At 45.1% G+C, this 58,255-nt stretch overlaps 1 protein-coding gene across 1 annotated transcript; it reads right to left on the reverse strand.

The window, feature by feature from the left end:
- Positions 1 to 15,900: 15,900 nt before the first annotated feature.
- Positions 15,901 to 45,179, reverse strand: LOC110519926 (IgGFc-binding protein). The gene is made up of 48 exons (XM_036970265.1): positions 45,161 to 45,179; positions 44,728 to 44,775; positions 43,008 to 44,234; positions 42,467 to 42,807; positions 41,775 to 42,348; positions 41,078 to 41,682; positions 40,345 to 40,915; positions 39,589 to 40,187; positions 38,958 to 39,501; positions 38,600 to 38,796; positions 38,235 to 38,373; positions 37,771 to 38,096; positions 37,079 to 37,652; positions 36,383 to 36,987; positions 35,650 to 36,220; positions 34,897 to 35,492; positions 34,262 to 34,805; positions 33,904 to 34,100; positions 33,539 to 33,677; positions 33,075 to 33,400; positions 32,383 to 32,956; positions 31,687 to 32,291; positions 30,954 to 31,524; positions 30,201 to 30,796; positions 29,566 to 30,109; positions 29,208 to 29,404; positions 28,843 to 28,981; positions 28,379 to 28,704; positions 27,687 to 28,260; positions 26,991 to 27,595; positions 26,258 to 26,828; positions 25,505 to 26,100; positions 24,870 to 25,413; positions 24,512 to 24,708; positions 24,147 to 24,285; positions 23,683 to 24,008; positions 22,991 to 23,564; positions 22,295 to 22,899; positions 21,562 to 22,132; positions 20,809 to 21,404; positions 20,173 to 20,716; positions 19,815 to 20,011; positions 19,448 to 19,586; positions 18,973 to 19,301; positions 18,279 to 18,852; positions 17,533 to 18,134; positions 16,853 to 17,414; positions 15,901 to 16,662 (listed from the first exon to the last, which is right to left on the reverse strand). The coding sequence occupies exons 1-48, from the start codon at positions 45,174 to 45,176 to the stop codon at positions 16,238 to 16,240; spliced, it is 21,561 nt and encodes a 7,186-aa protein (XP_036826160.1). The 5' UTR covers positions 45,177 to 45,179; the 3' UTR covers positions 15,901 to 16,237.
- Positions 45,180 to 58,255: the final 13,076 nt, after the last annotated feature.

A 58,255-nucleotide genomic window follows, 5' to 3' on the forward strand; every position in this document is an offset into this window, starting at 1 on the left:
CTATTCTAGATAACCCCACTATATCACAATCCCAATACCTACAAAAACCCCAAGACAAAACACACCACATAATAAACCCATGTCACACCCTGGCCTGACCAAAATAATAAAGAAAACACAAAATACTAAGACCAGGGCGTGACAGCAGGACAATAACCTACAACACGATGCCAAATATATACTGGAGTTGCTTACCAAGAAGACAGTGAATGGTACTGAGTGGCCAAGTTACAGTTTTGACTTAATCTGCTCTTATGATACTTACCCAAGAAGAGTCACAGCTGTACTGACTCCAAAGGTGTTTCTAACATGTAGACTCAGAGGGGTGAATACTTATCTAATGAAGGTATATTACTATCATATTTTTCATTCATCTTTAAAAAAATGTTTGAATTTTCCTTTCACTTCGACAAAGCAATTTGTGTAGATCATTGACAAAAAAAGGCATTTAAATAAATTTTCATTCCACTTTGTAACACAATAAAATGTGAAGCAATCCAAGGAGTGTGTAGACTTTCTATAAGCACATATGTTTACCTGGGCTTGTTAAGGCTTTTATTATTTGTTTTCATCAAAAAATGTGGAATATGTGGTTCATTTTTTTAAATTTGAGGCACACTAATGCACTAATCAAGCCCTGTGATCATTGATGAGGGATGCCATTTATTTAAAGGGTATTTGTAAAAGTTATAGGACCTACTACCGGTACTAGTCCATACAAACCATATGGTAACACTTTTTTCCTTACTGATAATAAGAGGTATGGAGACCACGTGCAACCTGAAAGACAAAGACAGAGAGACATACACTCTTTGAAATCGGCTTCTAATAATCCATGGACTTGTTAAACATTTGTGGAATGCTATGTTAACACGTACCCCATTTTCTGAGAACAAGGAACAAAAAGTCCCATTCTTTTCTTCAGTGGATTGATATTGCGGTCGGAACCAACTTAAAGGTGCGTTACTGCCACCAACTGGACTGAAGTGTGGACTAGGGTTTAATATTTTCCAGGTATTTTACAAATGTTCCATCCCGAGAAGAAATCACTTTTCTCCAGGTTATACAGTATTTCCCTCCAAAGCCGGAAGTGTAATTCAAAAGCATATAAATAGGCCTATGTCTTGATTTGATTAGAGATATTCAAGCCTGATGCTACCTAAGCCTGATGAGCCATACATTAAATACATTTTATGAGCACTAAATGAAAGAAATTTTATGAGCCCAAGTTAAAAAATACCAAATGATTGTGATGTTATCCAATACATATATGACATATAGGCTACTGCACATTACGCATGCTGCTCATGCTCCCAGATGATTTTATTATAACAACGTTTTGACCCTTAGCTCTCCATCAGGCATTAACATCCCAGGTGGAGGTAGATGGTCCTATAGGGGCAGTACTCAGTGACATCACTTCCTGAAGCAGGAGTGTTACAAATTCAAGGAGGCTTGTTGTGCAATTAAACTGAACGTTTTTACTTCAGATCAACATGTTAACTACTCTACAACACTCACTCATCCTATCCTTTTACGCACAACCTCCTTTTACGCACAACGCGCCTGATTGTCACGAGAATTATGTTCTCAATGTTCATAACCCAATTCAATTAAACGACTCGGACTGCAACCCATAATTTGTAAGATACTGGTTGAATGAAACAGACAGAGGCCCAGCTAAAATAGTCTAAATGTTTATTCACGAGAGCGCTGGTTCGTTGTACAAAACCATTCATTTTATACTAGCTCCTTACACACATTATTTTGCACACAAACAGACTCCTTATGCACATACTTTCACACACAAACAGAAGGTATCCTATGCACATACTGTCTCCCTACCCAGCCGACATAGATTATGGAGACCGTGAGAAACACTCCCTGTCCTCTCTCAAGGTTAGGGAGTACTCACTGCCCTCTCCCAAATGTCTCAGAAGCCCCTAGCAAGGTCGGCACCGAATTTTGCTCAGACAGTCTGTGTTTAAGATACTATAAAGATATATTGTACAGATATATTGTTTTACCCTAATTCTGACTAAAACTACACACATCATTAATAATAATTTTATGATTATACTCAATTTCATACAATGATATGGTTTCAGGGTGGAATATTGTAATCATTCATTTAAACATGAATTCCATTAACACTGATACATTTTTAAAGCAACAGTACTCAATACTGAACTAGGCTACGACACCATATTACTGAACACGACATTCAGACGGTCTGAAAAGCCATAGAGGCTTGTGTCCAGAACCCTGTGAGGCCAGCAGTGCTGTGAGGGCTTGATGGTCTGTGCAGAGTTTGAATGGTCTGCCGTAAAAGTACAAGTGCCAGTGCTCGCTCTCCCACAGAGTATTTTTGTTCAGTCAGAGACAAGACCCATGAGGCAAAAGCCACTGGCCGATCCACGCCTTCATGCAGTTGAGACAAATCGCTCCAAGGGCGAGTGCAGAGGCATCACAGGTGACAATCGTTGGTGCTGATGTGTTTCGAAGTGAGCCAGTGTTGGGGTCGGTGTGAGCTGCACCTTGAGCTCCTGCACAGCATCCTGGCAGTCCATCTCCATGATGAGTCTTTTTTCAGAAGCCGTCGAAGAGGAGCAGTTGTCTCAGCGTAATTTGGAAGAAACCGTAAGTAGTATGTTGCCATGCCGAAGAATGACGCTAGCTGTGCTGTGGGTTGAGGCCCAGGGAATGTGAGAATGGCATCCACATGGGACAAGATGGGGGTGATGCCCTGGCTGGAGAGCCTGTATCCAAGAAACTCAACGTCTGACACCCTGAACATACACTTTTCAGTGTTGAGTCTGGCCCCGTTCTCAAAGAGCTGACAAAACATCTGCTGTGTGTTATAAATGCAGTGAGATCTCGACTCTCATGTGCTAGGGCAACCTGCGTTTGCTGAATAACGTGGATCCATAAAAATGGGTTGTGAGCTCCTCAGCAGTTGGTAGCGGGTACTTGTCGACAATAATAGCTTTGTTCACGGCCCTGAGGTTCATGCATATCCGAAGATCGCCGAAGGACCCTATTCCAACTAAACTACTGAAAGAGCTGCTTCCTGTGCATAATAAACGGCTCTCTATCCACCGGATGTGTACCAAACTCACTAAAAGTGGCAGTAATAAAGCCTCTCTTGAAAAAGCCAAACCTTGACCCAGAAAATATAAAAAACTATCGGCCTATATCAAATCTTCCATTCCTCTCAAAACATTTTAAAAAGGCTGTTACGCAGCAACTCACTGCCTTCCTGAAGACAAACAATGTATACGAAATGATTCAGTCTGGTTTTAGACCCCATCATAGCACTGAGACGGCACTTGTGAAGGTGGTAAATTACATTTTAATGGCATCGGACCAAGGCTCTGCATCTGTCCTCGTGCTCCTAGACCTTAGTGCTGCTTTTGATACCATCGATCACCACATTCTTTTGGAGAGATTGGAAACCCAAATTGGTCTACACGAACAAGTTCTGGCCTGGTTTAGATCTTATCTGTTGGAAAGATATCAATTTGTCTCTGTGAATGGTTTGTCCTCTGACAAATCAACTGTAAATGTTGGTGTTCCTCAAGGTTCCGTTTTAGGACCACTATTGTTTTCACTATATATTTTACCTCTTGGGGATGTCATTCGAAAACATAATGTTAACTTTCACTGCTATGCGGATGATACACAGCTGTACATTTCAATGAAACATGGTGAAGCCCCAAAATTGCCCTTGCTAGAAGCATGTGTTTCAGACATAAGGAAGTGGATGGCTGCAAACGTTCTACTTTTAAACTCGGACAAAACAGAGATGCTTGTTCTAGGTCCCAAGAAACAAATAGATCTTCTGTTGAATCTGACAATTAATCTTAATGGTTGTACAGTCGTCTCAAATAAAACTGTGAAGGACCTCGGCGTTACTCTGGACCCTGATCTCTCTTTTGAAGAACATATCAAGACCATTTCAAGGACAGCTTTTTTCCATCTACGTAACATTGCAAAAATCAGAAACTTTCTGTCCAAAAATGATGCAGAAAAATTAATCCATGCTTTTGTCACTTCTAGGTTAGACTACTGCAATGCTCTACTTTCCGGCTACCCGGATAAAGCACTAAATAAACTTCAGTTAGTGCTAAATACGGCTGCTAGAATCCTGACTAGAACCAACAAATTTGATCATATTACTCCAGTGCTAGCCTCTCTACACTGGCTTCCTGTCAAAGCAAGGGCTGATTTCAAGGTTTTACTGCTAACCTACAAAGCATTACATGGGCTTGCTCCTACCTATCTCTCTGATTTGGTCCTGGTCCTGGGCAAGTTGCAAGCCTCCCCATTTCTCCTTCCAAATCCAGATTGCTGATGTTCTTAAAGAGTTGCAAATTCTGGACCCCTACAAATCAGCTGGGCTAGACAATCTGGACCTTCTCTTTCTAAAAATGATCTGCTGCAATTGTTGCAACCCCTATTCCTAGCCTGTTCAACCTCTCTTTCGTATCGTCTGAGATCCCGAAAGATTAAAATGCTGCCACCGTCATCCCCCTCTTCAAAGGGGGAGACACTCTACACCCAAACTGTTACAGACCTTTATCTATCCTACCTTGCCTTTATAAGGTCTTCGAAAGCCAAGTTAAACAGATCACCGACCATTTCGAATCCCACCGTACCTTCTCCGCTATGGAATTTGTTTTCTGAGCTGGTCATGGGTGCACCTCAGCCACACTCAAGGTCGTAAATTATATCATAACCGCCATCAATAAAATACAATACTGTGCAGCTGTATTCATCGACCTGGCAAAGGCTTTTGACTCTGTTAATCACCACATTCTTATCGGCAGACTCAACATCCTTGGTTTCTCAAATGACTGCCTCGCCTGGTTCACCAACTACTTCTCAGACAGAGTTCAGTGTGTCAAATCGGAGGGCATGTTGTCCAGACCTCTGGCAGTCTTTATGGGGGTGCCACAGGGTTCAATCAATTCTCCGGCCAACTCTTTTCTCTGTATACATCAATGATGTCGCTCTCGCTGCTGGTGATTCTTTGATCCACCTCTACGCAGACGACACCATTCTGTATACATCTGGCCCTTCTTTGGGCACTGTGTTGACTAACCCTCCAGACGAGCTTCAATGCCATACAACTCTCCTTCCGTGGCCTTCAACTGCTCTTAAATACAAGTCAAACTAAATGCATGCTCTTCAAACGATCGCTGCCCGAACCTGCCCGCCCGTCCAGCATCACTACTCTGGACGGTTCTGACTTAGAATTTGTGGACAACTACAAATACCTAGGTGTCTGGTTAGACTGTAAACTCTCCTTCCAGACTCACAATAAGCATCTCCAATCCAAAATTAAATCTAGAATCGGCTTCCTATTTCGCAACAAAGCCTCCTTCACTCATGCTGCCAACATACCCTCGTAAAACTGACTATCCTACCGATCCTTGACTTCGGCGGTGTCATTTACAAAATAGCCTCCAACACTCTACTCAGCAAATAGGATGCAGTCTATCACAGTGCCATCCGTTTTGTCACCAAAGCCCCACATACTACCTACCACTGCGACCTGTATGCTCTCGTTGGCTGTCCCTCGCTTCATATTCGTCGCCAGACCCACTGGCTCCAGGTCATCTATAAGTCTTTGCTAGGTAAAGCCCCGCCTTATCTCAGCTCACGGGTCCCCATAGCAGCACTCACCCATAGCACACGCTCCATCAGGTGTATTTCACTGTTCACCACCAAAGCCAATTCCTCCTTTGGCCGCCTTTCCTTCCAGTTCTCTGCTGCCAATGACTGGAAGAAATTGAAAAAAATCACTGAAGCTGGAGGCTCATGTCTCCCTCACTAATTCTAAGCATCAGCTGTCAGAGCAGCTCACAGATCATTGAACCTGTACACAGCCCATTGGTAAATAGAAATATCACTCCAGTGTTTAATTGCTAAATTGTAATTACTTCGCCACTACGGCCTATTTATTGCCTTACCTCCCTAATCTTACCTCATTTGCACACACATAATATATAGATTTTTTTGTATTGTGTTAATGACTGTACGTTTGTTTATTGCATGTGTAACTCTGTGTTGTTGTTTGTGTCACACTGCTTTGTTTTATCTTGACCAGGTTGCAGTTGTAAATGAGAACTTGCGCTCAACTGGCCTACCTGGTTAAATAAAGGTGAAAAAAACAATAAAAAACATAACAGACTTAAACGGACCACAGCTGCAGCGTGATCTAAGATAGTCACAACCCCACAAACGCAACACGAGGAAGAAGACAAAGTAACCTCTTAACAATTATGGCTACGGTTGTCATCGGTTGTCTACACGGCTGGGAGCTTCGACATGCAGAGACGTAGACCCGTTAACGAATGAGACGCGGTCATCAAAATAAAATGTGTCAGCCAAATCTTTTCCACTAAGCGGAACTCGGTCCAAGAGATACTTAACGGAGACCTTCAACAAGTAATTACATCATTATAATTCTGAACCATAAGAGCAGCAGTTTGGGGCAAGATGTTGGGGCTAAACTAAGCGTAGTTTATAAATGTATCCAAGTGTGCTTTTCTCTCATGCGCTCTCTTTCTAAATCCCAATCTCGTGTAACACCTGTCACATTGTGTTGGTCTGCTAGGAGCCTGTTTCATTGTATGATGTTCTAATCAATAGCCTAGACTGTGTGTTCGTGTATGTGTATCTTATATTATCATTTAGATTGTTAGTAAATAAATAATCAACTCAATTGGTGTGGTACGGTATGATTAATTAGACCCGGGTTTGTGCAGTTTTACGAATTATGCAACGTTCAGGATGAGACTGTAGAGCAGCATTTCTTAAAATATGGTGGGTCGCGACGTGTCAGTAAATGTATAACTATTTCATTAATTACTGGAATTGATTTGTCCAAGTGCATCTGCACCCTCTGTTCAGTGCACTCTCTGCTTAGCAGCGGTTTCTGCTCAGTTTGGCAGCTGCGCAAGTGTGAGAGGGAGATGCCCGTTTGCTTCGCAGTTTACCTGATATTTTTGAAGGCAGTTTTCTTGAAGATCACTCCGCAACACACACGATGCAGTGCTGTCGTTCAAGCCACTGACTTGATATTCCCACTCGCCATTACTCACCCCTGTCATGAAATGGACTCATGCTAGCCACAAGTTCTGACTGAGCTCAATTGTCATGAAACGCATGTACAGTGATGAGTTTCTCTCTCTTTCATACAAACTTATAACGAGGAGCGCCCACAATGTGTATTATGCTGGGAAGTGCTTTGTAATGAGTCTCTCATAACGAACAAATTGATAAAACGACACATCCTGACCAAACATCCACTGCATGATGGTAAACCCAGGGAGTTCTTTCAGAACAGGGCAGAATGCTTCAGTTGACAGTGCTTTGACAGTTGGAAAGTAAGTCAGCTAGCAAGGCATTGCTGTCATTTTATAACAGGTGATGGATGATAAGCAGAAAAAAGGGAGTACTAACTCTCATAGTAATGTTAGTAGATGTAAGTTTCTATTTCAAAGAATCCCCTGGCCTTGTACACAGATAATAGCTAACATTCGCCAAAGCAAGCTAGTAACAGTACAGATGAAGATGAAAAGTGATCAGGCCTACTTTACACAGGCCTACTTTACATCTTACTGTAGAAATTATTGTTGAAAACTGGTCTAGTTTGGAACTGTTGCTGTTAAAATACAATAATCATTTTTATTCTTAACTTTCAACAATATAACAATAATTTATCCAGTAAGATGTACAGTAGGCCTGATAATTTTTCATCTGTACTGTTACTTAGGGTTACACTATCAAAAAGCATGTGGGTGTGTTCTGTTATTCATCTGTGTGATGTGATCAATCAGTTTATTCCAATTCAGAATAAAATATTGATTGTATTTTAACAGCAACAGTTCTGACCTAGACCGATATGTACAGTGCCTTGCGAAAGTATTCGGCCCCCTTGAACTTTGCAACCTTTTGCCACATTTCAGGCTTCAAACATAAAGATATAAAACTGTATTTTTTTGTGAAGAATCAACAACAAGTGGGACACAATCATGAAGTGGAACGACATTTATTGGATACTTCAAACTTTTTTAACAAATCAAAAACTGAAAAATTGGGCGTGCAAAATTATTCAGCCCCCTTAAGTTAATACTTTGTAGCTCCACCTTTTGCTGCGATTACAGCTGTAAGTCGCTTGGGGTATGTCTCTATCAGTTTTGCACATCGAGAGACTGACATTTTTTCCCATTCCTCCTTGCAAAACAGCTCGAGCTCAGTGAGGTTGGATGGAGAGCATTTGTGAACAGCAGTTTTCAGTTCTTTCCACAGATTCTCGATTGGATTCAGGTCTGGACTTTGACTTGGCCATTCTAACACCTGGATATGTTTATTTTTGAACCATTCCATTGTAGATTTTGCTTTATGTTTTGGATCATTGTCTTGTTGGAAGACAAATCTCCGTCCCAGTCTCAGGTCTTTTGCAGACTCCATCAGGTTTTCTTCCAGAATGGTCCTGTATTTGGCTCCATCCATCTTCCCATCAATTTTAACCATCTTCCCTGTCCCTGCTGAAGAAAAGCAGGCCCAAACCATGATGCTGCCACCACCATGTTTGACAGTGGGGATGGTGTGTTCAGCTGTGTTGCTTTTACGCCAAACATAACGTTTTGCATTGTTGCCAAAAAGTTCAATTTTGGTTTCATCTGACCAGAGCACCTTCTTCCACATGTTTGGTGTGTCTCCCAGGTGGCTTGTGGCAAACTTTAAACAACACTTTTTATGGATATCTTTAAGAAATGGCTTTCTTCTTGCCACTCTTCCATAAAGGCCAGATTTGTGCAATATACGACTGATTGTTGTCCTATGGACAGAGTCTCCCACCTCAGCTGTAGATCTCTGCAGTTCATCCAGAGTGATCATGGGCCTCTTGGCTGCATCTCTGATCAGTCTTCTCCTTGTATGAGCTGAAAGTTTAGAGGGACGGCCAGGTCTTGGTAGATTTGCAGTGGTCTGATACTCCTTCCATTTCAATATTATCGCTTGCACAGTGCTCCTTGGGATGTTTAAAGCTTGGGAAATCTTTTTGTATCCAAATCCGGCTTTAAACTTCTTCACAACAGTATCTCGGACCTGCCTGGTGTGTTCCTTGTTCTTCATGATGCTCTCTGCGCTTTTAACAGACCTCTGAGACTATCACAGTTCAGGTGCATTTATACGGAGACTTGATTACACACAGGTGGATTGTATTTATCATCATTAGTCATTTAGGTCAACATTGGATCATTCAGAGATCCTCACTGAACTTCTGGAGAGAGTTTGCTGCACTGAAAGTAAAGGGGCTGAATAATTTTGCACGCCCAATTTTTCAGTTTTTGATTTGTTAAAAAAGTTTGAAATATCCAATAAATGTCGTTCCACTTCATGATTGTGTCCCACTTGTTGTTGATTCTTCACAAAAAAATACAGTTTTATATCTTTATGTTTGAAGCCTGAAATGTGGCAAAAGGTCGCAAAGTTCAAGGGGGCCGAATACTTTCGCAAGGCACTGTAGGCCCAACTATTTGGGAGCCACGTCCACTCACTGGGGAGCCAAGCCCAGCCAATCACAAAATAATTTTTTAAAGACAGAAATACTCCTCAGGACCCCCCTCTCCCCCCTCCTCAGCTGATCCGCACAGATGAAGAAGCCATATGTGGAGGTCCTGGGCTGGTGTGGCTACATGTGGTCTGCGGTTGTGAGGCTGGCTGTATGTACTGTCAAATTCTCTTAAACAACGTTAGAGGCGTATTATGGTAGAGAAATTAACATTCAATTCTCTGGCTATACAGATCTGTTGGACTTTTCTGCAGTCAGAATGCCAATTGCACACTCCCTCAAAACTTGTGGCATATTATTGTAACTTGAAGAGCTTTCACACTGTTTGTGTCAGGTGAAGGGTGAAGATAATATTTTTGTTAAGATATGAACATTATTTTTTGTTTTCTAACGAGATCATAGTTTTGTTGATGCTTTGCCTCATAACTAGCCATGCCCGAGAGCTCAGAGAGAGTTTCACTATGATGAAAAAGCCCCTCTTTTTACCCGAGTGTTTAGGTCTACATTGGTTACGACCCAGAAAATCAACACGAGGTGAAGACGACAAAGTAGCCTCTAACAATCAATGTTACGGTTGAGTAGCTACACTGCTCTCATCGCCCCTCTGGGGGACATCAAGCCTGTAGACAGTGTATTTTCATTTGTATACACAGCTAAAGAGGGAGGGGAATGGAATTATGTACATTTCTAAAGAAGATAGGGGAGAGGGGGCCCTTCAGTGCACTATAATATATGTTTAGTTCTTTGTTACGCATTTTCAAAACACTCACCTTTTTATGTAAATGTTGAGCACCACAATCACCGCTGTGACAAGGAAGAGAGCCCCAAATGCTGCCAGGACCACCATTAAATGGGCTGATTCTGGAACACAAGAGAAAATACACTACTAAAACTGATCAGACTATGGTTTTGTATATAAAATATTCACTCCAAAGATATTCCACAGATGACATGCAACATCATATACTGTAACTTCATATCCCTGTCTGCATGCCATTGTTTTGTTGAGATACACAGGACAGACATAACAACAGCGTGACATAAAATAAGTGCAGAAGTGTTGCAGTACCTTTAACTTTCACCTCCAGGTCTGTGATCCAAGGGCTTTCTGGGCCATACAGAAGTACAGTCCACTGTCATCAGAATCGATTTTGTTGAAGGTGTGTTCTTTCCCCGTCCCTAATCTTAGTGTAGTTAGTGCTTAGTGCCGTCCTGACCTCTGAAACCAGGTGTAGGTCTCTGCTGCAGGGTTGGCATTATTGCTGCCGGTCATAGTCAGATGACTGCCTTTCACTACCTCGGGGCTCGGGCTGACCTTAACAGAAATGCCCCTTGGAGCATCTGGAAGCAGATGTACATTGTGCTTTGTGTATTAATTTGACTGTATATTAATAGTACTGTGTTTATACGTAAATACAGACAATGAATCAACCAAGCCAACTGAAATTTACATTGGCCACTGTGAAGAGAATGCAACAACTTGAAGATAGCTGACTACTGAAAAAATCGCTTCAAACCAACATTTATTGCTGACTTACATCTCACATCCAGCAGTATTGGTGTAGATATGCCTTACCCCAGACCACAGGAGTAGCACCCAGTGTCATTAGGGGAAAGTGGACCTAGGAAATACTGCCCACCAGGGACACCAGGGAGTGGGCGGCCATCTTTAAACCAGAGGAACTCCATTTGAGGAAGTTTACAGGTGGAGGTGCAGGCCAGGGTGACGTTGTCTCTCTCCTTAACAGGACCATTTTCATTTAACTTTAGGGATAAGACTGACATGAAGAAGAAACATTTCTAACAAATATAGGACATGTTGAAGGGTTATTAACTGGCCACCCTACTGTACATTAGGTAATACCTTAATTGTTTAGTATGATGACATGTACAGTAGGGTGACCAGACGTCACCGTTTCCCGGGGACAGTCCCCGTTTTTGGCGGCCTGTCCCCGGCTGGAGCTGTCCCCGGAAATGTCCCCGTTTTTAACTGTGCAATAAAAACAGACCGCAAAGTGAAATATTTTACTTGGCAAGAAAGACCGGGCAGCAGAGCCTATGGGTTGACGTCTCAATCGCGTTGTGCTTGTTTAGGCCAACAGAGGGGGCTGCTCTCTATAGCAGCTTCATTCACTCTTCTTCTTCTACTAACTTCTTGCTCGCGATAGTTTTAGAGAAAACTGCTGTGGAAAACTTGGCCAGAAGCTAGCAAGTATCAAGTGAATCCACAACATCACCACAAACGTCTTTTCAAGCCAGGTAAATTACAATCGTTTGAGATACTAGGTAGTGATGTTATAATGTCACAATTTATTATATAGATAGATTATCTGCTCTATAAGGTTTTAAATAGGTTATGCTAGCTAACGTTAGCTATGTAGACTAAGTTAGCTAGCTAGGTTATACTTTGGTTATCTAATAGTATGCTATTTATTAATACAGATTGGAGAGGAAGGAGAAGGAAAAATGAAGGGAGTAAAAAGAGTGAAGCAATGAGTGTAGAAGAGTGAGGTGGAAAGGTGAAGAGAAGGAAAGGAAGACGAGTGAAGAAAAGAGGAGGAGAAAGATTGGAGGAGAATAAAAAGCCAAGAGAGTAATTAAGAGTGGCACAAGGAGAGCATGATAAACATGATGAGAGGATTTCCATTTAATACGCTCAGGTCAAGACGATAGAATGGTTCACTGCATCCTCTCTTTCAACTGGCAGCCGGGGAAGAACAGCAGTGGTAGAACATCAGCAGACGAAAAGCATAAAGCCTCTCTGATTGCCCGTGTTGGTATGTTCTCTGTCACCACATTCTTCAAGAAGGTAGAGCCTTCCCAAGAAGAAAATGGTTTAGCTGTGCAGAAGGGTATCTTTGCATACCACACTATGAGACACAATCATAGTTACAGCTCTATTGGCTGCACAGCACAACTTACAAGGAAGCTTTATGAACCAGGACAAACTAGGACAAAATGTGACGCCATAGTGAGTAACATGGGCAACTACTTTGGTAACACAGGACCTAGACCAGGTTGAATTTGTGTCCCTGTCCATTGATGCGTCCAATCATGGACATGTAAAGCTGCTGCCAATAGTAGTCAGATATTGTAAGATAGATGATGGCAGCACACCTGTGGAAACAAAACTGCTTTGTTTTGTTGAATTGAATGGAGAAACAGCAGAGGAAATTGCAGCTGAGGTCCTGGTGGTCATCCAAAAATGTAAGCTGGAAAACATTCTCTGCCGACAACAAATACCAACTTTGGAGGGCTGAATAGGCTGGGAGGGTCAATGTCCATACTAAAGTTAAAAATGCTCTGCAGCGGGAGGTGATTGGTTTTCCTACACAAATCATTCATAACACGGTCAGAACAGCTTTGGATATGATGTTGAGTACCTGCTCACAAAGATATTTGAATATGTTCATATTTTCACATTCAGAGTAGAAAGACTGAAGGGCTTTTGTGAGTTTGTTGGCCAGGATTACCATAACATTTTAGGACACAGCGATGTTCGCTGGATGTCCTCGCTCCCTGCTCTATAAAGAGTGCTGAAAATGTATGTGCCATTGAAATCCTTTTTTATTTCTGAAGACAAATGCCCTGTTGTCCTGCGAACAATGTTCGAAGATCCTCTGATTGACCTTTGGCTGGACTTTGTCCATGGAAACTTGACTGTATTCAGTGACATGCTCAAGATGCTTGGAGGCTAGGACCACTGTGCTGTGGACTCCGCTGCAATTCTGAGAAACGTTGAGGCAAAATTGACTGCAAGACGTGATGACAACTTAATTTCAGTTTTGGTCAGAGGACTTCTGAGAGATCTAGAGGAAAATGGAGCCATGTCTAAAGAGAGCTTTCTCAAAACATCCCAATCATTCTTCACTATGGCTGTGAACTACTTGCAAGCATGGGGAAAGCACACAGATAATCCAGTGTCTTCACAAGGTCCTTTTCTGTTGTTCTGGGATTGATTTGCACTTTTCGCACCAAATTACGTTAATCTCTAGGAGACAGAACGCTTCTCCTTCTTGAGCGGTATGACGGCTATGTGGTTCCATGGTGTTTATACTTGCGTACTATACAGATGAACGTGGTACCTTCAGGCGTTTGGAAATTGCTCCCAAGGATGAACCAAACTTGTGGAGGTCTACAAAATTTTTTCTGAGTTCTTGGCTGATTTCTTTTGATTTCCCATCATGTCAAGCAAAGAGGCACTGAGTTTGAAGGTAGGCCTTGAAATACATCCACAGGTACACCTCCAATTGAATCAAATGATGTCAATTAGCCTAACAGAAGCTTCTAAAGCCATGACATCATTTTCTGGAATTTTCCAAGCTGTTTAAAGGCACAGCCAACTTCGTGTATGTAAACTTCTGACCCACTGGAATTGTGATACAGTGAATTGTAAGTGAAATAATCTGTCTGTAAACAATTGCTGGAAAAATTACTTGTGTCATGCACAAAGTAGATGTCCTAACTGACTTGCCAAAACTATAGTTTGTTAACAAGAAATTTGTCGAGTGGTTGAAAAACAAGTTTTAATGACTCCAACCTAGTGTATGTAAACTTCCGACTTCAACTGTACATAAATCTAGATTTACCTGATATTTTCAGGTGCACACCCAATGATCCTGTAAATCCTTGAGGGGTGTGATTACTTGTATTTGACTTAAATCTGAAGAAAAATCGTCCACTGTCATCTTCAGTCACATTGTTGAGTTTCAGTGTGCAGTTATTGTCTTGATCATAAAACTGTTCTTCCATTCTATCTTGTCTTAATCAGTCCAGATGTGTTATACACTCCATCTCCTTGCTGTGAGCTGTCTAGTTTTGTATTGCCTCTCAGAGTGAACCATATCCTTCTTCTAACTATCGGTTAGCTGGGTAGCTTTGGTTGGTTGGCTGTGGAATTGTTGTGGCTGTTGCAATTTTTTCTCTCTCCAAAAAGCAGAAGTTTGACAGTCATTTCAGCTAAATCAATGTTTTATGTTGACATCAGTACTCCTACACCAGTCCCCAGTACTCAATAAGAATAATTTGCCCAGCCACTGCTGTGCAGATAACACAGCAGAGATGTTGGTACTACGTTCTTGGATCAAAGATTGTATTGATGATATATTTTCTGGAATACAACTCTCCTTCCTACAGGGCTAAAGCCACTATGCACTGTCAGTACAGTCTAGTTATCTATGTTAACTCTACTCTCCCTGCCAGGTACGTTTTATCTTTGTTTCAGTTAATAATATCCATCAGTGTTTTTTCTCATCACAAGGTCAATGACGTTTTCAATCGCGGTTTTCAGGCACACTGGCCCAGAACTGGTCTGTTTGGTACCATGACAGGGACAGGACTACCGTTATCTGTGCATCAAAAGGCTCATCAGTGGTATTTGACTGTACATACAAACTGATTTGAGTTATTTTGCATTAACACCCACTGGGCAAAACCTGGTTGAATCAACGTTGTTTCCATGTCATTTCCACCCCCCAAAATCTATATTATGACATTGAATCAACGTGAAAAACTAATTGGATTTGCAAAAAAGCATCAATGTCTTTTTTCACCAAACTTTTAACCTAAATCCAATGACATGGATTTGTTGTTGATTTCACGTTGAATTCACATCAGTTGACAACTCAATACCTCGCAAGTAATAATTCAAAACTAGATGTTGAACTGACATCTGTGCCCAGTGGGCAGAGGCAGTATACAATATGGCATGGCATATACAAGATTAATATACTCAACCGTTTTGTTTGAATGAATTACTTGAGAGGTTTTTTTTTTTTTACCCCTTTTTTTCCCCAATTTCGTGGTGTCCAATTGTTGTAGTAGCTACTATCTTGTCTCATCGCTACAACTCCCGTACGGGCTCGGGAGAGACGAAGGTTGAAAGTCATGCGTCCTCCGATACACAACCCAACCAAGCCGCACTGCTTCTTAACACAGCACGCATCCAACCCGGAAGCCAGCCGCACCAATGCGCCGGAGGAAACACCGTGCACCTGGCCACCTTGGTTGGCGCCCAGCCCGCCACAGGAGTCGCTGGTGCGCGATGAGACAAGGACACCCCTACCGACCAAGCCCTCCCTAACCCGGGCGACGCTAGGCCAATTGTGCGTCACCCCACGGACCTCCCGGTCGCGGCCGGTTACGACAGAGCCTGGGCGCGAACCCAGGAACTCTGATGGCACAGCTGGCGCTGCAGTACAGCGCCCTTAACCACTGCGCCACCCGGGAGGCCCCTACTTAAGAGGTTTTGAGTTTTCTGACTAAACCAAAACTGTAGTAATTCCACCATTACTACTAAATGCTGGATGACAGACTCATTTTGCTGCAATATGTTTATTATTAGGCTTTTGAAAGTTGTAAAGGATAGACAGAGATACACGCGTACAGAGATAATCTCAGTTTTAGTAATACACAACTCTGGGATTATATTTGGATTATAATGAATACAGTTCAATAACAATTCCATGCATGAATACTCATAATCCCTCACAACATTATATGGTTCGGAATATGTTATCACATACAGAAGGTAATATTAAGGTAATTTTGCGATTTTATGTTGAAATGCTTTAGCCTACAACCTGGACATAAAAGGAATGTTTTTAAAGGATATTTTAGATCGATGAGATCTTATTTGAAAATTAAAATGTTCTAGCCTCCAAACTTGATATGTACAGGTTTTACATATTTGTTAAGAAGTTTTTCGATCCATGACTGGTTGTTTGAATCTTTGCTGTTGATAATGTAACAGCCCCTGACCCCCTTCACCACCGCACACGTGGTCTTCGGACCGCAGGGCGCCACCTCACAGGCCATCTCGCCGGAGTTACAGCTGCAGCGGTGGTGGCAGTTCTCCTTATAGAAGACCTCGCCGGACACAAAGTAGCGACCCTTGTGGTGACAGCCACAGTTCTTCATGTGGACACACTTGTTATCACTCAGCAGGAAACCAGGTTTGCATTGACAGCCCTCCCCTGGAGGAGTGGTGCATCCTGGGGCGGAGGTCATGGAATAGCATGTGGCCGGGCACCCGGAGGCCGAGAGGCTGTAGACACTGTTCTCTGGACAGGGGAGGTCTGAAATCACACAGGGAGAAAGAGAGGTCTGTGGAATCAGTTACAATTTTAAAGTTTCAGGATTTAATTTAAAATGTAGGGTTTAGAATTTGCAGTCTTATTTTACTGTCAGATTCCTGTTTTAAAGAATTTATGAATTGCGACTCATCATAAACCTGAAGATTAGTGATACAAAAAGCAGAGGACTTACGGCAGAAGTCTTTACTCCTCCAGACCTCAATTTTCCCTCCCTTCTCCTGACACTCTTCTACATAGTTGGTGATGATGTCACAGGCTGCCGTCAGTAGGCCGTTGTTGAGGATCATGTCATAGATGCAGTCTTCTTTGTACTCATCAGAGTCCACTCTACCAATACAGTCTCTGAGGGGACCACTCTTATCCACAATGACATCACAGGCGCTGACATATTTGGGCTTTATAAGGGGGATGTCTAGAACGGCACAATCTTTGCACTCGTGGGAGCAGCCCGGTACGTCAGCTACCCAGTAACTGTTTCCAAACTCCTTGGGACTCATGGGCTTTTTCCCGTTGGGCAGAAGCAGGTCGTCATCAGGGTTGTCATTGAGGTTGCCACAGAGACCACAGATGGCGTTGTGGTAGGTGCTCGGGACCTTTACCCTCACCTCGCTGGACCAGTCGAAGGAGACCTTGAGACCGAAATGAGTCTCCAGAACAGCAAAACGTCTGTTTCTGTAGATCTGAACCTCAGTGTTGTTGGAGTAGTACGGCAGAGATGTCAGGACATCGTCCACCTAAAATACAGTCCAGTGAAAAAAGAGAGTGGAATTCCATAAGAGCAATTTTTTTCAAAACAATATATTATACAAAATAGTTAATAACAACAACTAGTAAAGGACCTGTACTACTCACCAGGACTTTGCCGTGATAATCACCTGTGACGGTGTAACTACTTCCCAACACAATGACAGTCACCACCTTGGCGTAGGAGACTCTGGTGCTGCCCCTGTTGTTGTTCTCCAGAGTCACCTCAAAGCTCTCCAGATCGGGATCTTTGGAGCAGACCCCCGCCAGCTTGTAGATACAGTTTCCCTGGAAGTCGAAGCGCTTCCCATCAAAGGTGCGGAAGTGGGGGTCCCCCTGTGCTGAGCAGGTCTTGAAGCTGAGGGGGTAGCAGTCCTGAACCCCATTGACCACTGCACAGTGCTCACTAGCCTTGCACTTCCTAGGCATACACACCACCTTCTGTGTGGCTCCATCGCACACACACTTACTCTGACACGTGTTGCCCTCCCAGAAGGTTTCTTCGGGCAGGTAGTAGTGGTCATTGTGTGTACAGCCACACCCTGTCTCCTTGACGACACAGTGTTCACCACTGAGCACGTAACCCTTGTCGCACTGGCAGCCCTCCACACAGACTTTGGAACAGATCTCTGGGACATTGAGATCGGCACAGGTAGCAGGGCAGGCAGTGCCACATAGCTCATAGTGGCTGTGGTATGGGCAGTCCAGGGCTGTTCACATTAAGAATAAACAAACATCACAAATGTAGTCCTAATACATTCTGCAAATGCACAAGTGGTTATATCGTGTCATTATACACATTTGAGGATGTCTGAGTTCCTAAATGTGATGTTTTGTTATAGCTGAGTACTTACGGCAGTTGGAGGCCTTTCTCCACAGTGGTGAGACAACAGCCCCAGCCTGCTGACATTCGGCCACGTAGTTAGCCAAGGCCTCACACAACACCTCCTGTCGACCCTCATTCAGACACACATCATAGAGGCAGTTTGAGGCAAACTCCTTCACCGGCACATTCTTATGACACTGTTCCAATGGCCCCCCTCTGTCTGTCATCAAACCACAGTACTGCGGTCCAGTGTAAAGTGCCCGGTCTGCATCTGAGCACGTGGGGCAGTTGCTGTTACAGACGTGCCAGCAGAATGGGTCACCGTCGGCAACACTCCAGGATGCCACCCACACCGTGGCATTTGATGAAAGCACACCTGTGGGAGTGGTGAAGTCATCTGATTTGTTACCATTGTAGTTGCCACAGATGCCACCGAGGTTGTTGTAGTAACTGCTGCTGATGGTCACCATGAAGAGGCTGGTCCAGTCAAAAGTTATCTCCAGGCCAACAGCTGACTGGATGGTCCCTCGTATACCAGACTCTGTGATTCTGATGCTGTCAGACTCCAAACTCAAAGGGAGGGCAGACCTAATGCCATCAATCTGAGACGATAGAGAGATGAGGATTTAAAGAGGACTTAAAGTGGATGGAGAGCATACAGGATTCTTACATTCAATTTCAACATGGAAAATCTGAATCAAGTATAACTGGAAGCCACCCACCTCCACTGTCCCTCTTTGGCCACTGAGAATGGTGATCCTGTGACCACTCAGGTCTATGTTGGCTGATTTGATGAAGGAGCCCTCGGAGTTGCCGCGCAGCTCATTCTTGGTCAGGATGCTGAACTGAGGCAGGGAGGGATCTTTGCCGGTCGTATTCACCAGAATGTAGGAGCAGGTGCCCATGAAGGAGAATGGCTGGCCGTCGAACGTGCTGTAATGAGGGTCACCGAAAGCCCAGCAGTAGGCCTTGGACTGGGCCACACATACCGCCTTATTGTTCTTCACCACACAGTTTTCCTTCTCACGGCACTCGGTATCCTCACAGGGGTCTGACAAAATGGGTATTAGAGATGTTAACATATCTTGCTCATTGCAATATCAAAATAGAAACATCAACAAAGTTCATAATTCCACATCCAAATTCACTAACGCAAAGCCATATCTGTTTGGTAGCATTATTATTCATGGTTTTTACCTGTGCTGTAGCAGTCCATGACTCCATTCTTCAACGCACATTTCTGACCCTCTTTGCACTGTGAGTTCTTGCAGGTGAATACTCCTGCTGCACAGCTGCAGGTCTCAGAACAGTTGCCAAGCCTCACAGACTGGCCAGACTGAAAACCAGCAAAACATGTCAGTGATATCATTGAGTGTTTATACTATGGTGGAAACCATAGGATGATTGTAAAACAATAAATATTGACCAAGAATAGAGATTGATTATATTTTTTTTGCATTTAGAATAGAACAGATATAGGCCTATAATTGTAAAAATGACTTTAGTATATTATTGTATTTTTGGGATATGAAACGGCAATTTTTGTCAATAAATCAGTAATCACCTTGTAATAGTGTCCATCAACCACACAGCCACAGTTCTCAAGTAGGACACACTTGCCACCATCAAACACAAAGCCGTCATCACACTGGCAACCCTCCTGGCATAGTGGGCATTTGGGAGACTCACTCAGAGAGTCACAGGTGGAAGAACAGGTGTCGGCACACAACTCATAGTGACTGTTAGCTGGACACGTCAGAGCTAGAGGACAGATGGAAATGGGAGGAGATGCATGTTATCAAAAAACTTAAATCAGTTTCAGCTTCAATTGTTTTTCAGCAGAGCATTAGGTCAGAGAAATATTACACACTAAGATAAACCAGGATAAGGTAAATCAACTTTCAATATCAAAATGTACTCACGACAAAACTGGTCAGATCTCCAGCTGCTGACAAGGCCACCGGATGCCTGACAGAAAGTCACATACGTCTGTAAGTGGCGGCACAGGGCATCCCCACCCTCTCCCTCCTTCGTGCACTCCTCAAAGTGCTCTTGTGGTGGCACAATAGCATGGCATTGGGCAAATGGACCCTTGGTTGACTTTATGATGCTACAAGCCGGCGGGGGTCCAATGGTGGGAGGACACTTCAAGCCACCGTCACATCCTGTCTGACATTTGACCCCTTCCTGAACCACCAACCACCCCGCTGCAAACTTCTCCACAGACGGCTCCTGTAGCCCACTGGGCAGCAGGAAGTCATCCTCCTTCTTGTCATTATAGTTGCCACAGAGACCACCGGTAACACCTTTGTAAGTGGATGGAAGCTGTATGATGGCGCCAGCAACGGTGTCGTAGGTCACCATCAAGCCAAAGTCTGTTACCACGACGATGTTAATGCCGTTCTGGTAGGCCCTGACCTTTCCATCTCCGAGTGACAGTGGGAGATTTGTTGCAACGTCATCCACCTGTGAAAGGAGGAAAGATCACAAAACATCAGTTTTTCTAATCAAGTGTTGCTTTTTAATACTGAAATGAGTAGATCAAGACAGAAAACTACCGTTATTTCCCATATAACTCTGGGAGACATAGATATCTTGTATTTGTAGGCCTGTATTTCAACCCTCCTGGTGACCATTGCATCATCAATCTTGGTCAACTGCTGCACTGACACAACAAACGGAGCCATCGATCCGTCTTTCTCCACAACCTCCAACATTTTGTACACACAGTCCCCGTGTAGGCTGAAGCAGCTGCCATCGAATGAGTGGAATCTCCTGGCCCCGCTCACATGGCAGGTGCCCAGCATGGGTATACAAGCCTGCACCCCGTCTTGGACCTGGCACTTCTCATTGGGACCGCAGGCAAACTTCACATTACACTCCATGTGTCCATCCTTTTTACACACACAGCGCTCTTTGCACTGGCCGCTGGGGAAGAACACCTGGCCCATCTGGTAGTATTGGCCTTGGTGAATGCAGCCACATTCAGCCAGCGGCACACACTCGCTGTCGCTCTGTATGAAGCCGTCGTCACAGACACAGCCCTCGGTGCACAGGGAGTTCCAACAGCTCTCAGGCTCATCGAGGCCACTGCAGGTCTGGGGGCAGCCTGAGGCACACACCTCATAGTGGCTGTTGACCTTGCAGGAAGATGCTACAACACATTAGGTCAAACATGATACAATTGAATAATGTCGGAACCAGGAGCTGTTAGCTAGACAAGCCACTTCTGACTAATTGTAATGTCCATAATTGTTAAAGTCGTTGTTTTGAAATACACATCTGATGAGGTGTGTCTGTGCACTACTTACGACAGAAGCTGTCCGACCTCCACTGTTCCACCTTGGCAGGGGCATCCTGGCAGGCAGTGGTGTAGGTGCTGAGGGCGTTACAGAGGGCAGAGGCATGGCCACGGTACAGACACATATCAAACACACAGTCCTCATAGTACTCTGTGGGGTCCACCTTGGCGTGGCAGTGCTTGAACGGACCGTTTTTGTCTGTGATCCTGCCGCAGTACTTCCCTGTTTGGTAATCAAGCATCAGGCTGTGGTCACAGGTGGGGCACTTCTTGCCGTTGCAGTCGCTGGAGCAGCCAGGATCGTTCCCCACTTTCCAGCTGTCCCCAAATACTGTTGGGGTGTTGGCAGGGCTCTTGTCTGGTTTGAGGAGGTCGTCGTTCCGTTGGCCGTTCCAGTTTCCGCAGAGCCCTCCGATGAGGTCTGAGTAGGTGCTGGGGAGGGTTAGGGAGACGTGGCTGTTCCAGTTGAACTTCAGTGTCAGGCCAAATTTGGTTTTCACCACCCCAAAATACCCACTGCGGAAGATGGACAGTTGGCCATCTTCTACATCAAATGGCAAGTTCACGTACTGGTTGTTGACCTGAGAAGAGAGAAAGAAACGTTGATGAAACACGAAGGATGATACTGTCCTGATATTTCCTCTTACATTAAGTAGTATAATCATAAAAGCTCATTAACCAAGTAAACCCAGAATGCAATTATGTCATTCATTTGGAATGGATAACATTTTAAAGTAGCTTACCAATACTTTGCCAGGGTTGTCCCTACTCATGGTGATGATGTTTTTGAAGACAATGACGGTGACTGTCTTTGTGTAAGACACTGCCATGTTCCTCCCCCTATTCTGATTCTTTACAAGCACCTCAAAAGACGCCAGAGACTTGTCATCTTTGCTGACCAATTTGGAGAGAACGTAAGTACACGTTCCCTGGAAGTCGAACCTCTTGCCATCAAACGTGCGGTAGTGGGGGTCGCCTGAACCTTGGCAAGTGGCATAAGATGTTGGGTAGCAATCTCTCTTACCACTCTGCAGGCCACACATCTCTGACTTCTTGCATGCTGTTGCTTTGCATTCAACCTTGGCTGTTCCTGGATTGCATTCACACTGCTTTGTGCATTTGTCATCTTCCCAGAACTTCATTCCAGACGGGTAGTATCGTCCTTCATAAGAGCAGCCACAGCTCTCCTTGGAGACGCATTTGTTTCCACTGAGGACAAAGCCCTTGTTGCATTGACAAGTCTCCACACAGGGTTCCTTGCACTTTGCTTCGGCATCTAGATCTGAACAAGAGGCAGGGCAAGCTGTGCCACACGCCTCGTAGTAGCTGTTTGAAGGACATTCCAGTGCTGCAAATGTGAAATGAGAAATAGATTTTAATAATAGTGAAAATTGCAATCTAAAAATCTGCATGAAATGTCTGGAAAGAGGACAACTCACAGCATCCAGTGATTGTCCTCCACTCAGGGCTAATTTTGACCCCCTCGGCCAAACAGGCATCATTGTAGCTTTTCATGTTCTCACAGAGGAACTGATAGATGCCTTTATTGATGCAGACGTCATAGACACAGTTGTCCATGAACATGCCTGGGTCCAGGACCTTGTGGCAGCTGGCGAATGGGCCGTCGTTTTTGGCCAAGAGACCACATAACTTCTCTCCCTTGTATTTCTGTTGGAGAGCCGGAAGGCAGCTAGGACATTCCCCTTGGCAGTCATCATGACAGAACAAGTCGCCGTCTTCAGTTCTCCAGCTCTGGGCAAACTTCACCACTGTGGGTTCCTTGTTACCTTTGGGGTTAGTGAACTCGTCATTGCGATCCCCGTTGTAGCTCCCACAGAGCCCACCCAGGGTGCGGAAGTAGCTGCTGGGGACAGTGATGTAGAACTTCATGTTCCAGTCGTACATAACCTTCAGGCCAAAGTTTGTCTTCAGAACAGCATAGCTGCCACTATACACCACCGTTAGGTTTCCTCCGGCCAGGGTCACAGGCAGGTAGACATTCTCACCATTCACCTAAGAAAATATCAATAAGCATATGGAAAAACCACTCAGTTCACCTCCTGGGTTGACCAAATTTACCATGGAACCGACCCCAACTCGGATAATTTCCCTCTGGTCTCTTGTTACTTACCTCAACCTTCCCTTTATGCGTGCTGATCACAACAGTCAGCCCATAGACCGTGACTGAGACTTTCCTTACGAAAGACACCCTCTTGTTCCCTCTGTGGTTGTTCTTGGTCAGGACAGTGAACGGGATGAGGCCAGGATCAGATTTAACAACCGTGGCCATGACATAAGAGCAGGTGCCCTGGAAGTCAAATCGCTCCCCATCAAAGGTGAGGTAGTGGGGGTCGCCCACAGCCCTGCAGGTGGCCTTGGACTGAGCCACACATACCACCTTATTGTTCTTCACCACACAGTTTTCCTTCTCACGGCACTCAGTATCCTTACAGGGGTCTGACAAAATGGGTATTAACATATCTTGCTCATTGCAATATCAAAATAGAAACATCAACAAAGTCCATAATTCCACATCCAAATGTACTAACACAAAGATATATCTGTTTGGTAGCATTATTATTCATGTTTTTTTACCTGTGCTGTAGCAGTCCATGACTCCATTCTTCAACGCACATTTCTGACCCTCTTTGCATTGTGAGTTCTTGCAGGTGAATACTCCTGCTGCACAGCTGCAGGTCTCAGAACAGTTGCCAAGCCTCACAGACTGGCCAGACTGAAAACCAGCAAAACATGTCAGTGATATCATTGAGTGTTTATACTATGGTGGAAACCATAGGATGATTGTAAACAATAAATATTGACCAAGAATAGAGATTGATTATATATTTTTGCATTTAGCGTAGAACAGATATAGGCCTATAATTGTAAAAATGACTTTAGTATATTATTGTATTTTTGGGATATGAAATGGCAATTTTTGTCAATAAATCAGTAATCACCTTGTAATAGTGTCCATCAACCACACAGCCACAGTTCTCAAGTAGGACACACTTGCCACCATCAAACACAAAGCCGTCATCACACTGGCAACCCTCCTGGCATAGTGGGCATTTGGGAGACTCACTCAGAGAGTCACAGGTGGAAGAACAGGTGTCGGCACACAACTCATAGTGACTGTTAGCTGGACACGTCAGAGCTAGAGGACAGATGGAAATGGGAGGAGATGCATGTTATCAAAAAACTTAAATCAGTTTCAGCTTCAATTGTTTTTCAGCAGAGCATTAGGTCAGAGAAATATTACACACTAAGATAAACCAGGATAAGGTAAATCAACTTTCAATATCAAAATGTACTCACGACAAAACTGGTCAGATCTCCAGCTGCTGACAAGGCCACCGGATGCCTGACAGAAAGTCACATACGTCTGTAAGTGGCGGCACAGGGCATCCCCACCCTCTCCCTCCTTCGTGCACTCCTCAAAGTGCTCTTGTGGTGGTACAACAGCATGGCATTGGGCAAATGGACCCTTGGTTGACTTTATGATGCTACAAGCCGGCGGGGGTCCACTGGTGGGAGGACACTTCAAGCCACCGTCACATCCTGTCTGACATTTGACCCCTTCCTGAACCACCAACCACCCCGCTGCAAACTTCTCCACAGACGGCTCCTGTAGCCCACTGGGCAGCAGGAAGTCATCCTCCTTCTTGTCATTATAGTTGCCACAGAGACCACCGGTAACACCTTTGTAAGTGGATGGAAGCTGTATGATGGCGCCAGCAACGGTGTCGTAGGTCACCATCAAGCCAAAGTCTGTTACCACAACGATGTTAATGCCGTTCTGGTAGGCCCTGACCTTTCCATCTCCGAGTGACAGTGGGAGATTTGTTGCAACGTCATCCACCTGTGAAAGGAGGAAAGATTGAAAACATCAGTTTTTCTAATCAAGTGTTGCTTTTTAATACTGAAATGAGTAGATCAAGACAGAAAACTACCGTTATTTCCCATATAACTCTGGGAGACATAGATATCTTGTATTTGTAGGCCTGTATTTCAACCCTCCTGGTGACCATTGCATCATCAATCTTGGTCAACTGCTGCACTGACACAACAAACGGAGCCATCGATCCGTCTTTCTCCACAACCTCCAACATTTTGTACACACAGTCCCCGTGTAGGCTGAAGCAGCTGCCATCGAATGAGTGGAATCTCCTGGCCCCGCTCACATGGCAGGTGCCCAGCATGGGTATACAAGCCTGCACCCCGTCTTGGACCTGGCACTTCTCATTGGGACCGCAGGCAAACTTCACATTACACTCCATGTGTCCATCCTTTTTACACACACAGCGCTCTTTGCACTGGCCGCTGGGGAAGAACACCTGGCCCATCTGGTAGTATTGGCCTTGGTGAATGCAGCCACATTCAGCCAGCGGCACACACTCGCTGTCGCTCTGTATGAAGCCGTCGTCACAGACACAGCCCTCGGTGCACAGGGAGTTCCAACAGCTCTCAGGCTCATCGAGGCCACTGCAGGTCTGGGGGCAGCCTGAGGCACACACCTCATAGTGGCTGTTGACCTTGCAGGAAGATGCTACAACACATTAGGTCAAACATGATACAATTGAATAATGTCGGAACCAGGAGCTGTTAGCTAGACAAGCCACTTCTGACTAATTGTAATGACCATAATTGTTAAAGTCGTTGTTTTGAAATACACATCTGATGAGGTGTGTCTGTGCACTACTTACGACAGAAGCTGTCCGACCTCCACTGTTCCACCTTGGCAGGGGCATCCTGGCAGGCAGTGGTGTAGGTGCTGAGGGCGTTACAGAGGGCAGAGGCATGGCCACGGTACAGACACATATCAAACACACAGTCCTCATAGTACTCTGTGGGGTCCACCTTGGCGTGGCAGTGCTTGAACGGACCGTTTTTGTCTGTGATCCTGCCGCAGTACTTCCCTGTTTGGTAATCAAGCATCAGGCTGTGGTCACAGGTGGGGCACTTCTTGCCGTTGCAGTCGCTGGAGCAGCCAGGATCGTTCCCCACTTTCCAGCTGTCCCCAAATACTGTTGGGGTGTTGGCAGGGCTCTTGTCTGGTTTGAGGAGGTCGTCGTTCCGTTGGCCGTTCCAGTTTCCGCAGAGCCCTCCGATGAGGTCTGAGTAGGTGCTGGGGAGGGTTAGGGAGACGTGGCTGTTCCAGTTGAACTTCAGTGTCAGGCCAAATTTGGTTTTCACCACCCCAAAATACCCACTGCGGAAGATGGACAGTTGGCCATCTTCTACATCAAATGGCAAGTTCACGTACTGGTTGTTGACCTGAGAAGAGAGAAAGAAACGTTGATGAAACACGAAGGATGATACTGTCCTGATATTTCCTCTTACATTAAGTAGTATAATCATAAAAGCTCATTAACCAAGTAAACCCAGAATGCAATTATGTCATTCATTTGGAATGGATAACATTTTAAAGTAGCTTACCAATACTTTGCCAGGGTTGTCCCTACTCATGGTGATGATGTTTTTGAAGACAATGACGGTGACTGTCTTTGTGTAAGACACTGCCATGTTCCTCCCCCTATTCTGATTCTTTACAAGCACCTCAAAAGACGCCAGAGACTTGTCATCTTTGCTGACCAATTTGGAGAGAACGTAAGTACACGTTCCCTGGAAGTCGAACCTCTTGCCATCAAACGTGCGGTAGTGGGGGTCGCCTGAACCTTGGCAAGTGGCATAAGATGTTGGGTAGCAATCTCTCTTACCACTCTGCAGGCCACACATCTCTGACTTCTTGCATGCTGTTGCTTTGCATTCAACCTTGGCTGTTCCTGGATTGCATTCACACTGCTTTGTGCATTTGTCATCTTCCCAGAACTTCATTCCAGACGGGTAGTATCGTCCTTCATAAGAGCAGCCACAGCTCTCCTTGGAGACGCATTTGTTTCCACTGAGGACAAAGCCCTTGTTGCATTGACAAGTCTCCACACAGGGTTCCTTGCACTTTGCTTCGGCATCTAGATCTGAACAAGAGGCAGGGCAAGCTGTGCCACACGCCTCGTAGTAGCTGTTTGAAGGACATTCCAGTGCTGCAAATGTGAAATGAGAAATAGATTTTAATAATAGTGAAAATTGCAATCTAAAAATCTGCATGAAATGTCTGGAAAGAGGACAACTCACAGCATCCAGTGATTGTCCTCCACTCAGGGCTAATTTTGACCCCCTCGGCCAAACAGGCATCATTGTAGCTTTTCATGTTCTCACAGAGGAACTGATAGATGCCTTTATTGATGCAGACGTCATAGACACAGTTGTCCATGAACATGCCTGGGTCCAGGACCTTGTGGCAGCTGGCGAATGGGCCGTCGTTTTTGGCCAAGAGACCACATAACTTCTCTCCCTTGTATTTCTGTTGGAGAGCCGGAAGGCAGCTAGGACATTCCCCTTGGCAGTCATCATGACAGAACAAGTCGCCGTCTTCAGTTCTCCAGCTCTGGGCAAACTTCACCACTGTGGGTTCCTTGTTACCTTTGGGGTTAGTGAACTCGTCATTGCGATCCCCGTTGTAGCTCCCACAGAGCCCACCCAGGGTGCGGAAGTAGCTGCTGGGGACAGTGATGTAGAACTTCATGTTCCAGTCGTACATAACCTTCAGGCCAAAGTTTGTCTTCAGAACAGCATAGCTGCCACTATACACCACCGTTAGGTTTCCTCCGGCCAGGGTCACAGGCAGGTAGACATTCTCACCATTCACCTAAGAAAATATCAATAAGCATATGGAAAAACCACTCAGTTCACCTCCTGGGTTGACCAAATTTACCATGGAACCGACCCCAACTCGGATAATTTCCCTCTGGTCTCTTGTTACTTACCTCAACCTTCCCTTTATGCGTGCTGATCACAACAGTCAGCCCATAGACCGTGACTGAGACTTTCCTTACGAAAGACACCCTCTTGTTCCCTCTGTGGTTGTTCTTGGTCAGGACAGTGAACGGGATGAGGCCAGGATCAGATTTAACAACCGTGGCCATGACATAAGAGCAGGTGCCCTGGAAGTCAAATCGCTCCCCATCAAAGGTGAGGTAGTGGGGGTCGCCCACAGCCCTGCAGGTGGCCTTGGACTGAGCCACACATACCACCTTATTGTTCTTCACCACACAGTTTTCCTTCTCACGGCACTCAGTATCCTTACAGGGGTCTGACAAAATGGGTATTAACATATCTTGCTCATTGCAATATCAAAATAGAAACATCAACAAAGTCCATAATTCCACATCCAAATGTACTAACACAAAGCTATATCTGTTTGGTAGCATTATTATTCATGTTTTTTTACCTGTGCTGTAGCAGTCCATGACTCCATTCTTCAACGCACATTTCTGACCCTCTTTGCACTGTGAGTTCTTGCAGGTGAATACTCCTGCTGCACAGCTGCAGGTCTCAGAACAGTTGCCAAGCCTCACAGACTGGCCAGACTGAAAACCAGCAAAACATGTCAGTGATATCATTGAGTGTTTATACTATGGTGGAAACCATAGGATGATTGTAAACAATAAATATTGACCAAGAATAGAGATTGATTATATATTTTTGCATTTAGCGTAGAACAGATATAGGCCTATAATTGTAAAAATGACTTTAGTATATTATTGTATTTTTGGGATATGAAATGGCAATTTTTGTCAATAAATCAGTAATCACCTTGTAATAGTGTCCATCAACCACACAGCCACAGTTCTCAAGTAGGACACACTTGCCACCATCAAACACAAAGCCGTCATCACACTGGCAACCCTCCTGGCATAGTGGGCATTTGGGAGACTCACTCAGAGAGTCACAGGTGGAAGAACAGGTGTCGGCACACAACTCATAGTGACTGTTAGCTGGACACGTCAGAGCTAGAGGACAGATGGAAATGGGAGGAGATGCATGTTATCAAAAAACTTAAATCAGTTTCAGCTTCAATTGTTTTTCAGCAGAGCATTAGGTCAGAGAAATATTACACACTAAGATAAACCAGGATAAGGTAAATCAACTTTCAATATCAAAATGTACTCACGACAAAACTGGTCAGATCTCCAGCTGCTGACAAGGCCACCGGATGCCTGACAGAAAGTCACATACGTCTGTAAGTGGCGGCACAGGGCATCCCCACCCTCTCCCTCCTTCGTGCACTCCTCAAAGTGCTCTTGTGGTGGTACAACAGCATGGCATTGGGCAAATGGACCCTTGGTTGACTTTATGATGCTACAAGCCGGCGGGGGTCCACTGGTGGGAGGACACTTCAAGCCACCGTCACATCCTGTCTGACATTTGACCCCTTCCTGAACCACCAACCACCCCGCTGCAAACTTCTCCACAGACGGCTCCTGTAGCCCACTGGGCAGCAGGAAGTCATCCTCCTTCTTGTCATTATAGTTGCCACAGAGACCACCGGTAACACCTTTGTAAGTGGATGGAAGCTGTATGATGGCGCCAGCAACGGTGTCGTAGGTCACCATCAAGCCAAAGTCTGTTACCACGACGATGTTAATGCCGTTCTGGTAGGCCCTGACCTTTCCATCTCCGAGTGACAGTGGGAGATTTGTTGCAACGTCATCCACCTGTGAAAGGAGGAAAGATTGAAAACATCAGTTTTTCTAATCAAGTGTTGCTTTTTAATACTGAAATGAGTAGATCAAGACAGAAAACTACCGTTATTTCCCATATAACTCTGGGAGACATAGATATCTTGTATTTGTAGGCCTGTATTTCAACCCTCCTGGTGACCATTGCATCATCAATCTTGGTCAACTGCTGCACTGACACAACAAACGGAGCCATCGATCCGTCTTTCTCCACAACCTCCAACATTTTGTACACACAGTCCCCGTGTAGGCTGAAGCAGCTGCCATCGAATGAGTGGAATCTCCTGGCCCCGCTCACATGGCAGGTGCCCAGCATGGGTATACAAGCCTGCACCCCGTCTTGGACCTGGCACTTCTCATTGGGACCGCAGGCAAACTTCACATTACACTCCATGTGTCCATCCTTTTTACACACACAGCGCTCTTTGCACTGGCCGCTGGGGAAGAACACCTGGCCCATCTGGTAGTATTGGCCTTGGTGAATGCAGCCACATTCAGCCAGCGGCACACACTCGCTGTCGCTCTGTATGAAGCCGTCGTCACAGACACAGCCCTCGGTGCACAGGGAGTTCCAACAGCTCTCAGGCTCATCGAGGCCACTGCAGGTCTGGGGGCAGCCTGAGGCACACACCTCATAGTGGCTGTTGACCTTGCAGGAAGATGCTACAACACATTAGGTCAAACATGATACAATTGAATAATGTCGGAACCAGGAGCTGTTAGCTAGACAAGCCACTTCTGACTAATTGTAATGACCATAATTGTTAAAGTCGTTGTTTTGAAATACACATCTGATGAGGTGTGTCTGTGCACTACTTACGACAGAAGCTGTCCGACCTCCACTGTTCCACCTTGGCAGGGGCATCCTGGCAGGCAGTGGTGTAGGTGCTGAGGGCGTTACAGAGGGCAGAGGCATGGCCACGGTACAGACACATATCAAACACACAGTCCTCATAGTACTCTGTGGGGTCCACCTTGGCGTGGCAGTGCTTGAACGGACCGTTTTTGTCTGTGATCCTGCCGCAGTACTTCCCTGTTTGGTAATCAAGCATCAGGCTGTGGTCACAGGTGGGGCACTTCTTGCCGTTGCAGTCGCTGGAGCAGCCAGGATCGTTCCCCACTTTCCAGCTGTCCCCAAATACTGTTGGGGTGTTGGCAGGGCTCTTGTCTGGTTTGAGGAGGTCGTCGTTCCGTTGGCCGTTCCAGTTTCCGCAGAGCCCTCCGATGAGGTCTGAGTAGGTGCTGGGGAGGGTTAGGGAGACGTGGCTGTTCCAGTTGAACTTCAGTGTCAGGCCAAATTTGGTTTTCACCACCCCAAAATACCCACTGCGGAAGATGGACAGTTGGCCATCTTCTACATCAAATGGCAAGTTCACGTACTGGTTGTTGACCTGAGAAGAGAGAAAGAAACGTTGATGAAACACGAAGGATGATACTGTCCTGATATTTCCTCTTACATTAAGTAGTATAATCATAAAAGCTCATTAACCAAGTAAACCCAGAATGCAATTATGTCATTCATTTGGAATGGATAACATTTTAAAGTAGCTTACCAATACTTTGCCAGGGTTGTCCCTACTCATGGTGATGATGTTTTTGAAGACAATGACGGTGACTGTCTTTGTGTAAGACACTGCCATGTTCCTCCCCCTATTCTGATTCTTTACAAGCACCTCAAAAGACGCCAGAGACTTGTCATCTTTGCTGACCAATTTGGAGAGAACGTAAGTACACGTTCCCTGGAAGTCGAACCTCTTGCCATCAAACGTGCGGTAGTGGGGGTCGCCTGAACCTTGGCAAGTGGCATAAGATGTTGGGTAGCAATCTCTCTTACCACTCTGCAGGCCACACATCTCTGACTTCTTGCATGCTGTTGCTTTGCATTCAACCTTGGCTGTTCCTGGATTGCATTCACACTGCTTTGTGCATTTGTCATCTTCCCAGAACTTCATTCCAGACGGGTAGTATCGTCCTTCATAAGAGCAGCCACAGCTCTCCTTGGAGACGCATTTGTTTCCACTGAGGACAAAGCCCTTGTTGCATTGACAAGTCTCCACACAGGGTTCCTTGCACTTTGCTTCGGCATCTAGATCTGAACAAGAGGCAGGGCAAGCTGTGCCACACGCCTCGTAGTAGCTGTTTGAAGGACATTCCAGTGCTGCAAATGTGAAATGAGAAATAGATTTTAATAATAGTGAAAATTGCAATCTAAAAATCTGCATGAAATGTCTGGAAAGAGGACAACTCACAGCATCCAGTGATTGTCCTCCACTCAGGGCTAATTTTGACCCCCTCGGCCAAACAGGCATCATTGTAGCTTTTCATGTTCTCACAGAGGAACTGATAGATGCCTTTATTGATGCAGACGTCATAGACACAGTTGTCCATGAACATGCCTGGGTCCAGGACCTTGTGGCAGCTGGCGAATGGGCCGTCGTTTTTGGCCAAGAGACCACATAACTTCTCTCCCTTGTATTTCTGTTGGAGAGCCGGAAGGCAGCTAGGACATTCCCCTTGGCAGTCATCATGACAGAACAAGTCGCCGTCTTCAGTTCTCCAGCTCTGGGCAAACTTCACCACTGTGGGTTCCTTGTTACCTTTGGGGTTAGTGAACTCGTCATTGCGATCCCCGTTGTAGCTCCCACAGAGCCCACCCAGGGTGCGGAAGTAGCTGCTGGGGACAGTGATGTAGAACTTCATGTTCCAGTCGTACATAACCTTCAGGCCAAAGTTTGTCTTCAGAACAGCATAGCTGCCACTATACACCACCGTTAGGTTTCCTCCGGCCAGGGTCACAGGCAGGTAGACATTCTCACCATTCACCTAAGAAAATATCAATAAGCATATGGAAAAACCACTCAGTTCACCTCCTGGGTTGACCAAATTTACCATGGAACCGACCCCAACTCGGATAATTTCCCTCTGGTCTCTTGTTACTTACCTCAACCTTCCCTTTATGCGTGCTGATCACAACAGTCAGCCCATAGACCGTGACTGAGACTTTCCTTACGAAAGACACCCTCTTGTTCCCTCTGTGGTTGTTCTTGGTCAGGACAGTGAACGGGATGAGGCCAGGATCAGATTTAACAACCGTGGCCATGACATAAGAGCAGGTGCCCTGGAAGTCAAATCGCTCCCCATCAAAGGTGAGGTAGTGGGGGTCGCCCACAGCCCTGCAGGTGGCCTTGGACTGAGCCACACATACCACCTTATTGTTCTTCACCACACAGTTTTCCTTCTCACGGCACTCAGTATCCTTACAGGGGTCTGACAAAATGGGTATTAACATATCTTGCTCATTGCAATATCAAAATAGAAACATCAACAAAGTCCATAATTCCACATCCAAATGTACTAACACAAAGCTATATCTGTTTGGTAGCATTATTATTCATGTTTTTTTACCTGTGCTGTAGCAGTCCATGACTCCATTCTTCAACGCACATTTCTGACCCTCTTTGCACTGTGAGTTCTTGCAGGTGAATACTCCTGCTGCACAGCTGCAGGTCTCAGAACAGTTGCCAAGCCTCACAGACTGGCCAGACTGAAAACCAGCAAAACATGTCAGTGATATCATTGAGTGTTTATACTATGGTGGAAACCATAGGATGATTGTAAACAATAAATATTGACCAAGAATAGAGATTGATTATATATTTTTGCATTTAGCGTAGAACAGATATAGGCCTATAATTGTAAAAATGACTTTAGTATATTATTGTATTTTTGGGATATGAAATGGCAATTTTTGTCAATAAATCAGTAATCACCTTGTAATAGTGTCCATCAACCACACAGCCACAGTTCTCAAGTAGGACACACTTGCCACCATCAAACACAAAGCCGTCATCACACTGGCAACCCTCCTGGCATAGTGGGCATTTGGGAGACTCACTCAGAGAGTCACAGGTGGAAGAACAGGTGTCGGCACACAACTCATAGTGACTGTTAGCTGGACACGTCAGAGCTAGAGGACAGATGGAAATGGGAGGAGATGCATGTTATCAAAAAACTTAAATCAGTTTCAGCTTCAATTGTTTTTCAGCAGAGCATTAGGTCAGAGAAATATTACACACTAAGATAAACCAGGATAAGGTAAATCAACTTTCAATATCAAAATGTACTCACGACAAAACTGGTCAGATCTCCAGCTGCTGACAAGGCCACCGGATGCCTGACAGAAAGTCACATACGTCTGTAAGTGGCGGCACAGGGCATCCCCACCCTCTCCCTCCTTCGTGCACTCCTCAAAGTGCTCTTGTGGTGGTACAACAGCATGGCATTGGGCAAATGGACCCTTGGTTGACTTTATGATGCTACAAGCCGGCGGGGGTCCACTGGTGGGAGGACACTTCAAGCCACCGTCACATCCTGTCTGACATTTGACCCCTTCCTGAACCACCAACCACCCCGCTGCAAACTTCTCCACAGACGGCTCCTGTAGCCCACTGGGCAGCAGGAAGTCATCCTCCTTCTTGTCATTATAGTTGCCACAGAGACCACCGGTAACACCTTTGTAAGTGGATGGAAGCTGTATGATGGCGCCAGCAACGGTGTCGTAGGTCACCATCAAGCCAAAGTCTGTTACCACGACGATGTTAATGCCGTTCTGGTAGGCCCTGACCTTTCCATCTCCGAGTGACAGTGGGAGATTTGTTGCAACGTCATCCACCTGTGAAAGGAGGAAAGATTGAAAACATCAGTTTTTCTAATCAAGTGTTGCTTTTTAATACTGAAATGAGTAGATCAAGACAGAAAACTACCGTTATTTCCCATATAACTCTGGGAGACATAGATATCTTGTATTTGTAGGCCTGTATTTCAACCCTCCTGGTGACCATTGCATCATCAATCTTGGTCAACTGCTGCACTGACACAACAAACGGAGCCATCGATCCGTCTTTCTCCACAACCTCCAACATTTTGTACACACAGTCCCCGTGTAGGCTGAAGCAGCTGCCATCGAATGAGTGGAATCTCCTGGCCCCGCTCACATGGCAGGTGCCCAGCATGGGTATACAAGCCTGCACCCCGTCTTGGACCTGGCACTTCTCATTGGGACCGCAGGCAAACTTCACATTACACTCCATGTGTCCATCCTTTTTACACACACAGCGCTCTTTGCACTGGCCGCTGGGGAAGAACACCTGGCCCATCTGGTAGTATTGGCCTTGGTGAATGCAGCCACATTCAGCCAGCGGCACACACTCGCTGTCGCTCTGTATGAAGCCGTCGTCACAGACACAGCCCTCGGTGCACAGGGAGTTCCAACAGCTCTCAGGCTCATCGAGGCCACTGCAGGTCTGGGGGCAGCCTGAGGCACACACCTCATAGTGGCTGTTGACCTTGCAGGAAGATGCTACAACACATTAGGTCAAACATGATACAATTGAATAATGTCGGAACCAGGAGCTGTTAGCTAGACAAGCCACTTCTGACTAATTGTAATGACCATAATTGTTAAAGTCGTTGTTTTGAAATACACATCTGATGAGGTGTGTCTGTGCACTACTTACGACAGAAGCTGTCCGACCTCCACTGTTCCACCTTGGCAGGGGCATCCTGGCAGGCAGTGGTGTAGGTGCTGAGGGCGTTACAGAGGGCAGAGGCATGGCCACGGTACAGACACATATCAAACACACAGTCCTCATAGTACTCTGTGGGGTCCACCTTGGCGTGGCAGTGCTTGAACGGACCGTTTTTGTCTGTGATCCTGCCGCAGTACTTCCCTGTTTGGTAATCAAGCATCAGGCTGTGGTCACAGGTGGGGCACTTCTTGCCGTTGCAGTCGCTGGAGCAGCCAGGATCGTTCCCCACTTTCCAGCTGTCCCCAAATACTGTTGGGGTGTTGGCAGGGCTCTTGTCTGGTTTGAGGAGGTCGTCGTTCCGTTGGCCGTTCCAGTTTCCGCAGAGCCCTCCGATGAGGTCTGAGTAGGTGCTGGGGAGGGTTAGGGAGACGTGGCTGTTCCAGTTGAACTTCAGTGTCAGGCCAAATTTGGTTTTCACCACCCCAAAATACCCACTGCGGAAGATGGACAGTTGGCCATCTTCTACATCAAATGGCAAGTTCACGTACTGGTTGTTGACCTGAGAAGAGAGAAAGAAACGTTGATGAAACACGAAGGATGATACTGTCCTGATATTTCCTCTTACATTAAGTAGTATAATCATAAAAGCTCATTAACCAAGTAAACCCAGAATGCAATTATGTCATTCATTTGGAATGGATAACATTTTAAAGTAGCTTACCAATACTTTGCCAGGGTTGTCCCTACTCATGGTGATGATGTTTTTGAAGACAATGACGGTGACTGTCTTTGTGTAAGACACTGCCATGTTCCTCCCCCTATTCTGATTCTTTACAAGCACCTCAAAAGACGCCAGAGACTTGTCATCTTTGCTGACCAATTTGGAGAGAACGTAAGTACACGTTCCCTGGAAGTCGAACCTCTTGCCATCAAACGTGCGGTAGTGGGGGTCGCCTGAACCTTGGCAAGTGGCATAAGATGTTGGGTAGCAATCTCTCTTACCACTCTGCAGGCCACACATCTCTGACTTCTTGCATGCTGTTGCTTTGCATTCAACCTTGGCTGTTCCTGGATTGCATTCACACTGCTTTGTGCATTTGTCATCTTCCCAGAACTTCATTCCAGACGGGTAGTATCGTCCTTCATAAGAGCAGCCACAGCTCTCCTTGGAGACGCATTTGTTTCCACTGAGGACAAAGCCCTTGTTGCATTGACAAGTCTCCACACAGGGTTCCTTGCACTTTGCTTCGGCATCTAGATCTGAACAAGAGGCAGGGCAAGCTGTGCCACACGCCTCGTAGTAGCTGTTTGAAGGACATTCCAGTGCTGCAAATGTGAAATGAGAAATAGATTTTAATAATAGTGAAAATTGCAATCTAAAAATCTGCATGAAATGTCTGGAAAGAGGACAACTCACAGCATCCAGTGATTGTCCTCCACTCAGGGCTAATTTTGACCCCCTCGGCCAAACAGGCATCATTGTAGCTTTTCATGTTCTCACAGAGGAACTGATAGATGCCTTTATTGATGCAGACGTCATAGACACAGTTGTCCATGAACATGCCTGGGTCCAGGACCTTGTGGCAGCTGGCGAATGGGCCGTCGTTTTTGGCCAAGAGACCACATAACTTCTCTCCCTTGTATTTCTGTTGGAGAGCCGGAAGGCAGCTAGGACATTCCCCTTGGCAGTCATCATGACAGAACAAGTCGCCGTCTTCAGTTCTCCAGCTCTGGGCAAACTTCACCACTGTGGGTTCCTTGTTACCTTTGGGGTTAGTGAACTCGTCATTGCGATCCCCGTTGTAGCTCCCACAGAGCCCACCCAGGGTGCGGAAGTAGCTGCTGGGGACAGTGATGTAGAACTTCATGTTCCAGTCGTACATAACCTTCAGGCCAAAGTTTGTCTTCAGAACAGCATAGCTGCCACTATACACCACCGTTAGGTTTCCTCCGGCCAGGGTCACAGGCAGGTAGACATTCTCACCATTCACCTAAGAAAATATCAATAAGCATATGGAAAAACCACTCAGTTCACCTCCTGGGTTGACCAAATTTACCATGGAACCGACCCCAACTCGGATAATTTCCCTCTGGTCTCTTGTTACTTACCTCAACCTTCCCTTTATGCGTGCTGATCACAACAGTCAGCCCATAGACCGTGACTGAGACTTTCCTTACGAAAGACACCCTCTTGTTCCCTCTGTGGTTGTTCTTGGTCAGGACAGTGAACGGGATGAGGCCAGGATCAGATTTAACAACCGTGGCCATGACATAAGAGCAGGTGCCCTGGAAGTCAAATCGCTCCCCATCAAAGGTGAGGTAGTGGGGGTCGCCCACAGCCCTGCAGGTGGCCTTGGACTGAGCCACACATACCACCTTATTGTTCTTCACCACACAGTTTTCCTTCTCACGGCACTCAGTATCCTTACAGGGGTCTGACAAAATGGGTATTAACATATCTTGCTCATTGCAATATCAAAATAGAAACATCAACAAAGTCCATAATTCCACATCCAAATGTACTAACACAAAGCTATATCTGTTTGGTAGCATTATTATTCATGTTTTTTTACCTGTGCTGTAGCAGTCCATGACTCCATTCTTCAACGCACATTTCTGACCCTCTTTGCACTGTGAGTTCTTGCAGGTGAATACTCCTGCTGCACAGCTGCAGGTCTCAGAACAGTTGCCAAGCCTCACAGACTGGCCAGACTGAAAACCAGCAAAACATGTCAGTGATATCATTGAGTGTTTATACTATGGTGGAAACCATAGGATGATTGTAAACAATAAATATTGACCAAGAATAGAGATTGATTATATATTTTTGCATTTAGCGTAGAACAGATATAGGCCTATAATTGTAAAAATGACTTTAGTATATTATTGTATTTTTGGGATATGAAATGGCAATTTTTGTCAATAAATCAGTAATCACCTTGTAATAGTGTCCATCAACCACACAGCCACAGTTCTCAAGTAGGACACACTTGCCACCATCAAACACAAAGCCGTCATCACACTGGCAACCCTCCTGGCATAGTGGGCATTTGGGAGACTCACTCAGAGAGTCACAGGTGGAAGAACAGGTGTCGGCACACAACTCATAGTGACTGTTAGCTGGACACGTCAGAGCTAGAGGACAGATGGAAATGGGAGGAGATGCATGTTATCAAAAAACTTAAATCAGTTTCAGCTTCAATTGTTTTTCAGCAGAGCATTAGGTCAGAGAAATATTACACACTAAGATAAACCAGGATAAGGTAAATCAACTTTCAATATCAAAATGTACTCACGACAAAACTGGTCAGATCTCCAGCTGCTGACAAGGCCACCGGATGCCTGACAGAAAGTCACATACGTCTGTAAGTGGCGGCACAGGGCATCCCCACCCTCTCCCTCCTTCGTGCACTCCTCAAAGTGCTCTTGTGGTGGTACAACAGCATGGCATTGGGCAAATGGACCCTTGGTTGACTTTATGATGCTACAAGCCGGCGGGGGTCCACTGGTGGGAGGACACTTCAAGCCACCGTCACATCCTGTCTGACATTTGACCCCTTCCTGAACCACCAACCACCCCGCTGCAAACTTCTCCACAGACGGCTCCTGTAGCCCACTGGGCAGCAGGAAGTCATCCTCCTTCTTGTCATTATAGTTGCCACAGAGACCACCGGTAACACCTTTGTAAGTGGATGGAAGCTGTATGATGGCGCCAGCAACGGTGTCGTAGGTCACCATCAAGCCAAAGTCTGTTACCACGACGATGTTAATGCCGTTCTGGTAGGCCCTGACCTTTCCATCTCCGAGTGACAGTGGGAGATTTGTTGCAACGTCATCCACCTGTGAAAGGAGGAAAAATTGAAAACATCCGTTTTTCGAAGTGTTACTTTTTAATACTGAATTGAGTAGATCAAGACAGAAAACTACCGTTATTTCCCATATAACTCTGGGAGACATAGATATCTTGTATTTGTAGGCCTGTATTTCAACCCTCCTGGTGACCATTGCATCATCCATCTTGGTCAACTGCTGCACTGACACAACAAACGGAGCCATCGATCCGTCTTTCTCCACAACCTCCGACATTTTGTACACACAGTCCCCGTGTAGGCTGAAGCAGCTGCCATCGAATGAGTGGAATCTCCTGGCCCCGCTCACATGGCAGGTGCCCGTACTCATGGGTATACAAGCCTGCACCCCGTCTTGGACCTGGCACTTCTCATTGGGACCGCAGGCAAACTTCACATTACACTCCACGTGTCCATCCTTTTTACACACACAGCGCTCTTTGCACTGGCCGCTGGGGAAGAACACCTGGCCCATCTGGTAGTATTGGCCTTGGTGAATGCAGCCACATTCAGCCAGCGGCACACACTCGCTGTCGCTCTGTATGAAGCCGTCGTCACAGACACAGCCCTCGGTGCACAGGGAGTTCCAACAGCTCTCAGGCTCATCGAGGCCACTGCAGGTCTGGGGGCAGCCTGAGGCACACACCTCATAGTGGCTGTTGACCTTGCAGGAAGATGCTACAACACATTAGGTCAAACATGATACAATTGAATAATGTCGGAACCAGGAGCTGTTAGCTAGACAAGCCACTTCTGACTAATTGTAATGACCATAATTGTTAAAGTCGTTGTTTTGAAATACACATCTGATGAGGTGTGTCTGTGCACTACTTACGACAGAAGCTGTCCGACCTCCACTGTTCCACCTTGGCAGGGGCATCCTGGCAGGCAGTGGTGTAGGTGCTGAGGGCGTTACATAGGGCAGAGGCATGGCCACGGTACATACACATGTCAAACACACAGTCCTCATAGTACTCTGTGGGGTTCACCTTGGCGTGGCAGTGCTTGAACGGACCGTTTTTGTCTGTGATCCTGCCGCAGTACTTCCCTGTTTGGTAATCAAGCATCAGGCTGTGGTCACAGGTGGGACACTTCTTGCCGTCGCAGTCGCTGGAGCAGCCAGGGTCGTTCCCAACTTTCCAGCTGTCCCCAAATACTGTTGGAGTGTTGGCAGGGCTCTTGTCTGGTTTGAGGAGGTCATCGTTCCGTTGGCCGTTCCAGTTTCCGCAGAGCCCTCCGATGAGGTCTGAGTAGGTGCTGGGGAGGGTTAGGGAGACGTGGCTGTTCCAGTTGAACTTCAGTGTCAGGCCAAATTTGGTCTTCACCACCCCGAAATACCCACTGCGGAAGATGGACAGTTGGCCATCTTCTACATCAAATGGCAAGTTCACATACTGGTTGTTGACCTGGGAAGATATAAAGAAATGTTGATGAAACACGAAGGATGATACTGTCCTGATATTTCCTCTTACATTAAGTAGTATAATCATAAAAGCTCATTGACCAAGTAAACCCAGAATGCAATTATGTCATTCATTTGGAATGGATAACATTTTAAGGTAGCTTACCAATACTTTGCCAGGGTTGTCCCTACTCATGGTGATGATGTTTTTGAAGACAATGATGGTGACTGTCTTTGTGTAAGACACTGCCGTGTTCCTCCCCCTATTCTGATTCTTTACAAGCACCTCAAAAGGCGCCAGAGACTTGTCATCTTTGCTGACCGATTTGGAGAGAACGTAAGTACACGTTCCCTGGAAGTCGAACCTCTTGCCATCAAACGTGCGGTAGTGGGGGTCGCCTGAACCTTGGCAAGAGGCATATGATGTTGGGTAGCACTCTCTCTTACCGCTCTGCAGGCCACACACCTCTGATTTCTTGCATGCTGTTGCTTTGCATTCAACCTTGGCTGTTCCTGGATTGCATTCACACTGCTTTGTGCATTTGTCATCTTCCCAGAACTTCATTCCAGACGGGTAGTATCGTCCTTCATAAGAGCAGCCACAGCTCTCCTTGGAGACGCATTTGTCTCCACTGAGGACAAAGCCCTTGTTGCATTGACAAGTCTCCACACAGGGTTCCTTGCACTTTGCTTCGGCATCTAGATCTGAACAAGAGGCAGGGCAAGCTGTGCCACACGCCTCGTAGTAGCTGTTTGACGGACATTCCAGTGCTGCAAATGTGAAATGGGAAAATATATTTCATTAATTGTGAAATGTACAATATAAAAATCTTTATGAAATGTCTGGAAAGAAGAAAACTCACAGCATCCAGTGATTGTCCTCCACTCAGGGCTAATTTTGACCCCCTCGGCCAAACAGGCATCATTGTAGCTTTTCATGTTCTCACAGAGGAACTGATAGATGCCTTTATTGATGCAGACGTCATAGACACAGTTGTCCATGAACATGCCTGGGTCCAGGACCTTGTGGCAGCTGGCGAATGGGCCGTCTTTTTTGGCCAAGAGACCACATAACTTCTCTCCCTTGTATTTCTGTTGGAGAGCCGGAGTGCAGCTAGGACATTCCCCTTGGCAGTCATCATGACAGAACAAGTCACCGTCTTCAGTTCTCCAGCTCTGGGCAAACTTCACCACTGTGGGTTCCTTGTTACCTTTGGGGTTAGTGAACTCGTCATTGTGATCCCCGTTGTAGTTCCCACAGAGCCCACCCAGGGTGCGGAAGTAGCTGCTGGGGACAGTGATGTAGAACTTCATGTTCCAGTCGTACATAACCTTCAGGCCAAAGTTTGTCTTCAGAACAGCATAGCTGCCACTATACACCACCGTTAGGTTTCCTCCGGCCAGGGTCACAGGCAGGTAGACATTCTCACCATTCACCTAAGAAAATATCAATAAGCATATGGAAAAACCATTCAGTTCACCTCCTGGGTTCACCAAATTTACCATGGAACCGACCCCAGTCCTGATAATATCTCTCTGGTCTCTTGTTACTTACCTCAACCTTCCCTTTATGCGTGCTCATCACCACAGTCAGCCCATAGACCGTGACTGAGACTTTCCTTACGAAAGACACCCTCTTGTTCCCTCTGTGGTTGTTCTTGGTCAGGACAGTGAACGGGATGAGGCCAGGTTCAGATTTAACAACCGTGGCCATGACGTAAGAGCAGGTGCCCTGGAAGTCAAATCGCTCCCCATCAAAGGTGAGGTAGTGGGGATCGCCCACGGCCCTGCAGATTGCTTTGGAGATGTGGGCACAAACCCCCTTTGTACATTCTTCCTTTTCTCTGCATTTGACTTTCTCACAGGGGTCTGGTGGTGGAGTGGGTGGTGCAGTGCCTGAGGGAGTACAGAAGCAACATTCAAGACTAACACTAGTTTTCATGCAGTGCATTTGTTGTGTTTTGTTTAATTGTGTTGCGTAGAATTGCGATGTGTTGCGTTGCATTGGGGTTGTTGAAGAGTTGTCCTCTTTAACAGGAGGTATTGAGGGGCAGTTGATAGGCCAGTTAAGTGTATGTGTCAATTAAACAGCGTACCTTTGGAACATACTCCTGTTGTTGCGTAGCCGTCTCTTGGCATGCCACCATAAACGTAAACAGCCATGAGTGAGTCGCCTTTGATGGAGAAATGTTGTTGCTGCTCTCCCAATGGAACATTTACCCACATGTACTTAGGGTCTGAGTTGAATGATGTCCATCCGAGAGATTTCACACAATTATTTTTCTCACAGACTTTAACAGTGTTGATCCCTTCCCCCTCGGAGACAATGACCAATGTGCTCTCGAATTTGCTCTGCGTGTCCACCGACCACTCTTTGGCTAGATCAGACGTTGGGAGGATGTTGGTGAGGAACGGATCGTAGGGCTTGTTGTTGCTGAAGTACATCACCATGACCTTCTTATCGCTTTTGATGATCAGCGGATATTTGGGTTGGACAGATATCACATACGCCTGCCCCTCATTCAGCTCTTTAGCAGTGGATACCTTTCCCTCAAAGATCTTCACAAGAGTGTTGTCCTCTGAGGCCACAATGTTGACAAAGTCTGTTGAATGGGTCATGTGCATGGAAGGAACCAAGTAATTGGTGGAGAGGCTCTGTACCGGTAGCAGTTGTTCGTATACGTGATTGCAGCGGCCTCCATCTGCAATGCACTCGTGTCCCCCCAGGACTGCCACAGGGTGCTTAGCTTTTACCCTGGTCCCAGTGAAAGTGGTGTAGCTTTGGTAGAGGTAGACCTGGTATGGTTCCATGGTAACAATTATAGCCTGTCTTTGCTTCCAGGAATCCACGCCACTGAGATTCATGTTGGAGACAGGGATGATCGTGATCTTGTTGGGCTCTTTGCCATTGATAATAGACATAAGCTTGTGCATGTTTCTTGGACCCTCATTGGGGGAGAAGACCACATAGTCAGTACCCAGCTGGTCAGTTGGGAAGACCACACTGCTGTCTCCGGTCGAGAACTTGTAGTTGAAGGCCACCACCGAGATGTCAGAGTTAGAGGTGACCTGCACTGTTTTGGTGGAAGCTCCTGGACCCCCAATTTCCGCGGTACCAGGTATGCCGATCCATTTGGTGTTCTGTTTCTCTATTTTCACTGAGGTGGAGAAGCCGATTGCATTGACCTGAATTTGAACAATGGCTGGATAATCCTGTGTGGTTATGGCCAGTTGAAGACTCTGATCATCTTGGTAGCTCAGCAAATAGTTAGGCATAAAGGCAGTAATGAACTCCCGCCCTACTGGGCATGATCCACTGACCACTAAAACATAAAGGAAGAAAGACAATTTTACAGATGAGCACCTGCATTCTTTTCACAACCATTTGGGTATTGCATTATACATTTAATAATGAAACATATACTATAGTTTAAGTACAGTACAATTGTCTTGCTCCGACTGCTCTTGCCGAATTCACTGACTGTCAAGTGTTAATTTAGTAAGGCACAAAATCATTTGTTTTTGCTTGAATTACATAATCGTCTAGAATTAATTTTTGTGTACATAACAATACTCATGCTGTCGCTTCCCTCTGCATAGCTTTATAACCAGTATTACATGTCTATATAGTGTGCCCTGCAGAACAAACAACATAAATGTACTATCTAATTAGAGGAGGCTAGAAAGATTTCATTTGCCAAGCTACTGTATGTTTATGTTTCCCCATCATGTTAGATAATAATAAATGATCAACTTGTTCAATTCTGGTAGTGATTACATGACATGTAATATTGAAAAGTAAACTGTGATTCTTACCTCTGAATAGGGTGACAGCCACACAAAGCAGGAAAGTTGTCCCCATGGCTACTGACAGGAGAGAAGACAAGTGTAATTAATAGTAATTAATAGTAAAGGCATTTTGGCTGGAAACTAAAATGCACAGTCAACAAATTATATGGAAAAAATGGAAAATGGATGTAAAAACTAAATCAGTTTTGTTTTAGTTTAGATTATAGAGTAGCTACTGACAGGGGAGAAAACATATATAATTATTTTTATATCCATCAATAAATTACATAAATATTTTGTAAATATAAATGAGCTTGCATTAATACATTGTACATGTATCTACAAAGACAGGAAATAGTTTATTTCAATTCACTTTCATCTCCGTAATAATTTGGTCTTCAACTGATTTTATTCACCAATATTTCTAATCAAAAAGACTGATCTGATGTCCATACATTACCTGTTGGTGGGACCATGAAGGATATGACAGACAGGGAGGGATGAGAGGGTGTTTTATATTGTGAAGAGGATGGATTTTAAAAAACACATCCTTGACAAAATATTGAATTACCGTGCTTATTAAGTCAACATATCGTATGCATGACTGTAATGTATATATTGACAACTGTGTGTCTAAAGTTTCCATCTAACCAAACCATTTACATAGTGTTTTTCCTTATAAGCAATACTTTTAAAAGAAATTGGAAACAAACATCTGTTTCATAAAATGTTACCTCAATCTACCTCAATATATATAAAATAAAACATGTATTTAAGCAGGTTTAGCCCGTTTAGATTTTGTAAGAGAGACCTGGTAAATAATATTGCCAAACATTTTTCCTAGACTCATTGAATATGGCCTACTGACCAGAAACAGTTATTTATTTTTTTGCAATAGAATATAACTTTAAAAAAGGTCCCACTTTATTATTACGTATTACATAATGTTAATATAGCAGCATAATGTAACTAGTGTGGGTAGTTGTGACATGGTACTGTAAACTATTTTACCTCTGTCATGTATTGTCATGTTGTGTCCTGTTCCTGTTCTTTCTCTTCACCCTGTCTCCCTCTGCTGGTCGTATTAGGTTACCTTTTCTTCCCCTCTTTCCCCCAGCTGTTCCTTGTCTTCTCTAACTACCTCGTTCACCCCTTTTCCCACCTGTTCCCTTTTTCCCTCTGATTAGGTCTCTATATCTCTCTCTGTTTCTGCTTCTGTCTTTGTCGGATTCTTGTTTGTGTTTTTCATGCCTGAACCAGACTATCGTCATGTTTGCTGCAACCTTGTCCTGTCCTGTCGGAATCTGCCGGTCCATCTGAGCCTACCTATGTTTTGTTATTAAAGAAGTTCTGTTTACGTTAATTCGCTTTTGGGTCCTCATTCTCGCACCGTAACAACCTCTTATAATGTATGTAAACCATGTAATTATTATATGGTTTTTAGCATCACTATGAAGTGATGTTAATAATAATTTGTTCTTAAGTAACTTGGCCGGTTAAATAAAGGTTAGATAAAAACGTAATAAAAATTGGGACCATATAAAATAACAATGTATTTTAAAATTACTAAAAATATCATGGGCATTTAATTCATTGTTTTATGGAATTATTTAAACATGGATTACAAGAAGTGCTCATTACATACACGTGGATGTTTTAAGTGTATGTCAACAGAACCTGGCTTAAGTGTATGTCATTAGGAGACGGGCGAGGAGAGCTTACACAAACCATGGATACCATTACAGAACATTTTTTATTGAAACAGGATATGAGAGCCAGATCTTATTTACTGTTAGCTCAATAAACAATAGGGTGACAGAGGTCTGAACAAGAATTGACTATAGAACCTCATGAGGATTTTGGGGGTGTGACGAGAGGTGTGAGGATTTATTTTACTTAAATACACATGTCATGGGCGTGTTTGTATAGTTTAAGGGGGGGGGGGGGTGAGTAACTGAAATGCATTACAGAGCTGCTAACATATTTATTCAACTTTAAAATGTCTTGTAACCAACAACTATTGGTTGATATCCTGGTTGAATAGTTGCTTTTCAAAATGCCTGTGTTGCAGCAACGGTATATCATTAATGTAATGAACTGTCTCACAGAGTGACTCCAAGCACCATGTAATAACGTGAAATATTTCTGTAATATGCCCCAGACGTTGCAGTTACATCCACAACGTCATGTAGCATCAACTTTTACAACCAGCCCAACTGTAAGGTGGATAGTACTTTTCCCAGTTGTTGTTACCAGGCCACATTTGACAGTAACATTGGACAAAATGTACAGTACCAGTCAAATGTTTGGACACACCAACTCATTCAAAGGTTTTTCTTTATTTGTACTATTTTCTACATTGTAGCATAATAGTGAAGACATCAAAACTATGAAATAACACTTTATGAAATCATGCCGTAATCAAAAAAGAGTTAAACAAATCTAAATGTATATTTGAGACTCTTCAAAGCAGCCACTCTTCGCCTTCATGACAGCTCTGCATCCCCAAAGAAAACAAAATAGTCTGGATTACATAGGGCTGCAGAGAGTAGCAAAGTCTACTGCTAGCAGTACTCTATAATACATTACCAATAGGGAGTGGAAATATTTCAGAAGGCAGCAACACACACACCTATATTTGTGACATTGAAACAGTCCTGTAAGCTTAGACTTTTATAACTAATTTTTGTTCATGATGTATCAAGTCTCTGTTTCATGAGCTTCATCTTGTCCTGTTGTATAGTCATGTGGGATCAGCTGGTGTTGGTGTGTTTCAGACGTCTGAAGCTGCTAAGAGAACTATCCCTAATAATACCAAAGCCGGTCTGCCCCCGGTTGCAAGAGGCAGCTCACAGCATTCTGTTGAAGAGGAGGAGAAGAGAGAAAGAGACCGGCTTTCAGCTTCACATCCCAAAGACCTGTTCCTCTAGTAGTACTGCCTGGTCACTGAACCTTTCATTGAGGGCATTGTAAACAGCTCCTGTCATGGAAAGTTGCACTCTGCAATGGTGTTATTCTTGCATGAAGTACATCTATACACAATGCTCATATGACTCATTTGCCCTCAAAGTGAAATGTCAAATCCATATTTACGATGAGTGTTTGACTACAAATTTTGTCTAGAATTCATACATTGCAGAATTTGTGTAAGAGTAATCTCTATTCAGGGGTTAGCCATTAGTGATTATGAAATGGTTTAATATTTCATCACTAAATCAGTGATCCATGCTTGGTCACATTGCTCTACCCTTAAACCTGTTGGTAGGTCGCACCTTTACCTGGGAGTGGGTGGAGGGTGAGCAAGCGGGTGAAGCTTTGATTGAGATCCTCCAGTCTCATTTCAGCAATGATGGTGAGTGTACTGTTTGGCCTGACCTCCATGGAGCTGTGGACCTCATAGCGCCCCCTGCTGTCCAGACCGATACGGCCGTGGCTCTAATTGTAGATGTCTCCTCCAATGGAGTCTGTCCACCACACATCAGGCTGGGGGAAACCCTGGGAGGAGGTGAGGGTGATGATGAAGCTGTCACAGGATGACTGTATAGACAGCTGAGCTGTGGATTCTTGAAGGGGGCCAGGGGTAAACAGAAACAACAATACTCATATTCAACTCTTAACAAAGGAGAATTCTGACTGCAAAGGGCTTTAGGCAAGTAGATAACTAAGTTGATTTTGTGCAGATAGTTTAATACTTTTATGTCTATTTATCCCCCATACATGCAAGATTCCTAAAAAATCTGAACGGACAAAAATACATACTTTCTAACATCTCACTAAAAGTATTAGGTTTTCCAGGGTGCTAGCCTGTTCATCTGTCACATCACAAGTGTTTTTGCCCTGGTCACTCGGCTGCACACCACTCAGTCTAAGTGAGACATTTCCCACAGCGAGCTGGTCTTCAAACAGATGAGTGCATCCTTTGTAAACAACACTCTGTCCAGCTGATCTCTTCCATGGTAATAGCTGTGGACCACCACTGATTCTGCATGCTGCCAGTTGACAATCAGGTGGTTGAGGTTCAGGTTTTTAGAAGAAGAGAAAGAGCATCTAAGGGTGATGTCACTGCCCGGAGCTGCCACTCCCATAAGTGAAATAGGCAACTGAACCTCAATAATGACTAAGGAAGGAGACAGACAATACAGCCATAGATTAGGGAGAAACTTAAATTATCTTGTATTTGATCACCAAAGATACTGTGATACTTTTTTGCTTCATAGTGACGGCATTCTAAATGATGCTTTACATTCGACTCTAAATACAACATTGTGATAGCTTCTAGCCTACCTACATCTTCTTTTTTATTTAACCCCCTTTTTCTCCCCAATTTCATGATATCCAATTGCAATCCAATTATGATCTTGTCTCATCGCTGCAACTCCCCAGCGATGAGACAAGATCATAATTGGATTGCAATTGGATATCATGAAATTGGAGAGAAAAAGGGGGTTAAATAAAAAAGAAGCTGTAGGTAGGCTAGAAGCTATCACAATGTGTCCCCCGAAACATGACCCACCAAACCGTGCTTCTTAAAACCCGCCCGCTTAATCCAGAAGCCAACCGCACCAATGTGTCGGAGGAAACAGTGTTCAACTGACGACTGAAGTCACCCTGCAGGTGCCCGGCCCGTCACAAGGAGTCACTAGATTGAGATGAGCCAAGTAAAGGCATAGTAAGTAAAGGCATAGCAGTCAGACGTCCTTTGTCCTCGTCTTGTCGTGTCCCGTATATGGATAAATATATTTACAACTTTCTTGCATACCTTTTTATATATACATTTTTTTTCTCCATAAACTGAACTTCAAAACACTCTCCTGCAACCCGCCTCACCAATTTATTTTTACAAAAAAGAAAGTATTATTTACCTCAAGAAGCTAACCAGAAGCTAGCCAGAAGCTAGCCTGAAGCTAACCAGAAGCTAATCAGAAGCTAGTCAGAAGCTAGCCAGAAGCTAGTTAGCTTCTTTACTGGCTAATTGTTAGTATTCAGCTAACTATGGTTTGTGGTCATCAGGTATCCTTTAGCTATAAAATCTATCGCCAGTTTTGTAAGTCGCGGCTCGGACCGGAACATACCTGACCTATTTTTCTCTCCATGTCCCCGGATTTCAACCGCAAGCTCTGGACATTTATACCTGGATCTCGCAGCTAGCTAGCGGCTATCCGTGTGACTATCGGCTTACGTCGATCCCGGAGCAAACATCAATTATTCCAGAGCTTGCCAGCTGAAGAGTTCCATCAGCCACTCCTGGGCTACAATCACCTATCCGGACCCGTTTTACTGCCAATGCGGAGCCCCACCGGGCCTTCACAACTGGACTACCGACGTTATCTGCCCGAGGGAGTTATCCAGCTGGCTCCTCTGTCGTGACGTTACCTGAACGCCCATCTGCGGCCCGCTAATCGTTAGCTGACTTATCGGCTGCTATCTGAATAGATCTATCGGACAATTTTTTTTCTTGGGCCTCTACAACTATATCTTGTTTTTGGCGAATTGGATTGATCCCCTCTACCACACGGAACCCCACTAATCCTACCAATGGAAAGCACAAGGTGGCTAAAAACAGACCTCCATCCTATGCTAGCTTGCTACTGATGGCCCGGCTAGCTGTCTGAATCGCCGTGACCCCAACCAACCTCACTACTCACTGGACCCTTTTGATCACTCGACTAAGCATGCCTCTCCTTAATGTCAATATGCCTTGTCCCTTGCTGTTCTGGTTAGTGTTTATTGGCTTATTTCACTGTAGAGCCTCTAGTCCTGCTCACTATACCTTATCCAACCTATTAGTTCCACCACCCACACATGCAATGACATCTCCTGGTTTCAATGATGTTTCTAGAGACAATACAGTGCCTTGCGAAAGTATTCGGCCCCCTTTGCGACCTTTTGCCATATTTCAGGCTTCAAACATAAAGATATAAAACTGTATTTTTTTGTGAAGAATCAACAACAAGTGGGACACAATCATGAAGTGGAACGACATTTATTGGATATTTCAAACTTTTTTAACAAATCAAAAACTGAAAAATTGGGCGTGCAAAGTTATTCAGCCCCTTTAACTTAATACTTTGTAGCGCCACCTTTTGCTGCGATTACAGCTGTAAGTCGCTTGGGGTATGTCTCCATCAGTTTTACACATCGAGAGACTGACATTTTTTCCCATTCCTCCTTGCAAAACAGCTCGAGCTCAGTGAGGTTGGATGGAGAGCATTTGTGAACAGCAGTTTTCAGTTCTTTCCACAGATTCTCGATTGGATTCAGGTCTGGACTTTGACTTGGCCATTCTAACACCTGGATATGTTTATTATTTAACCATTCCATTGTAGATTTTGCTTTATGTTTTGGATCATTGTCTTGTTGGAAGACAAATCTCCGTCCCAGTCTCAGGTCTTTTGCAGACTCCATCAGGTTTTCTTCCAGAATGGTCCTGTATTTGGCTCCATCCATCTTCCCATCAATTTTAACCATCTTCCCTGTCCCTGCTGAAGAAAAGCAGGCCCAAACCATGATGCTGCCACCACCATGTTTGACAGTGGGGATGGTGTGTTCAGCTGTGTTGCTTTACGCCAAACATAACGTTTTGCATTGTTGCCAAAAAGTTCCATTTTGGTTTCATCTGACCAGAGCACCTTCTTCCACATGTTTGGTGTGTCTCCCAGGTGGCTTGTGGCAAACTTTAAACAACACTTTTTATGGATATCTTTAAGAAATGGCTTTCTTCTTGCCACTCTTCCATAAAGGCCAGATTTGTGCAATATACGACTGATTGTTGTCCTATGGACAGAGTCTCCCACCTCAGCTGTAGATCTCTGCAGTTCATCCAGAATGATCATGGGCCTCTTGGCTGCATCTCTGATCAGTCTTCTCCTTGTATGAGCTGAAAGTTTAGAGGGACGGCCAGGTCTTGGTAGATTTGCAGTGGTCTGATACTCCTTCCATTTCAATATTATCGCTCTCCCAGTGCTCTTTGGGATGTTTAAAGCTTGGGAAATCTTTTTGTATCCAAATCCGGCTTTAAACTTCTTCACAACAGTATCTCGGACCTGCCTGGTGTGTTCCTTGTTTTTCATGATGCTCTCTGCGCTTTTAACAGACCTCTGAGACTATCACAGTGCAGGTGCATTTATACGGAGACTTGATTACACACAGGTGGATTGTATTTATCATCATTAGTCATTTAGGTCAACATTGGATCATTCAGAGATCCTCACTGAACTTCTGGAGAGAGTTTGCTGCACTGAAGGTAAAGGGGCTGAATAATTTTGCACGCCCAATTTTTCAGTTTTTGATTTGTTAAAAAAGTTTGAAATATCCAATAAATGTCGTTCCACTTCATGATTGTGTCCCACTTGTTGTTGATTCTTCACAAAAAAATACAGTTTTATATCTTTATGTTTGAAGCCTGAAATGTGGCAAAAGGTCGCAAAGTTCAAGGGGGCCGAATACTTTCGCAAGGCACTGTATCTCTGTCATCATCAATCAATACCTAGGTTTACCTCCACTGTATTCACATCCTACCACACCTTTGTCTGTACATTATACCTTGAAGCTATTTCATCGCCCCCAGAAACCTCCTTTTACTCTCTGTTCCAGACGTTCTAGACGACCAATTCTCATTGCATTTAGCCGTACCCTTATCATACTCCTCCTCTTTTCCTCTGGTAATGTAGAGGTGAATCCAGGCCCTGCAGTGCCTAGCTCCACTCCTATTCCCCAGGCGCTATCTTTTGATGACTTCTGTAACCGTAATAGCCTTGGTTTCGTGCATGTTAACATTGGAAGCCTCCTCCCTAAGTTTGTTTTATTCACTGCTTTAGCACAATCTGCCAACCCGGATGTTCTAGCTGTGTCTGAATCCTGGCTTAGGAAGACCACCAAAAATTCTGAAATGTTCATCATCATTAACTACAACATTTTCAGACAAGATAGAACTGCCAAAGGGGGCGGTGTTGCAATCTACTGCAAAGATAGCCTGCAGAGTTCTGTCCTACTATCCAAGTCTGTACCCAAACAATTTGAACTTCTACTTTTAAAAATCCACCTCTCTAAAAACAAGTCTCTCACCGTTTCCGCCTGCTATAGACCACCCTCTGCCCCCAGCTGTGCTCTGGACACCATATTTGAACTGATTGCACCCCATCTATCTTCAGAGCTCGTGCTGCTAGGCGACCTAAACTGAAACATGCTTAACACCCCAGCCATCCTACAATCTAAGCTTGATGCCCTCAATCTCACACAAATGATCAATGAACCTACCAGGTACCTCCCCAAAGCCGTAAACAAGGGAACCCTCATAGATATCCTCCTAACCAACTTAATACACCTCTGCTGTCTTCAACCAAGATCTCAGCGATCACTGCCTCATTGCCTGCATCCGTAATAGGTCAGCTGTCAAACGACCTCGACTCATCTCTGTCAAACGTTTCCTGAAACACTTCAGCGAGCAGGTCTTTCTAATCGACCTGGCCGGGGTATCCTGGAAGGATATTGATCTCAACCCGTCAGTAGAGGATGCCTGTTTTTTTTATGCCTTCCAAACAATCTTAAATAAGCATGCCCCATTCAAGAAATTTAGAACCAGGAACAGATATAGCCCTTGGTTCTCCCCAGACCTGACTGTCCTTAACCAACACAAAAACATCCTATGGCGTTCTGCATTAGCATCAAACAGCCCCCGTGATATGCAGCTTTTCAGGGAAGCTAGAAACCAATATACACAGGCAGTTAGAAAAGCCAAGGCTAGCTTTTTCAAGCAGAAATTTGCTTCCTGCAACACTAACTCAAAAAAGTTCTGGGACACTGTAAAGTCCATGGAGAATAAGAACACCTCCTCCCAGCTGCCCACTGCACTGAGGATAGGAAACACTGTCACCACTGATAAATCCACTATAATTGAGAATTTCAATAAGCATTTTTCTACGGCTGGCCATGCTTTCCACCTGGCTACCCCTACCCCGGGCAACAGCACTGCAAACCCCACAGCAACTCGCCCAAGCCTTCCCCATATCTCCTTCTCCCAAATCCAGTCAGCTGATGTTCTGAAAGAGCTGCAAAATTTGGACCCCTACAAATCAGCCGGGCTAGATAATCTGGACCCTTTCTTTCTAAAATGATCTGCCGAAGTTGTTGCCACCCCTATTACTAGCCTGTTCAACCTCTCTTTCGTGTCGTCTGAGATTCCCAAAGATTGGAAAGCAGCTGCGGTCATCCCCCTCGCCAAACTGCTACAGACCGATATCTATCCTACCCTGCCTTTCCAAGGTCTTCAAAAGCCAAGTCAACAAACAGATTACCGACCATTTCGAATCTCACCATACCCTCTCCGCTATGCAATCTGGTTTCAGAGCTGGTCATGGGTGCACTTCAGCCACGCTCAAGGTCCTAAACGATATCTTAACCGCCATTGATAAGAAACCTTACTGTGCAGCCGTATTCATTGATCTGGCCAAGGCTTTCGACTCTGTCAATCACCACATCCTCATCGGCAGACTCGACAGCCTTGGTTTCTCAAATGATTTCCTCGCCTGGTTCACCAACTACTTATCTGATAGAGTTCAGTGTGTCAAATTGGAGGGTCTGTTGTCCGGACCCCTAGCAGTCTCTATGGGGGTGCCACAGGGTTCAATTATTGGACTGACTCTCTTCTCTGTATACATCAATGATGTCGCTCTTGCTGCTGGTGAGTCTATGATCCATCTCTACGCAGACGACACCATTCTGTATACTTCTGGCCCATCTTTGGACACTGAGTTAACAACCCTCCAGGCAAGCTTCAATGCCATACAACTCTCCTTCTGTGGCCTCCAATTGCTCTTAAATACAAGTAAAACTAAATGCATGCTCTTCAACCGATCGCTGCCTGGACCTGCACGCCTGTCCAACATCACTACTCTGGACGGCTCTGACTTAGAATACGTGGACAACTACAAATACCTAGGTGTCTGGTTAGACTGTAAACTCTCCTTCCAGACCCACATCAAACATCTCCAATCCGAAGTTAAATCTAGAATTGGCTTCCTATTTCGCAACAAAGCATCCTTCACTCAGGCTGCCAAACAAACCCTTGTAAAACTGACCATCCTACCAATCCTCGACTTCGGTGATGTCATTTACAAAATAGCCTACAATACCCTACTCAACAAATTGGATGCAGTCTATCACAGTGCCATCCGTTTTGTCACCAAAGCCCCATATACTACCCACCACTGCGACCTGTACGCTCTCATTGGCTGGCCCTCGCTTCATACTCGTCGCCAAACCCACTGGCTCCAGGTCATCTACAAGACCCTGCTAGGTAAAGTCCCCCTTATCTCAGCTCGCTGGTCACCATAGCATCACCCACCTGTAGCACGCGCTCCAGCAGGTATATCTCTCTGGTCACCCCCAAAACCAATTCTTTCTTTGGCCGCCTCTCCTTCCAGTTCTCTGCTGCCAATGACTGGAATGAACCACACAAATCTCTGAAACTGGAAACACTTATCTCCCTCACTAGCTTTAAGCACCAGCTGTCAGAGCAGCTCACAGATTACTGCACCTGTACATAGCCCATCTATAATTTATTTATTTATTTTGCTCCTTTGCACCCCATTATTTTTATTTCTACTTTGCACATTCTTCCACTGCAAATCTACCATTCCAGTGTTTTATTTATAGTATGTGTCAAACTGCTTTGTTTATCTTGGCCAGGTCGCAATTGTAAATGAGAACTTGTTCTCAACTTGCCTACCTGGTTAAATAAAGGTTAAATAAAATAAAATAAATAAATAATTCCCCACAGAAATGTTGAGGAACTTGCAGGTGCCTTGGTGGAAGAGTGGGGTAACATCTCACAGCAAGAACTGGCAGAAGAATCTGGTGCAGTCCATGAGGAGGAGATGCACTGCTGTTCTTAATAATGCAGCTGGTGGCCACACCAGATACGGACTGTTACTTTTGACAACCCCTTTGTTCAGGGACACATTATTCAATTTCTGTTAGTCACATGTCTGTGGAACTTGTTCAGTTTATGTCTGTTGTTGAATCTTATTATGTTCATACAAATATTTACACGTTAAGTTTGCTGAAAATAAACTAATATGACAGTGAGAGGACGTTTCTTTTTTTGCTGAGTTTATATGCTTTGAGTTAAACTTGTCTCAGGCAGACATCAATTTCATGATAACTTCATTTCATTGATAAAGTATTAGTTTGCGTTGTGGGTGAAATTTAACAATGTTACAAAGAGATTGGCTAACTAACTACAACAAGAAGAAACCCCACAAAGGTTAAAAATTATTAAGGTATACATTTTAATATACTACTTACGTTTTGTAGACTCGCAGGTCGATTAAGACCTGTGATTAGCTGAATTTTGAGAAAAACAACAACATCCCCACTACTAAGGGGACCCAAGTAAATCTTATCTGTATACCCATCTGTCTAATCCTGTCATGGGTTTGTAACACCTCAAACAGCAGGCCTTGTCTGCTTAGCAAGCTAAATGAATGTAGACTCATTAACACTGCACATGAATCAGAGCAAATAACTACTGTGTCTGGCTTGATTCCTCCACCCACTGAAAGGCCAACAGTATGGCCATCAGCTCTGCCGTAAATACAGCCAGATGGTCTGTAATACGTTTCCTGACACCCACCCCAAATGTGGTGTTCCGTTATCCACTAGGTTGCCTGATGAGACTTCCCCACCCTCACCTGGATAGACCTTCCAAACAGGAAATCCTTTATCCAGCTGTACGTTTTTCCTCCTATCCCCATAATATCAATCTTGATTAACAACCCCTCCTTCCGCATCATATCATACGCCTTCTCCACATCAAAAAGACAGCAACAACAGTCTCCTTGTTCACCTGAGCCTTCCTGACCTCTGCTTCTAAGCAGAGCCCTGGGTCCATAGTTCCCCTACCTTTCCTGAACCCACTCTGATGTGCCGATACTAGCAGCCTGCTCTCCAGGAAGAAATGTAGCTTCTCCGTAACAATACGTTCCATAATCTTACGTACAGTTGAAGTCGGAAGTTTACATACACTTAGGTTGGAGTCATTAAAACTCGTTTTTCAACCACTCCACAAATTTCTTGTTGTCACGCCCTGACCATAGTAAGCTGTTTATTCTCTATGTTGGTTGGGGTGTGATAGTGACTAGGGTGAGTCATCTAGGATTTTTGTATATCTATGTTGGCTTGATATGGTTCTCAAATCAGAGACAGCTGTGTATCGTTGTCTCTGATTGGGGATCATATTTAGGTAGCCATTTCCTAATTTGTGTTTGTGGGATCTTGTCTACATGTAGTTGCCTGAGTGCACACCAGTAGCTTCACGTTTTGTTTGTGCTTTATTGTTTTTGTTTTGGTGAGTTTCAGTTTTATTAAAATATGTGGAACTCTATTCACGCTACGCTTTGGTCTAATCATTACGACGAACGTACAGAAGATCCAACCACCAACGGACCAAGCAGCGTGATCAGGAGGACTGGATCTGGGAGGAGATCCTGGATGGAAAAGGATCCTGGATGGAAAAGGATCCTGGACGCAGGCCGGGGAGTATCGCTGTCCAAAGGAGGAGATAGAGGCAGCGAAAGCAGAACGGCGACGTTAGGAGGAGTTATACCAACAAAGCAAGCACGAGAGGCAGCCCCCCCAAAAAATGTGGGGGACACATGAGGAGATTCAGCTGGCACACGGGAAGCTGGCACACGGGGGTTCAGACCTGAGCCAACTCCTCGTGCTTACCGTGGGGAGTGTGTGACCAGTCAGGCACGGTGTCTCCAGTGCGCATTCACATCCCGGTGCGCTCTGTTCCAGCTTCAGGACGGATCGGCTCAGCCGAGGTCTCCAGTACGTCTCCTCGGTTCAGGATATCCTGTGCAGATTCTACGCACTGTGTCACCAGTGCGCCTTCACAGCCCAGTGTGTCCTGTGCCAGCTTCCCGCACTTGCCGGGCTGGAGTGAGCATCCAGGGTTGTGCCAGCTCTGCACTCTAGACCTCCAGTGCGCCTCCACAGTCCAGTACGTCCTGTGCCTCTTCCCCGCACTCACACTGAGGTGCGTGCCATCAGCCCAGTACCACCAGTGCCGGCACCACGCATCAGGCCTCCAGTTCGCCTCCACAGTCCAGTACGTCCTGTGCCTCGTCCCCGTACTCGCCCTGAGGTGCGTGTCACCAGCTCGGTACCACCAATGCCGGCACCACACATCAGGCATCCAGTGCGCCTCCACAGTCCAGAGCTTCCGCTGACAGTTCCCAGTCCAGAGCTTCCGCCGACAGTTCCCGGTCCGGAACCTCCAACGACGGTCCGCGGTCCGGAGCCTCCAGCGAGACGGTCCGCGGTCCGGAGCCTCCAGCGAGACGGTCCGCGGTCCGGAGCCTCCAGTGGCGGTCCAGAGCCAACAGCAGGGGTTCTCAGTCCAGTTCTCACTCCAGCGACGGTCCGCGGTCCGGAGCCTCCAGCGACGGTCCGGAACCTCCAGCGACGGTCTGCGGTCCGGAGCCTCCAGTGGCGGTCCAGAGCCAACAGCAGGGGTTCTCAGTCCAGTTCTCACTCCAGCGACGGTCCGCTG

The sequence above is a fragment of the Oncorhynchus mykiss genome, chromosome 3 (genome assembly GCF_013265735.2).
Source record: "Oncorhynchus mykiss isolate Arlee chromosome 3, USDA_OmykA_1.1, whole genome shotgun sequence".
NCBI lineage: Eukaryota > Metazoa > Chordata > Actinopteri > Salmoniformes > Salmonidae > Oncorhynchus > Oncorhynchus mykiss.

Coding starts and splice junctions, on each gene's coding strand:
- LOC110519926 (XM_036970265.1), bottom strand. Junction 27,596..27,686: donor GAGGACAATCACTGGATGCT/GTGAGTTGTCCT, acceptor TCACATTTGCAG/CACTGGAATGTCCTTCAAAC. Junction 18,853..18,972: donor GCCAAAGAGGGACAGTGGAG/GTGGGTGGCTTC, acceptor CTATCGTCTCAG/ATTGATGGCATTAGGTCTGC.